The 71632-nt window shown below is 42.0% G+C and overlaps 5 protein-coding genes across 8 annotated transcripts in view; 3 read left to right on the forward strand and 2 right to left on the reverse strand.

The window, feature by feature from the left end:
* The first annotated feature begins 3221 nt into the window (after positions 1 to 3221).
* LOC121856217 (pollen-specific leucine-rich repeat extensin-like protein 2) lies at positions 3222 to 12570 on the forward strand. The gene is made up of 7 exons (XM_042351574.1): positions 3222 to 3282; positions 9045 to 9180; positions 9727 to 9835; positions 10030 to 10271; positions 10486 to 10619; positions 11190 to 11331; positions 11807 to 12570. The coding sequence occupies exons 2-7, from the start codon at positions 9045 to 9047 to the stop codon at positions 12133 to 12135; spliced, it is 1092 nt and encodes a 363-aa protein (XP_042207508.1). The 5' UTR covers positions 3222 to 3282; the 3' UTR covers positions 12136 to 12570.
* A 521-nt stretch (positions 12571 to 13091) lies between these two features.
* On the reverse strand, positions 13092 to 37634 carry LOC121856216. Of its 2 annotated transcripts, XM_042351572.1 has the most exons (4): positions 36584 to 37634; positions 20311 to 20520; positions 17172 to 19634; positions 13092 to 16746 (listed from the first exon to the last, which is right to left on the reverse strand). In XM_042351572.1, exons 1-4 carry the CDS (start codon positions 37632 to 37634, stop codon positions 16220 to 16222), a joined length of 4251 nt encoding a protein of 1416 aa, XP_042207506.1. In that variant the 3' UTR covers positions 13092 to 16219. The 2 variants fall into 2 exon arrangements, with proteins under 2 accessions (XP_042207506.1, XP_042207507.1); XM_042351573.1 differs by lacking the exon at positions 20311 to 20520.
* Positions 37635 to 45183: 7549 nt separating this feature from the next.
* Positions 45184 to 56208, forward strand: LOC121856219 (protein farnesyltransferase/geranylgeranyltransferase type-1 subunit alpha-like). Of its 2 annotated transcripts, none has more exons than XM_042351577.1 (8): positions 45184 to 45261; positions 48007 to 48153; positions 48526 to 48649; positions 51087 to 51182; positions 51709 to 51843; positions 52221 to 52424; positions 52540 to 52720; positions 54435 to 56208. In XM_042351577.1, exons 2-8 carry the CDS (start codon positions 48015 to 48017, stop codon positions 54525 to 54527), a joined length of 972 nt encoding a protein of 323 aa, XP_042207511.1. In that variant the 5' UTR covers positions 45184 to 45261; positions 48007 to 48014; the 3' UTR covers positions 54528 to 56208. The 2 variants fall into 2 exon arrangements, with proteins under 2 accessions (XP_042207511.1, XP_042207512.1); XM_042351578.1 differs by having other exon boundaries at positions 52224 to 52424.
* A 562-nt stretch (positions 56209 to 56770) lies between these two features.
* On the reverse strand, positions 56771 to 61682 carry LOC121856218 (methionine--tRNA ligase, mitochondrial-like). The gene is made up of 2 exons (XM_042351576.1): positions 61503 to 61682; positions 56771 to 59032 (listed from the first exon to the last, which is right to left on the reverse strand). Exon 2 carries the CDS (start codon positions 58849 to 58851, stop codon positions 57139 to 57141), a length of 1713 nt encoding a protein of 570 aa, XP_042207510.1. The 5' UTR covers positions 58852 to 59032; positions 61503 to 61682; the 3' UTR covers positions 56771 to 57138.
* Positions 61683 to 61757: 75 nt separating this feature from the next.
* LOC121856220 overlaps positions 61758 to 71632 on the forward strand; it is a 34641-nt gene continuing 24766 nt past the window's right edge. The window contains exons 1-3 of one of the 2 annotated variants that reach the window (XM_042351579.1): positions 61758 to 61898; positions 65238 to 65366; positions 68251 to 70212. In XM_042351579.1, coding sequence (XP_042207513.1) covers positions 61837 to 61898; positions 65238 to 65366; positions 68251 to 68455 — 396 coding nt within the window. In that variant the 5' untranslated portion in view covers positions 61758 to 61836 and the 3' untranslated portion in view covers positions 68456 to 70212. Of the gene's footprint in view, positions 61899 to 65237; positions 65367 to 68250; positions 70213 to 71632 lie in introns of those variants that run through there. The other variant, XR_006086924.1, reaches the window with a different exon arrangement.

Below are 71632 nucleotides of genomic sequence, written 5' to 3' on the forward strand. Positions count from 1 at the left end.
CAAACAAAACGGTTCTGGTAGATTCATACTTCAGCCGTGTAGAGGGAATGAGTCACCTCGCACATGATGAAAAGAATCAGTAGACAGCAATGCCGCAGACGTGAATCTTGACCTGTGTTACCCGGACACATACTGTACTGTTGTTGATATAAAAAGTTTGCAGCCTAGAGCCATGTGTAACGGACAAGATGAATAAATGTATGTAGGTGGTGAAGTCAGTGAGTTTGTATGCCTGTCTCAGCTCTGGTGCCGGCTGGTCAATTATATATATTGAGAGCACCAACAGCAGCAGGATGCATAGACAATATCCCACCAGATGGTTCCCAAGTACACAATATCCAGATCACTTGAACGTTCGCTCTCCCTAGGTTAATCATCCGAACGCTACCTGGGAGAGGGGAGGGGGGGGTACAGTTAGTCAAGTTAGGTTAAGTTTGGTTAGGAGGTTAATTTAGCGTCAGGGTGGTTAATCTTGAGGTGAATCTTCAAATGATCACAATATTTCGCCACCAAAGTGATAGATGCAATATACCTTGAGCTTGAGTCTCTAAGCTGTAATACTCAACAAGATCAGATGAGCTTACTCTATGTCTCATTAAGGGAATACAGTAAAGGGACAGGAATTTATTTGATCTTTTTTATAAGAGGAAGCAATACTAACAGCAGCTCTGCACGTATAGCAGACTGTGTGCAGTGTACGCGCAATACTGTATGCTGAATCAAAGTTTCCCCCTGCATCTGGTACTGGTGGAGAATATTTAAGTACGAATTTTTAGAGGTGCACCTATGCCCTGCATTTGAAGATGTGCTGGGCAGAGACGTGTGCAGGGGGAGAGTTGCACTGCCGCGAGGTGCAAGGAATTAAATATGAGAGAGGGAGGGCCTGTGGGTGTGTGTGTGTCGTGTTCGGGAGGCGTTCACTGACTGGTTATAACAAAGTGACCAGTGGTAGGGAATTACCACTAACGGGACTGCTAACTATTACAATTTATTCGTTTTAGCGGGAGACTAGAACCTAACCTCACCTGACGTTCCTTAGGTTAATTAAGTAGTCAGATAAGTTAGGTTAAGCTAGATCTAAGTTCGGTTACGTTAACTTAGGTTGTTCGTAAACCTGCTGTGCTGATGACGAATTGACGAAAATGATTACGTGGTGTTTATTGTCTATATCGATAACAATATTACAGAAATGATTGTTAATTTATCAGGACAATTAGACCACATGTGTATAATCGTCATCACTTTACAAAATATGTCTGTGATGGTGACTATTAACTAAACCCATGCATTTTTAATTACCTGAGAATCACTGTAATTAACGACGTTGGTTGATACAGGTGTGATGAATTTATTTCCTGATTATTTTATTATTTTGTGTAAATAATCTAAAAGAGCCTAGATAAGTTACCCTAATCCAGTCCAGGCTAGGTTAGGTTAAGAAAACGTTAAGTTACATGAGTTACAGGTTAATATAGGATTGGACGCGGTAATGTTACTCTATGTAGACGAGATAAAATCCAAGAGCAATTTTGATGCAATTTTCTCCACCACGTTAACGTAATAACTTAGGTGTAATTTTAGATGCCTTCTCTTGTATTAGGAGGATAATATATAGCGTAAGGCTGTTTTAAGATTTCCTTTGTGTTATAACTGTGTTTACGGGCGATGAACTCTGACCTTAGGCAACGGTATGAGCTAGAGTGAGTCACAAGCTAAGTGTTGTGTGACTGTGTGCCAAGGTGAACTAACATGACATGGTGTGTGCGGGGAATACTTGATCACATAAGTTAGTTGTGGAAGATTTCTGCACTTGTTGGTTCTTTAATTGAAGGGTGTGACCTCTAGTGGAGCGGCCATGCACTAGAACTGAAGGGGGGGGGGAGACGTTGCGATCAAATAATGCTTTTATATTACATTTTATTCGATATAATTGCCAGTTTGCTCCCCACTTTAAACAACAGAGGAGATTGCTTTAGTTCTGTCGTTATCAAATAGAACTTTGTAATCAACTCAATTGAACTCGTTCGTAATCCCTCGTAATATCACTCACAGGTCGCCTTTGTGTATGATTTATTTCAGCATATCAATTACTGTTTATTACACACTTAATATCATAATGTTTAAGGAAGGGTAACTCGATCACTTGTGGGTTCAAAGTTGTTATTGTTCCTATTCTTAACACAGTCTTGCGTCCATGTCATTCAAACTAACAACACTGTTTATATGACACTTGATCACATCCAGTACATGACAGAAATCAAGTTGGCATTAATATCTCAGGTTCATTCACCCAAACATAAGGTTAGGACCACCAACTTCTGTACTGTATATAGTAAGTCTTGTTTCCGTGTGGGTGTAGAGTGTAGACCATTGTTTGCATGTTTGTACTGCTCTGTTTGTAATATCAAATAGTCAAATAGTTTTATATTCGCGCTACTAAATTGAGAGGAGGAATCATAATTTAACCACAGTTTTTCCATGTAATGACTGCACCTAAAATAAAGTAATATCGTGAAATGACGGAAAACTTTAGCAATTTTTGTAATGACTGAGTGCAAAAGTCGTTTCCCGAAATGGCTTATACATAGATTGACTATAACATAGACAATATATACCGGTACATGTTAAATCAATGTGTGTGTGTGAACAGAAGTAAATGAGCTGATGTGACACTGTGTATATGGTGAGAAGTGTGGGTGGAGGGAGGTGGGTAGAGGTGGATGACCCTGGGGGGGTGTGGGTGTGGTATGGATGGGAGTGGAAAGGAAGGAGAGTGAAAAAGGTTTGGCTGACGGCATCAATATGACCTTAGAGATAGTACATGTTGGGTTCAAGGTCGTTCATCCTGGTAATAAAACACTGCCATAGAAAATTAAACCAAGTGAACGGTGCGCAGGACGGTGTAGCCTTGTACTCCCATACCATCACCAGCCTGTGTTGTGTCGGAGTCAGATGGACATTTAATAATAATATTTAATGGAGATAAAATTGCATAAACAAGGACCTTAATGTGAAATCATTCCAGAACGTGGTGCTGCCGTGTTCGACCATCTCCTGAGGCCAAGATACACTCAGTTTGGATCTTAGTACCGGGGTGCATTAGGGTGATGGCACGTATGGTCACTGGGGTGAAAATAAACCTTGCAGGGATCTTGTGGCGAGCTGTTGGCCTGAAGGTAGGGAGCGCCGCAGCCACAAGTGTTCAGTCTTCAGCACACCACAGTCAAGGTAAGACGGCTACTGCAGGAGGCGGTGACGTGGCTGACCGAGTGTATAGAGAAGGTACTCTGGGAGGTGACATCTGGTGGTCATAACGCACACGAACTCATCCATTACAAGTTGAGGTTTACAGACACACACACACACACATGTTTCCATAATACTAGCACAATATAATAGCGTATAATATATCTACGGTATAAGATTGTAGACTATAAAGGTACCATAATTGATTATCTAGAGTCTCACCAATCACCGTAGGAGGATAGTTTATGGAGGGGCCTAGAGCGAGGTGCTGCGGGGCCCAGTGTTAAACAGGTTATAGAGGAAGGACACAAGACATCCAACACCTCACCTCACCTAACCTAACCTCACATAACCTAACCTCACCTAACCTAACCTAACATAAACCAACCCAACTTAACCTAATTTGATTTAACCTAATTCAACGTCACGTAACCTAATCTAACCTCACCTCAACAAGAAACTCAACACACAGTCGGACACAGTAAACAGAGGCACCTCACTGACTTCAGGTGACAAATACTGACACGACAATTAAGGCAAGATGATAAAAACAGAGGAGGTGGTGGAGGGGGGACGCATCTGTCAACACTGTGGTGATTTAAGAACTGGTTAGGTGACAATAGACTTACAGGTCAAGGTGTGCGTCAGACAATAGACTTACAGGTCAAGGTGTGTCAGACAATAGACTTTACAGGTCAAGGTGTGCGTCAGACAATAGACTTTACAGGTCAAGGTGTGCGTCAGACAATAGACTTTACAGGTCAAGGTGTGCGTCAGACAATAGACTTTACAGGTCAAGGTGTGCGTCAGGCAATAGACTTACAGGTCAGGGTGTGCGTCAGACAATAGACTTACAGGTCAAGGTGTGCGTCAGGCAATAGACTTACAGGGGTGTGCGTCAGGCAGACTTACAGGTCAGGTGTGCGTCAGACAATAGACTTTACAGGTCAAGGTGTGCGTCAGACAATAGACTTACATCAGGTGTGCGTCAGGCAATAGACTTTACAGGTCAAAGGTGTAGACAGACTTTACAGGTCAGGTGTGCGTCAGACAATAGACTTTACAGGTCAAGGTGTGCGTCAGGCAATAGACTTACAGGTCAGGTGTGCGTCAGACAATAGACTTTACAGGTCAAGGTGTGCGTCAGGCAATAGACAGCAAGGTGTGCGTCAGACAATAGGGTCAAGGTGTGCGTCAGACAATAGACTTACAGGTCAAGGTGTGCGTCAGACAGGTCAGGTGTTAGACTTACAGGTCAAGGTGTGCGTCAGACAATAGACTTACAGGTCAAGGTGTGCGTCAGGCAATAGACTTACAGGTCAAGGTGTGCGTCAGGCAATAGACTTTGGGTCAAGGTGTGCGTCAGACAATAGACTTTACAGGTCAAGGTGTGCGTCAGACAATAGACTTACAGGTCAAGGTGTGCGTCAGGCAATAGACTTTCACAGGTCAGACGTCAGACAATAGACTTTAGGCAGGGTGGTGCGTCAGACAATAGACTTTACAGGTCAAGGTGTGCGTCAGGCAATAGACTTTACAGGTCAAGGTGTGCGTCAGACAACACTGGTCAATAGACTTTACAGGTCAGGTGTGCGTCAGACAATAGACTTAAAGGTCAAAGGTGTGCGTCAGGCAATAGACTTTACAGGTCAAATGTGCGTCAGACAATAGACTTTACAGGTCAGGGTGTGCGTCAGACAATAGACGTTACTGGTCAGGTGTGCGTCAGACAATAGACTTTACAGGTCAAGGTGTGCGTCAGGCAATAGACTTTACAGGTCAAGGTGTGCGTCAGACAATAGACTTTACAGGTCAAGGTGTGCGTCAGACAATAGACTTTACAGGTCAAGGTGTGCGTCAGACAATAGACTTTACAGGTCAAGGTGTGCGTCAGACAATAGACTTACAGGTCAAGGTGTGCGTCAGACAATAGACTTTACAGGTCAAGGTGTGCGTCAGACAATAGACTTTACAGGTCAAGGTGTGCGTCAGACAATAGACTTTACAGGTCAAGGTGTGCGTCAGACAATAGACTTTACAGGTCAGGGTGTGCGTCAGACAATAGACTTAGAGACTATACTTAAGCCTTGTTTACCTGGCGAGGATATACAGTACCTGGAGGCTGTGTGTGTGTATGTATGTGTGTGTGTGTGTGTGTGTGTGTGGAACTATCTAGAACAAAACAGACAAAGAGGTACGGTTGGTTACTGTTGGAATGCTAGTAAAAAAATTAAATAAAAAACTTCAACCCTCCCTCCTCCTCTCCTTACCCTTCCCATCCCACCTCCCCATCCCTACCCATCCCCATCCCACCTCCCCATCCCTTCCCATCCCACCTACCCATCCCTACCCGTCCCCATCCCACCTCCCTACCCCTCCCATCCCTTAAACATCAACACTTAAAATCTAATAAACATCTCAAAATCACAACTTACAACATCTTCAGTCATTATAACAATCTACAACTTGTGTTAAAATGTATACTTTAATATATTAGTTGGGTACTGGGTGTTGGTTGCCCTCGGGGGGTAGGTGAGGGCCTGAACCTGGTGCTAGTTATGGTCCAGTTGTCTTGCCTTAGGTGATGGTGGTCGTGTTGGTGGTGTAGGTAGTGGTGGTGGTTGTCGTAATGATGATGATGTAGATAGTACTGGTGGTAGTAATGGTGGTTGGTACTTATGGCGAGTCTAGCTTACGTCTTTCCTATCCTCAACCTTTCATTATAAACTAACATTATATATTACCCTCATTATATCAAGTCTTCACATTATAATAAACTCGTATACTTCACTTGAATAATTTTATATATTAAATTTTTTTTTTCCTTGACTTTTGTTTATGAAATTTTATTACTTTGGTTTTTCATATTTTTAAAAGATTTCTTAGTGGAGTTTATATCAGAATTTAATCTTTGTCTGTTCCTAGATTCTTACCTTCCTTGAGAGAGAGAGAGAGAGAGAGAGAGAGAGAGAGAGAGAGAGAGACTCGATACTTCACCCCGAGATTAATATCCAAACTTATTCAACCATTTACCTTTACAGATCACTTACCAGCACCTAACACTCTCTTACCCCGAGAGATAGACACGGAATAATGCACACTATCACTCGTTCATGTCCATTTAAATAATGGTCACGTAGAAGAGTATTGGGGAATTATTATTAACTCATGTTCTGTAGATGTTGTGGAAGCTGTAGGTTGTGGGTTATAATGGTGGTGTGTGGGGAAAACTGAGCCTTGGTTTATCTTTCATCCCAGACAGATATACAGACAGACACAGACAGAATAATGAGATATTCGTCTTTCTGCCAGTAGACGTTGGATGTTATTGTCTTGGTGTGTTGGCTAGGTCGTGACAGTGAGGCACAGTTAACCCCTATGGCGGTGACCACGATGTATTGGTACTAATAACCTTCGTCACCCCAAGAGTTAGTCCAGAATGACCTTGAGTAACCTACGAGTGGGAGGGTGAGAGGGAGGGAGGGTGAGGGGGAATGATGGAGTGAGTGGTCCTCGGGGTGAACTGGACTGTTGCCGTCTGTTCCTCCACCATCTTCTGTCATATGCCTCACACGGATGTACTCTAGAAGGACTCTCACTGTTTGGACTCTCCCTGCTTGGACTCTCCCTGCTTGGACTCATTATCGGCACGAACTGTTCCATGAGTACACAACCGTTGTTCCAGAGAAAGTAGTTGTGACAGTACTCCTTTAGCTTACTGCCGTCACCTCTAGTGGAGCGGCAGTAACCTAACCTAACGTTGAACGCAGATGTCAGCTGATTGTGTTTACATTATCAGGCAGTGTGACCTCCCCCTTCCCCTCCTCCTCCCCCTTCCCCTCCTCCTCTTCCCCTCCTCCTCTTCCCTCCTCCTCTTCCCTCCTCCTTCTCCACCTTGAATACGATGACTTAACCCCTTTGAGTACGATGACTTAACCCCTGTGAGTACGGTGACTTAACCTTTCGTTTCATTATTGGTGAAAGTGACCCACGAGGTGTCAGCAGAATAGCACCAATCCTATATCTGTCTCAGTGTGTATTTGTGTAGTCTTGTCTAATTTAAGTTTGGTTAGGTTAGGTTAGATTCTGTGATAGAGCATTACGAACTTGACGTCACGTGCTCTAACCAATTAGGCTCTAGCTTAAAAACATGACGTCACGTGCTCTAACCAATCCGAGTCTAGCTTAAAAACATGACGTCACGTGCTCTAACCAATCAGACTCTAGCTTAAAAACATGACGTCACGTGCTCTAACCAATCCGAGTCTAGCTTAAAAACATGACGTCACGTGCTCTAACCAATTAGACTCTAGCTTAAAAACATGACGTCACGTGCTCTAACCAATCAGACTCTAGCTTAAAAACATGACGTCACGTGCTCTAACCAATCCGAGTCTAGCATAAAAACATGACGTCACGTTCTCTAACCAATCAGACTCTAGCTTAGAAACATGACGTCACGCTTTCAAACCAATCAGAGTCTGGCTGATGGACGTTCTTTTGCCGCCTGTGTGATAATATAAAAGGAATATCCAGGGAAATAATCTAACTCCAGGAGCGTTTGACCTTTGACCCCTAACAAGTTGACAATACTGTAATGGTCAAGTTGTAAATAGATGGTGTTGTGTGTGGGAGCTGTGATAAGGTTATGCTGTAGTGTGTGTGTGCGTGTGTGTGTGTGTGTGTGTGTGCGCGTGTGTGTGTGTTGAGGATTGAGTGTTTATCTATTATCTATTAGGTCTTATCTATCAACAGGTGTGTGTGGGGGTGGTTGAGGGGGCGACGCTGGGGTGAAAGGTTGACGTCAAGGGTGTGGGTAGGGGGGCGTCTTGAAGGGGTGAACAGATACACTTCAATATTTTAGATAAGGTCAGAGGGAGATGGAAGACCCTGAAGATATACCATATGTATGGCGACCCACTGAGAGAGAGAGGGAGAGAGGGGGGAGAGAGAGAGGGGGGGGTAGAGAGAGAGAGAGAGAGAGAGAGAGAGATGCATGGAAACGGAACAGCTGTTTAATGTTTACGTGAATGAGAATTTATTGAATATAAACCTAAGTTACAGTCCCTTTAAATCACCTAGAGTGTTCTAACGTGTGGGCGACTCATCATCGTGAACCACCGGGCCGGGGAGGTCGATAGATAGGTAGATAGATAGATAGATACATAGCTCTGACAGCACCATTAGTACCACCATCACCACCACCACCACCAACACCGCCGCCACCACCACCACCAACACCACCGCCACCACCACCATCACCACATCACCACCACCACCACCACCATCACCACCACCGCCACCACCACCACCACCACCATCATCACCACCACCACCACAACCTAACCAGCCGTAAAAACCTGTTTTACGTGAGCAGAATATTGTGTTGTTATTGAGGGAGGGAGAGGGGTGGGCAAGGGGTGGGTAAGTGGTGGGCAGGGGTGGGCAGCCTTTCAATACAGTAATGAACATGACGATTATTTTGGTCACGGTGAGAGGAAACAAATTAAAATATATTATATGTTGTTTTGATGGACTGACAATATTACCTATGGTCTGTTTACTTATTACTTCAAATTACTTATTTTTTTTGGGGGGGAGTCACCTGAAGATTAACCCTCTCTCACCCTAGTTTATTTCACTTAAAGATTAACCACGTCTTTTTAACCTAATTTAACCTAATCTAACTTAACACACTAACTTAACCCAACCTTTCTTTCCCACTGTATTTATTCTCTCTCTCTCTCTCTCTTTATTATCTGTTTATCATTTATAATATCATTTGTTTTCTATGACAGATGATTGGAGCGACGATGATGGTGATGACGGTGGTAATGGGCGTGGGTGGGTCTTCCATGGTCCGCACGCCCACTTTCTTCTACACGCCTACCTTCCACCACACGCCTTCCATATTCCACCCGCCCACCCTCTATTGTGAGTTCAGCGACGGTCATTAGGTAGATACTGTCTCCTTGGCCTAACTACCACACGTGTTGTAACGAGGCGGAAGGCAATGGGAATCACCTACCATAATTACCATGAATATTTACGTCACATATACTACTGGATGAATGCATAAATATACATAAACTATATACACTATTGAATTTATATATAAACATACATAAATTATATACACTACAGGATATATACATAAATATACATACGCCTCTTGATAGTATATACATAATACACATCTCCTACCTCACACTGCCGGGAGTTTGTGGAAGCGGGGCTGTAAAGTGTTCAGAGGAAAACGAATCCCCGCCTGTGAAGTGTTCCAGGAATTTCTTTTATACATGAAGTGGTATCCGATTCCTTTGATGGCTTCGTGGAAATTTTTTTTTTTTTTTTTTTTTTTTTACTTGTGTTTGTATTGAGATTGTATGTTTGTTTTGTGTTTTAGTTTCTTTTTTTGTCCATTTCTCTGTTTGTCTTTCTGTGTGCGTGATACTAACTAATCCCGTGTGTGAATTTCAGCACATGAGTTTCTAGTGACGCGGTTGGCTGCGGATCCCTCTGATGCTAACCTCCCGTGTGACGCCAAGGGCTTTTACATCCACCCAAAGAACTGCTCTAGATTTTACAGGTAAGTTCCTTCATCCTCCACGTCCTTGTGTATTGATATCTGTCTCATCAACTCTAGTAAGTCACTGACATTCCCATGGAAGGTAACTCCCACGGTTAACTATCCAGGGTAACTCCCACTCATACTTTTATTGTTTCTTGAGTATAAATTTGTGGTATGTGACAGGTGTAGAGTACAGGTGTGGTCTTCGGCAGGTGTGTAGACTACGTGGGGACGGGAGATCTCTTCAGTCGCTACGTGTTTGAGTGTCCAGCAGGCCATGTGTTTGCCGCTGTGAAGGCCACCTGTGTCCCCGGCACCTGTCAAGATAACCTGTCGCCCTCCATGTCTCCTCCTACCAGTCCTATGCAGCCGCCCGCAGATACCACCCAGCCACCCAATGTGATTCCCGGGGAGGTGTTTTCTACAGAAGGCCCCGTGCCACCCCAAACAGAAGGCCCCGTGCCACCCCCCCCGTGCCAAACAGAAGGCCCCGTGCCACCCCAAACAGAAGGCCCTGTGCCACCCCAAACAGAAGGCCCGTGCCACCCCAAACAGAAGGCCCTGTGCCACCCCAAACAGAAGGCCCTGTGCCACCCCAAACAGAAGGCCCTGTGTGCCCCACCCCAAACAGAAGGCCCCGTGCCACCCTGTGCCACCCCAAACAGAAGGCCCCGTGCCACCCCAAACAGAAGCCCCCGTGCCACCCCAAACAGAAGGCCCCGTGCCACCCCAAACAGAAGCCCCCGTGCCACCCCAAACAGAAGCCCCGGCCACAGGCACCACCCAGGTTCCTTCACCTCAGGTAGGAAACTTTATCTCAGACAGTTATATACAGGTCTCCACACAGACAGTTCGACACTTTACCCAAGACAAGTGAAAATCCCGACTGGGTATCTGATAATATATTGAATATCATTTACTATGTTTTTTAAAAGAATTTTGTATTTATACTTCTAAATTAGTTTTTTTTTTTACATTAGTTTATCCTGAAAACATAATCAAAATCCTCCTCTTCCTTTTAAACCCTAAGTGAATCCCAGGACATAAGTGTTCGAGTACATATTTATACAGATCACGTTTGAGTATTGTTCAAGGTGATCAAAAAGTCCTTGTGCACCCAGAACAATTAACACCATAATTATTTACCTTATTTCACTTATAACAATATAGGTATAACAACGAACAACTATATTAGTAATCATTTCAGATGCACAGGGACTTTTCGATCTCCCTTGTTAATTTCTCCCACATGATCAGAGTACCCAACAACAACACAGCCTTACCCTTCAATCTCTTTAACTACCGGAACAGATGAGCTTAGTTCGATCTATGTCAAATTATGTTGTTTATTAACCTCCCTCTCCCCCACCAGACATGTACGGGAGCGAGATACGTGCAGCATGAAACCCACTGTAACGTCTACCATCCGTGTGACAATGATCGTCTCCGCTATGTTTGTCCAGCGGGCACCGTGTTCGACCAGCCTCGCCAGATGTGTAGACTCAGCTCCTTCGGTAAGTTCATCTCTCGTATATATTATAGTCTTCCTCTTTCTTCTTCCATCTCTTTTTTTCTATTTTCTTCTGGTGCTCCTCTAATCCTTCTTCTTTCTACGGACTTGGCACACCCTCATTCGCTGTACGCTGTCACGAGCATTCAAACTCTCACAAGGGCACGAACGTGCCCGCGATCACTTGTACTGGTTGTTCTTTGTCTCGGTCCTTCCTTCCTTCCTTCCTTCCTTCCTTCCTTCCTTCCTTCCTTCCTTCCTTCCTTCCTCCTCCACCCATCGTACTCGTTTTTCCTCGTGTCCTCCACCCATCTCTACACACCCGTCACCACCCTCCTCCTACACTGTGTCACCATGAGCCTGTCACTAAGGACTGTGAGGAGTACAAGGAGCGTTTGACTGCATGTGCTGACGTTCTTTATGATACGAGCCTTAGTGTTGAAGGGTAAACAATATATTAAAACTGACTCTTGTTACAGACGAAGGCTTGTGTACAAATAAGGCCATCCTACCGGTGAACTATCTGAGGACAGAATTGGTGGAAGGTCATCTACAGCTGCCAGAGTCCTTCGAGATGCCGCATGTCACTCCTGATAACATAGTTCAATCCCCATCCAGTTTCCAAGGTGCTGTTCAACCCTTACTCTCGGGGACTCACCTTGTGGCTTCTCCTACAACGAGTGATCTCTTCAGGACAGCTGAGTTTGTGTATCGGCCCAGCATGAAACAACCTATCAACCCCATCCACCTGCCGGCATACAGTCCATTCCCTTATACAATCTTCCTCCCACGAAACCTAGGGGCCTGAGGGACATGTTAATGCCCAGGACAGGACAGAGCAGTATACAAGAGCGTCATACGAAGAAAAATAACATCACCTGAAAAGATATGACGGCAGGTGTTGGTGTGTTTATTTACATTCGTTTTACAGTAGTTACATAGATTGAAATGTGACAGTTATTTAGGAAACCCTTACAGTATCTTATGCACCAGCAAGAGTAGTTACAGTAGTTGTGTAAGATTATGTATTGCAGTTTTTATTTACAGTAGTATCAAAATTATTTATGTAACCGTAGTTGTAGTAGCAGGTACAGTAATATAATCCTTCCTGTAGCTAAATTATTTCTGTATTATTAGTTCTTGAGTTTTGTATTATTATTTACATTATTTCTAGAATATTACAAAACCATGAAGTTATTTGTGTTTTTATATATTTTTTCCAGTTTATAAATACTTAATCACCTTTTCTGAGTTTTTTTTAAATATCTTATACATTATTATTTTTTATATCAAATCCCATGTATATTTTTTTTTAGTATTTAAATGTATCTTTAAATTTTTTCTTCATCACCACAATCATTATTTTTTTGTATTAACTTTCTTAGTCTGTTCTGATTTATATTTACCGTTTTGGGATTTTTGGGGGGAATATGAATTAATTTCATTTTACTTTTTAATCTTTTTTTATGTAATCCACATCCATTTTCATGTATTCAAATCGTATTGCGTAATTTATGTCTACAGAATAAGTCAGAAATTCCTTCATTTTGACAGATTCGAGCTCAGGTGGTTACAGAAATAGTTAGGTTTACTGCCATTACAGCATTTTGTAACTCAGATGGTTACAGTACAGATATTGTCAATCACTTCCATTGTAACACATTCCACCTGTACTAATTGATCCACTCCATACAGAAGTTAGTTATAATTAATCACGGTAAGATTAAATTTATCCACTTTCAATGAGGTTAAATCAAACTCACATTTTAACATTGTTCTTTAATGATATGTTAAGGCTTTCAGGGAGTAGGGAGAGAGAGGGTCAGGGAGGCAGAGGGAGAGTCAGGGAGGGTCAGGGAGGAGGGTAGATATGACGGTGTCGGTGGGGATCTGGTTATCATATATATATATATATATATTGCTAATACAAGAGTCATGTCATCAATGTCCTCATGTATAAGTTTAATCAGTATGAACCAGTCAGACTAGCGTACTGCATCTACCGTAATGAATGACCTAACGAGTCTAATAAAAAGTTTTGGGTTTTATAAATTCTCAAAACCACCAAAGAAGAATAAGTACAAAAATTATGGCATTCTAACTAATTAAGCATCATTATATATGAAAATAAAGGCTATTATATTATTATTATTCTTCTCCCACCAAAAACCCTGTACCAAGACTTCATAGATTCTAATATGGGTTGTTGTGGCGTTTGTCATATGTTTTCACGACTGTTCATTTCATCTATAATTCAGCGTGGAATCTATCGTTTTTCTTTTGTTTTCTCGACGGCATTTTCATCTTCCTGGAATCTATCGTTTTTCTTTTGTTTTCTCGACGGCATTTTCATCTTCCTGGAATCTATCGTTTTTCTTTTGTTTTCTCGACGGCATTTTCATCTTCCTGGAATCTATACTTCAGCGTGGAATCTACCGTTTTTCTTTTGTTTTCTCGACGGCATTTTCATCTTCCTGGAATCTATACTTCAGCGTGGAATCTATCGTTTTTCTTTTGTTTTCTCGACGGCATTTTCATCTTCCTGGAATCTATCGTTTTTCTTTTGTTTTCTCGACGGCATTTTCATCTTCCTGGAATCTATACTTCAGCGTGGAATCTATCGTTTTTCTTTTGTTTTCTCGACGTCATTTTCATCTTCATGGAATCTATTCTTCAGCGTGGAATCTATCGTTTTTCTTTTGTTTTCTCGACGGCATTTTCATCTTCCTGGAATCTATACTTCAGCGTGGAATCTATCGTTTTTCTTTTGTTTTCTCGACGGCATTTTCATCTTCCTGGAATCTATACTTCAGCGTGGAATCTATCTTTTTTCTTTTGTTTTCTCGACGGCATTTTCATCTTCCTGGAATCTATACTTCAGCGTGGAATCTATCGTTTTCTTTTGTTTTTCTGGACATTTCACTTCATTTCGTCTTCTTGGTTTATACTTAGTGATATCTCAACGACGATATCACATCTGCTGTCCATTTGATATCTTGACATCCTCGAATCTGTCGTTCTCATTTTGATATCTCGACGACAAGACAGTTATTTCTCTCGTGTACTCTCAAAGATATCAAATTTATCGTCTCCGAGGTGATATCTTCGTTATCATGTCCCATCTGGTACTCTGCTAGTCATATCTTTCGTTATATTAATTTCTCCACGAAAGCATTTCACTCATTGTCCTGTTTTTGATATCTTTACTTCAATAGATCTTTAACTTTATCGTTATCTTGTCTTGGGCTTGATATCTCCGTCAGATTTAGTTTTTTTCCTCATTTGTCGATATCAAGATCACATGTTTAATTTGTCAGATATCAACAGTTAATATCTTGACAACAGCAAGTATTTATCATTCATTTTGATATCAAAGAGAAGAACACATTTGAAGTCCTGATGATAACGGCGACATGTTATCTGCTGTTTTTTTTGTCTATCTTGAATATGATAACAGTACTTTCAAGATAACATATATTGTTATTTTCCCTCATGATAACCTTTCTCAGACTTTTCACACGTTTTGGTCACGATAACTTAAAGGCAATGCAATTCGTGTTATCTTTATCGGGATAACCTTTGAAACCATAATTAAGACGATAACTTCACGCTTGTTATACTTATCATGATAACTTAAAGAATACTCGTGATATCTAGTTTCAAATAAATACAGTTTCACACTTGTTATCTTACACCATGATAACTCCCTTAAGATATCACGATAAACTAGATGATATATTTACACCTTTTATCTTGCCCACTAGAACTTAAGATAGTATTTACACTTGTTATCTTACCCATGATAACTATTTATTTACACCCTTCGTCTCTCATCTCTTTAACATGATAATTTCAACAGCTGTTATCTTACATATGATATCTAAGACAGTATATTTACACCTGTTATCTTATGTGATATCTCGGACACAATCTTATCACAATTGTTATGTTGTTCATGATAACCTGAACACAATATTTCTTACTTTCAATAACTATGATAATTGTCTTACCTGTTATCATGTCTAGGATAACACAAAGTCTTCACAGGATACTTTTGCCTTGGCTGCTGTTATCCTGATCATGATAACTCAAGGTCAACATGTGTATAGGTGTTATCTTGCCTCTGGTAATAACTAAGATTACAAAGAACATCATATATCTTGACTATAACATTCTTAAATATGACACAATTACATCTGTCGCCTTGATTATAACACCTCAAGCGTGATAGTGACACGTGACACCTCGAGGACCACAGATTTATACCTTGAGAGAGAGAGAGAGAGACACAGAGAGAGAGAGAGAGAGAGAGGGGACAGAAAAACAGACAGACAACTAGACGCTATTAAAGAACTGTCGATTATTATGACAGCTGAAACACGTATGTACACCTGTCCTTTCTACAGTGAGAGACAGACGGAGTAAAGAGAGAGAGAGAGAGAGAGAGAGAGAGAAAAGAAAGATTGTCCTTCTTACATTCCATTTAAGCTGTGAGAATGAAGGAAGGTAATTGGCTACTAACACACACACCTGTTTCCTGGATACGTCTTATCCGTAAGGTCAGGGGGAGAGGGTCCAGCTAAATCCCAAAAGCTGTGAGAATGAAGTTAATCTTACAGGTATCTAGAATGATTCCTATCAGGGCTTGGCTTCACACAGGCTCTAAAAGTTTCCCCTGTTGGTGGTGATATAAGTAACGCATTTAGTATTCTCGGTGAACCTTCGATACTTCAAGATGGTAGTTGAGGGAGCGTGGAAATTACACTTTAGATTCTATTATGATTTCTAGGTGTGTTTTCGTGAACTCAGGTGACCTACGAGAGAAGGTCTGCCCAGTAATGGTATGTTAAGGGTAAAGGTCAAGTAAGGTGTATGGTGACCCTGTATTGACCTCACACCGCTGTCATGCCCCTCGTGATTTTGTTATCTCCAAAGTGTTTCATTAACCACTTGGCACCTTTGCTCCGTGGCGGTACTCTGATCACCGTCTTTACGCTGTCCTTACTCGACGCTGATGATGACGACGACGATGACGATGACGATTTCGAGGATATATTCGTGAGTCGTCGATTTTGGATAGACTGGTGTGACGCTAGTTTAAGTCCCTGTGTTAGTGGTGCGGCGGGGTTAACCTGAACACCTGTCACCCTCCCTAACACACCTCCTTTGGCGTCTTTCACCTTCAGGTTTTGCTTTTTCAGTGGTGACCTCATGACGGAAGACAAGTTGGGGAGGAAGGACTTCTTGGGTGGAAGAGGAGCAGTGGTGGGTAGTGACGTCGCCTCCCACTTGTTCTCCTGGTGGGGGTGAGACTCTGAGGTCCTGGAAGTGAGAGAACATCTGGAGGGGCTGGGTGACGCTGGCCGAGACCCACACGGGGAGGAGGTCCGTAAGGCGCCTCCCGTCGTGTAGTGTCCACCTGGTGAGAGTACAACACACTGTAATATACATCCCACAATATACCACTTTATTATCACAGGTATAAAAGGTAATTATTAGGGACGTGACCGTTCGCTGTTTTTCATTGAAAGTGTGTTTAAAATACCACGTTTTCAATGATTTTATGAGGGGATACTGTATTATGTTGTGGAAAACTATAACATGGCTGAAATGAAGTGCTAATTTAACCTAACCTATTTCTTTACTCTTCTATGTCTAGAAAACTAATCATTTATACAAGAAAATTAATAAAAGTGAAAGTAATCAGCGCACAAAACTGTGTTTAAGAACTACCCCCATAATTACCGAACAGCTGACGGCCACGTCTCGGGAAGCTAAACCCCGCCACTCACAACAAGGAGCAGTACAAGAGATGAGAGGAGGAAGTGTGGGGTGTGAACTTACTGTGTCGGGGTGTCCTGGGCGGAGTGACGTCAGGCAGGAAGTGGTGCCACGGGTTGTACACTCCGGGGCCGATGTGGCTGAGGGAGGAGGTGGAGCGTGGTAGGGGCACAGGGTGGCAGGTGAGGGGCGAGGTCTCCGAGCTAGGCAGGTAGGTCCAGGTGCCAGAGTCGAGGGAGGCGTCCCTGCTGGTGAGGGGTGGGGGTCTCAGGGGAGGGGCGTGTTGAGGGAGGTGTTGAGTTTGCCCTGGACGAGGCTGGCGTCGCTCACCGCTGATTGAAAGTTCTGGCTCACTGGAGTAATCCAGAGGAAACATACCTGGAATTCGGTCTCTTGGTAGGTCTGGAAGCTCAGGTTGACTGGAAATCCAGCCTGGTCTGCTGTAAGATAAACCGTATTCTTTGAGGCCCTCGTGAACGTTCCCGAAGTGATCATAGATGTGAGACTTAACGTAAGCTGAGTACTGCTTGAAGGTGGCGTCTTCAAGTGACTTTGGACATCTCACCTGCGCCAGGAGCACCTCAGGGTCGTAACAGAATTTTGAAGAGGGACAGTTAGGTAGGCGACTGGTCGCGGGATCTTTAGGCTTTGTGTGTTTATGAGTTTCTTCAGCACCTTTCTTGGCCTGCCAGTGATCCCAGTAAGTCTCCTTTAGGTCAAGACAACTCTCACCGAGGTAGACACTCTCGTTACTGGCTCTACCCTTAATAAGAGACTCAAGTAAGTCCATCTCTATGTAGTCTGAGACATCTGAGGCTTGTGAGAGTCTCTTTTCCAGGAAGGTGGACCCTCGTCGCGTTCTGACGGGGCCTCGCCCGTAGCCGTACACCAGCGGCCGCTTGAGTGTTTCCATGGGCTGCACGTCACAGTCGATATCTATGAAATCATCGTCGTCACCTTCCTCGTTTATTGTGGGTGTTGTGTTCTTACTTCGGCGGAGAGAATCATCAGAGTGTCCCCGGGACGCTGAGTAAACACTACCATCGTCTATCTTGTCTTCCTCTTCTTTCAGGTAGCCGCTGACCTCACCCTCTGGTGAGTCGTAATCATCTTTCTCATAATACTTCTCATCAAAGCACACACTACCGCTGCTAGCAGACAGTGGCCGTGACCCTGACGCAATCTCTTCTGTGGGGGTGTCACCACCCTCGGGATCATCATCATTATTGTCAAGAGATAACACCGTCAGATCTTCTCTTGATTCACATTCATCCTCATCGTCTGTTTTACTCTCAGGTACATCAGGATCTCTCACCTTATTGTCTGTAATATTAACAAGTGTTAACCCGTTCCCACTCACATCTTTACAGTCAACAGTTAAATCCAGAGACAATATACAAACCGAGGTTAAATTTACATTGTTTTCAGGAAATGTGTCGTCATGGATGTCTTCGTGTTGAGGAGGACTCGTCTGTGTATCCTGAAAGAGTCCTGGAGGCAGTGGAGGAAGGATGGGTGAGGTGGCTGTAGAACTTATGGTCCCAGAGCACCAGGAGGTCCTACTTGACACACCTCCTCCGAGCCAGTCCTCGGCCATCTCCTCTAGTCCTTGATCTCCAGCCAACAGCATCGAATACGACTCCAGCTTTAGATTATCCAGTGGTAAGTCTGAGTAAATCTTCTGTTTGTCACCTGTTGGAACCTGTGAACAAGCTTCCCGTTTACAGCCAACATTAGGAACCTTTGAACAAGTTACCTGTTTTGGGATAAATGTTGGAAGCTGTGAACAAGTTTCCCATTTTGGATCATCTGTTTGGAAGGGAGAACACTTGTATTGTGTGTGGTCAACGGAATCTAACAGGGTACGTGCTTCCTGTTTACATCCAACAGTTGTTACCTGTCCCCGTTCCTTCTGTTTAGAGTCAATAGTGGGTATTTGTGAAGTTGTCTCCTGTTTCGGTTCAACAGTTAGTATCTTTGAACGGGGTCTCTGTGTGGTTCCATTAACGGGGAGGCGTGAGCGTGTCTCCTGTTTCATAACGAGAGTTGGTAGATGCGACCGTGAGTCCTTTTTTAGATCAACAGATACCCCCTGTTGCTGGCCTCTCCGTTTGCGGTTAACAGTGGGCACCTGAGACCGTGTATCCTGTTTCAGACCAACGGTGGGGATCTGTGAAAGCTTCTCGTTTTTCTCTCCAACAGAAACCACTTGTGTTCGTGTCCTCTGTTTAGAGTCAACGGTAGTGGAGCCCTGAGCCTTTACCTTCTGTTTAGGGTCAATGGTAGTGGAGCCCTGAGCGCTAGCAATTAATGAACGGGTGTCTTGACTTTTACCAACACCTTGAATTCGTGTCTTCCTTTTAGAACTAACAGTAGGTACCTGATGGCGTGCTCCCTGTTTGGTGACAACAGAGGAGAGCTGATCGGGGGCATTGGTATGGGGAGGAGTCGTCGGGGAGTCGTGGGTTGGGGGGTGAAGCTGCGGTAGACTCTGGTAGTGGAAGGGCACCTGGTCCACCACCTCACCTGTGGGAACAAAACAAACACGACGTTAGTACTCTCTCTCTCTCTCTCTCGATGGTGTTAATATAAAATGAAATACAGACATTTACAAACACTACGTAAGGGGTAGAGAAATAGGTGTATGTGAACTGCCGGTGACCTTTGACCCATCACACTTCACCTTAAAATGACACATCTACGGTTCCTGTGTGTGTGTGTGTGTGTGTGTGATAGAGGCTTTTTGAATCAGGTGTGTTTATGGCTACAGGACGACTGAGTAACGACACTTTATGGTGACACATATGCTATGTCCGGTTCTTCCTCTGGCGCTATGTGTTGGGGGGTGGGGGTGTGTGGGTGTGGGGGTGTGTGTGGGTGTGTGTGTGGGTGTGTGTGTGTGGGTGGGTGTGTGGGTGTGTGTGTGGGGTGTGTGTGTGTAATAATCTAATGCTTATCTCCAGAGGATATATGCATGTGTACACTCCTCGAATATGTATGAGTGTGCCTATGTATACCGTGTATGTAGATGTTTGGTTATAGTTTTTATCGAGTCTACGTATATGGTGTGTATATGGATGATTTATATAGCCATACATGTACGTACACACACGTAGACAGTAAGTGTATGAACGTGCACACTCAGTTCCATGTACGTGCGAGAAGCCTTTGCAGACATGTGTAGGCGGGGTGCATGACTCACTGTGTGGGGGGCAGGAGGGGGTCGGTGAGGGGGGCCGGGCCTGCCTTGCACCCCAGAAGGAATCGCCCTGGTGGTTGGCGGCTGCGGGTTGGTGGCGGTAGAGGGCGGCGGCGGCGGCTGGGTGGCGGTGTTGGGAGGCGGCTGCAGTCTGTCCCGCCCACTTGTGCCTTAACCCAAGCCATCTTCCCCCCCACTCCTCCTCCCGGTCACCTGCAAGACAACACCACTACGTCACACGTCTGGCAAGATAAACGACTGTGTTTACTCTTGCTGGCTGACCAATCCTGGACGATTTCACGGACTGCTGCCACTGTTCATTATTGGCTGTTGACCTGAGGAGTAATTATCACACACACCTTTCTTAACATTACTCTATTAAGGCGGTGATGATCAACCATTAGAGTTGATAATACTATAATAACAAACAATAACAACAACAATAATACTCAGAAGGTCATCAGAGACACCAACGTCATATTAAAAGCTTGGGTTAAGAATGACCTCTGACCTCCCAAAGCGCTTCGGGTCATACTCAAAGGTCAACGAGAGTTTTACAGTCAGATTGTTGAAAAGTGTTTTAATTGTACGTGACTGGTGGCAATTAGAGGTCACAGGTCGAGTTAGTTAAGTCAGGTGTCGTGTGCTGTGACCTGCCTACACCACACACACACACACACGCTCGGGACTTTAACGTGACCTTTCCTTGTATGCAAAGTCCGGGTTATGATCTTTATCGCGAGGAACTAGACATTCATAATAGGTGTATATTTGTATGTCTGTCTGTGTTTACGTGTGTCTGTCTGTCTGTGCCCGTGTCCTGTGAGAGAGAGAGAGAGAGAGAGAGAGAGAGAGAGAGAGAGAGAGAGAGAGAGAGAGAGAGAGAGAGAGAGAGAGAGACCACCACTGAGCAAACTTCCCCATTGGTCACCTAGGCTGTCCTGACCTAGTCATCAGTGACGTCATCTTCCGTCGCACCTCAATGCCTGGAACTGACGTAATATCCGATAACATGACGTCACATCCGATCTTGCCATATCGTGATTGGTCATGTAACTGAATCATTATCTTAACGTGTTGATGTAGATGTATGTGGCGTCTCTCTCTCTCGATTTCTTAGGGAGGGAAGGTAAGGTGAGGGAGGGGGCGGGGAGAGGGGGACGTTGAAGGTCAAGGGGGTAGTACAATATCACGGTATTTAGTAGTTTAGATGGTGTGGGGGCGGTATTGGCAGTGGAAGGTGTGGGGGGCGTGTATTATTGGCAGTGTGGAAGGCGTGGGGGGCGTGTATTGGTGTGGAATATGTGGGGCGTGTATTGCAGTGTGGAAGGCGGGGGCGTGTATTGGCAGTGTGGAAGGCGTGGGGGCGTGTATTGACAGTGTGGAAGGCGTGGGGGCGTGTATTGACAGTGTGGAAGGCGTGGGGGCGTGTATAATATGAGTAATATTAGATCAAGGTGTTATTATTATTACCCTGTGTGCGTTATAATTAAGTTAATATACCTATACTGTCTTGTAAATACCTCACTCATCATCATCAATCATCATCATTCATCATCAATCATCATCATCATCACTACCACCACCACCACCACCACCATCCCTCTTCAAATCTGTGTTATAGATGAGAAACAGTCGTCTTTAGAGAGGGTCAATACCTGCTGAGACGTGACCACTTGCAAGAGTATAACACCGTCTGTCTGTCTGTACACCTGTCCTACCTGGTATAGCTTTAACCTCTGACCTCTATTACCTCAAATGTCTCTTTAACCTCTACAGTGATATATTCCTTTAAATTGGATGTTGGATTACGTTAATATTATCTACTGTTTCGTTGTGTTGATGTTTCTTCAGACGATTTAATCACAATAGTGAGGTCTCGGTGTAGGGGGTTGAGGTGGGGTGGTGGTAGAGGGTCGTCAAGGTGAAGGGGTTAAGGTGGGGTGGTGGTAGTGGGTCGTCTAGGTGAAGGGGTTAAGGTGGGGTGGTGGTAGGGGGTCGTCTAGGTGCAGGGGTTAAGGTGGGGTGGGGAGCTGGGGAGGGGGGATCGTCCAGGTGCAGGGGTTAGGGTGGGGTGGGGAGGGGGGATCGTCCAGGTGTGTTGTCTGGCTGAAGGCGCCCAGCTGACGGCCAACCCACCACAGAAATTCGGTATTGTCATGACATCCAGATTATCACGACACGGATATAGTCTCTTTATCTAGACTGGTATTTTATAATGGACATGTTAAAGCTTGGAGGAAGGGGTGTAGAGTGGTAATGGGGAGAGGGAGGTCACGTAAGTTATACCCAGGGCATTGGTTACCCTTATCTTATGAACACTCACTCAACTCACACACAAACTAAAGGCAACAATACTATCAGATGTTACTATTACGTCGATATTCCCTAAAAGTTTATATATAACCTAATTACTTTATAAATACTTTCAGAGAGGACATATGGCTTATTATATCGCCGTAAAACGTGAATTGGTTCCCTATTTATCGCCACAAATAGAGAAAAATATACCAATTCCATCTCAACTTTATCTCCATCAACTTGTAAATACTGTCTCATAAATTTACATAGACAGTGATGGTAAATTATAAGGTATCACGTGTGTTAACTTCTTGTGACGGCTGTGCGTGAGGTGCAGGCCCCCACCTGGCTGGCGCCGCGGGGTTGAGTCGAGACATTAATGTTTCAGGCGAGAGGGAGGGTTAAGGCGACACACTGCCGCAGAGCAACACGTACATATATCTTTCTTCAGAGTTCAGATACCCATGAATAGTGCGTTCCCCATTAGTTTCATGTGTAGGTATGTGAGGTTAAGTTAGTTTAGGTCCTAACATCCTCTTGTTCGTTTGATTCATTGGCCCTCTCAATCCCGGGTTAATACGGCCATAGCAAAGTTGTTTATCGTTAGTATTGTTGACTCGACCTGTGGCATTGCTCTAGCTGCTCTCATCAGGTTTGCTCTAAAGATGTGATTCTGACGTAAATTATAGAAATGTTTCATCGTCTTCGTGTTAGATATTGAAAGAGACAAAACCAGTGTGGTGTAGTGTGTGTGTGTGTGTGTGTGTGTGTGTGTGTGTGTGTGGTGTAGTGTGTGTGTGTGTGAAGTGGCTGCGTGACTCCTCTACACAATTCATCCCAACAGCTGGACTTGTCTAACATTAATGAATAAATTATCCTTCCCCCTCCCTCCCCACAGGAGGACCATCGTGGCACGATTTGACCTCTGACCCGAGCTGAGGTCAGAGGCAGAATATTGGGGTGTTGTTAAATCGAGTTGAACCGGACACCCATCCCGGATTTACAGGTTCTTGGGAAATATTCAGGTAGTAATACACTATAATATTCAACCCCTTGATGCCTCAAATATCACCTCCAGGATCTTTAATTTATTCTAATATTAAGTATATACAATATTCATACAATATACTGTATTATAAAACAGAGGAATACAATATAGATAAGGTTTAAGACAGATAAAAATGGAAAAGCTTAACGAGTATAGATGTCAAAGCTCCCAGCCTTGTGTGTGTGTGTGTGTGTGTGTGTGTGTGGTGAGTGATAGGATGACATGAGACGTGTGAGTGGCATGTAATTTTCGCTTCACCTGTTGGTCTCGTCCACACACACACCACTTCGCTTAACCCCGACCCTTAGTTACAATGCTCTACCTAACTCTCGCTTAATCCGACTCTTGTACCATACTAACCCCCTTATTTCGGACTCTTATTAACCCTCCCTCCCCCACCTTAAAAAAATAATTTAACCCAGATTATTACCGAATGAAAATGGTGGAGGGGAATTATCATTTTATTTTTCGTGTTAGTGTGAAATAAAATTAATATTCAGTGTGCGCGCGCGCGCGCGCGCGTGTGTGTGTGTGTGTGTGTGTGTGTGTGTGTGTGTGTGTATTTTTCCACATTTAGCCAACCCTCTCTATAACGGACTTTCTTCCATATAATCCGCTAAATAGAGGTGCCACTGGGCTTACATATATTTCGAGGGGTTATTTCTACACTGTGAGGAATAATCTATCTCTTTTTTTAAATTGCAACACAGAAACTAATGGAAAAAGCTTACTAACACCAACTGTTTCCACCACACTAATTGTCACACTGTGTTCCAGGGTTAAAATATAACTTAACCTAAACTAACCTAATTTAACCTAATCTAATATAGCATAACCTAACCTGATCTAGAAATAATAAGCTAGAATGATAAGGAAAATTAGAGGATAAAGAGTGAGGCAGACTACAGACAGACAGACAGACAGACAGACAGACAGACAGACAGATCATGGATAATATATAAATAATCCTAAAATAAATATAATAATAAAAAATAAAACCACCATTTGCCCTTAGAGACACACAGCCATCAGAGTAGTGAGGAAATGTCGTCTGCTTGACCATTTTAACTTGTGTGTCTAAAATACTGATAGAGATTTGAATTCTCTATAACCTTATCTACACCACACCCTTCATAAATAACAAATTAATAACAGCCAGTGATAATGAACAAATAACTGCCAGTGAATGAACCAAATTCCTCACTGTAAAAAAAAAACTGAAAATATACTAGGGAAAAAATATACTAGGGGAAAAAATATACTAGGGAAAAAATATACTAGGGAAAAAATATACTAGGGAAAAAATATACTAGGGAAAAAACACCTATTAATATTTTTTTTTTCATTTTTTTCCTCAAACGAAGGAAAATTTATGAGGAAAAATCTCTCCCACGTATACCAGAGATTTTCCTCACTTTGCCTCACATGGAGATAAAAATTAACAATATTTATCTCTCGGTCTCCACACACAGAGGCTGGGTGTGTGGATTATGTAACTCTATATTAATTTGTATTAATTTTATATCTTTTTTTTTCTGTTGTGATAGATGTGTTTTATGGTGTTTATCTTTCTTGTATTTATTTTGTCTTGGTTTTTTTTTTTTTGCATTATTTATTCATTTGGTATTTTTATCTTATTTAATTTGTCTTTATATTATTCATTTATTTATTCTTGCGTTTCTGTCTCATTTGATTCAATTTTGTGTTTTTCTACCTTATTCGTTTTGCGTTTTTTTTTCATTTATTTATTAATTTTTTTTAACTTTATTCATTACTTATCCTTGTCTTTCTCTACCTTATTCATCCATTCATCCATTTCTCTACCTTATTCATCCATTCATCCATTTCTCTACCTTATTCATCCATTCATCCATTTCTCTACATGAATATATCTCATTATTTTTTTTACCCATTATAAAAATCCTACCACGTAAAAAATATCGAAAATTAATAATAGAAAAATAAAAATCATAATTATTCTCTAAATGTTTCGTCGGGTTGTGTAAATTATACTCATATATTGTGTTATTCGAAGGTCCAATTGGCCATTAAGAACGAACTAAATGGCGTTTATTTAATGGGTTTCACAGCACTTTGATACAAATTACCAATACTTGATATTAACACAGCCTGATGACCTGGATGTTGTTGTTATTGTTGTTGTACCCCCTTTATATTCGTGGGTAGGCTGGCCATGGCCCTCCTTCACCCCTTTACCGCTACCACACACTCCCACCACACCCCCACCCTAGCCCCCCACCACACACCCCCACTACACCACCACACACCCCCACTGCACCCCTACCCCACCACACACTTCACTGCAATTTCACCCCACCACACACACCACCTCACTACACTACCACACACCTCCACCATACCCCCACCCCCACCACAGCCCTCCCACACACCTCCACTACACCCTCCACCCCACACGTCACACCGCCCACCTGTTTCCTCCCCCACACTCCTCCGGTAAATCGCTGCCATTAATGCCATCCTCTCCGCCTAGTGTGTGTCACGTCGGGTGCTTACTAGGTGGGTGTGTGATCTCTCTCTCTATCTCTTTCTCTCTCTCTCTATCTCTTTCTCTCTTTCTCTCTCTCTCTTTCTCTCTTTCATTTTCCTAACCTAACCTAACTTGGCCTCGTTTAGGGCTTATTGGAGCCCCACTCTTAAGCATGGTGGAGGGAAGAAGGGAGGTGTGGTGGAGGGAGGAGACGTGGTGGAGGAAGAAGGAGGATTCGTGAAATGGAGATAAATGTTATGAGGTGGTAGTTGTGGTGGTGGAGAAGGAGTGTGGAAACAGAGGAGGGAGGGAGGGAGGAAGGAAGGCGATGGAAGCACGCGCACGCCCAGTACCGCCCACGTCCGACACACGCCTTAAAGCAGACCTCACACGCAGTCTCTTGTAAACTGACAGAAAATCGAAAATGAAAACGATGACAAAGCAGGCCAGAGATTATGAGGAACTTTGTTGATGTTATGAGGATGTGAGGGTGGGGGTGTGTGGTGGAAGTGTGGTGGGGTTGTGAGGTGGAAGTTGTGGTGAGGTGGTGGGGTACGTGGTGGAGGTGAGGTGATAGGGTAAGTGGTGATGGGAAGATGAGGTGATAGGATAATTAGAGTGTGAGGTGGGGTGAGTGAAATTTGAGTGAAGTGATGGGGTACGTGGTGGAGGTGAGAATGTTTCGTTACGTGGTGGAGGTGAGATGGGGTGATAGGATGTGGTGGGGGTGAGGTGGGGGGGTGGTGGTGAGAGGATGTGAGGTGGAGGTGAGGGTGTACTGCGTGTGTACCAATACCTCACTTCTCCACCACTTTGTTCCTGTGTGTGGGTCGGGGCCATCCATGACTCAGCTGTGTTTTTGAGTCGATAAGTTTGCTGTTGGCGCCCACCCTCCACCTACCCGCCCATCTCGGAGGCCAGTGGGCGGCCCTACACCCCCCCCACCCACTTCAGGTTTTCAATACACTTGATGCAGTGTCGTATGAGATGGTATATATGGCGTCTTATGATGTGGCAGGTGGTGTGGCAGGTGATGTGGCAGGTGGTGTATCGACATGGTGTGGCAGGTGGTGTGTCGACATGGTGTGGCAGGTGACAGTGTTCCGTAAATACCCCGCAGAACTAATGATACATCTCCTTAAGTAAGTTATATTCTCTGCCTCTCCCTCACACCTCACCCAGGATGCAGAAGAGAGAGAGCCCATCTAGTTAAGATAATATCACACGGGGATTATAGCCTCCACTTCCCCCAGCTTATTTCACCTGATGATTAAACACCCTAATGCTACCTGGAGGGGTTAGGTTAGGTTAGGTTAGGTCAGGTGAAAATCGTCGTACAAACGGAAGACGCAGTAGTGAGGGGAATAGTGGGGGTGGGGGTGAGAGGAAGGAGGGAGGGTACAGGGGGGTGAGGAAGGGAAGAGAGAGGACGGGTGAGGGGATGTCAGGAGGCAGGTACAGTAAGTAATGAGGAGGAAAGAGGGGGAGGGGGGAGACAGGTAAACATGAGGCAGGTAGCAGCACTACAGGAGACTACCTGGCGGGGAGGAGGAGGGGGGAGGCGCCACAGTGTCGCTCACCGGAATAACTCCACAATAATTGATTAAACTCCGACTCCCACCGTCTTATTTTGAGCACCTGCCTATACACCTGTACCTCTAGTGTGTTATTCTAAACCTGTTTCTCATTATAACACAAAAACCTAACCTAACCTGATGAAACCTAAGCTGTTCTAACCTGATATAACGTAACCTTTTTGACCTAATCTTTCCTTACCTAACCTAACTTACTGTAGGTTAGGGGGCAGACAACACCCGCTGCGTTATGTATTCTGTAGCGAGGGTTTTAATACATCTGGGGAGGTACCTTTCTACCTCTGCCTTATATACAGTTTCTCCACGTTAAGTCCTGTGTATTCAACCTCACATTGCGATGATAAACACTGTATGTACATAATATCAAAGCAAAAATACACCGCATACTATTATATACGTTTATATATACACAGTTGATTGGGGTGTATACAGACGTAGTACAGTAGCTAAAACAACTATCTATGTATACTTTGTGGGAAACAATATGAGACCATGGACGATAAATTTTGGTATATGAAGGCTGTCACTAGTCACATGTAAAATTTCTGAGCATATCGACCCCCACCTGCATAGATAGTTGTTTTAGTTACTGTTCATAGTCGAGTCATTTCTAGACGTATCGATCGGTCACTGTGTATGACTGATTATGAGTGAGTCGGCAGTAATGATGAGAAACAAGACAACATAACACGGAATTACGAAGGCAATAACGCTCGTAATGAGACTCAACAACACGTAATAATACTTCCCAGAGGAATAATAACATACAATTAGTCTTCCCTTTTTGCCAGACTGTGTTCTCCTAATGTTGTATTGTCGTTGATATTCTGCGTAGGGAGTCTACTTCTTCTTCGCCTCCTGCTGTGTGTTCCTGGAATTTGGTTCACCTTCGTTACCAAGGAAACTGTTTACACTATACGACTTTGGATCACCTGATGATTAGACGCCCCAGCTTATTTTACTTGAAGATTAGACACCCCTGCTTATTTTACTTGAAGATTAGACTCCCCAGCTTATTTCACCTAGAGATTAGATAAGGCATAATCACACAATAAATTGATAGGCTTTTGTTATGAATGCCGACCACGAAATAATAAGTGACATGATATCAGCTGATCTCGATGTAAACAGCCAATAAGTAGCGAGAGGTGTCGTGTGGGTGCTACCATTAGCGTAAAGAGAACTGTGAGGAGGATAAGCTGTGCTAAAGAAAGCTTAGCTGGGATTTACTAAGCTTAGATTCTCACAAGTCCGCAAGATAAATTTTCCTTGTAAGCGGAGGTTGTAGGAAGTCATCTAGTTACCGAATTTGCTCTTAACTCAAAAGTAAGTTCGGTAAATTTTCCTCCTAAGTGGAGATGCTGTGGGAATCTAACCAGCGGATTTACCGGACTCTGATTCTCAAAGGAACATACGATAGTTTTGTATCTTAAGTGGTGTGTGTGTATGTGTGTCTGTATCCCGTCAGCAGAGACAGAAATAGCAGCCGTTCAGCCGTCCATCCGTCCAAGTATTTTTCCGAATGCGATGACTCAAAAAGACTTTAATGGATTTTGGGGGAAGACTTGGTGGTCAGGGTGGCCACACGTCGTGAAATCGGGGAAGATTCAGGGAATTTATTTTTACCAGCAGTCAGGGAATTAATTTTTTTACTAGGAAGAGTCAGGGAATTTTTTGCTAAATATTCCAAAATCAGGAAAAAGTCGGGGGAAATAAATAAGTGTTTGTAATGAGAAAATAATTGACCTAAACTAACCAAAAATTAACCCAACCAAACAATCTAACCAAACTTAACCCAACCTAACCAAACTTAACCCAACCTGACCTAACCAAACTTAACCTGACCTCGAATAAACACATGAATCATTCTTAACAAACACTCACACGTCACTCTGATATTAAGCTTCCCATCAGTCTTATAAAAAAGCCCTTCAAAAGACCCCTGAACTCCCCCAAAAGACCCCCCAAAAAGACCCCCCCCCCAAAAAAAAAGACCCCAAATACTTTCTATACTGTTAACAAAAGCTGTATTTATTGCTCAACAACTAAACCCCAGCTTTTATTTATCATTTATTTGTATATATATATCTATATTAATTTTACCGTTGTTCTGATTGGTTATTGAAAATTCTGTTCTTTTTCCAGCTTGTGTCAAAAACTTGTTCAATTTCACCAGTTTAATTTAATTTTTCAACAATCAGCCGAGTATTTTATTTCGATGTTGTGTTGAAAAGTTAGAAATTTCTAGCCGTGTCCTCTCTCTCTCTCTCTCTCTCTCTCTCTCTCTCTCTCTAACAGTGAGTGTATTACCCTAAGTAGACACGAGGTTGAATCTCAAGTGCCTCTACAATGGCTGGACACATTAGGGTGACGCTTTCCCTGGACTTCTACGACCGTGTGTGTGTGTGTGTGTGTGTGTGTGTAAACTCTCTTAATTTCACACACACAAACCTCTCTCTCTCTCTCTCTCTCTCACTTAACAAATCCTTTCCTCCTTTTTCAGTGAGGAGGAGCACTTCAGTTGAGTAGACTCTATTGTTGACCGAGTGTGTGTAGGTAAGAGTGCCTTGTTTTTAAGAGTGGTCACTTTTAACTGTGTGTGTGTGTGGGGGTGTGTAAGGAGGGTTGGATGGCTGTTATTTCGGTTTTTTCTTCAGCCTGTAGGAGTAGAAGAAGAAGGAGGAGGAGGAGGCGAGCGTTACCCTACAGCAGTCCATTGTTGTCACCAGCTGTTGAGTCTACCTTCCATATATACCGCCATCTCATTGTGTTATCTTGTTATTATGGTTATTTGTTGTTGTTGGGGACCGGGATATTAATCGATTTACGGATCGTGTTCTTGGGTAATGGTTAACCAGTGCAGTTGGCGAGTTGTCCGGTCTACTCGGACTGTTCATTGACACTGGGTCATGGAGGTAATTAACTCAAGGTGTGGTGGTTGTGTTGACGACAGCTTCTACACCTTAAACAAATTCACGCCTGGTCCTAGGGCCTGCAATGTCCTGAAGTAGCTGATGGCGTCCTAAAGTCAGAATGATGTCCTAAAATTGGTCCTAATATATTATTGGTGTCCTGAATATTGGATGTCCCCTTCCCCTTAAAAAATGAATGTGGGGTGTGCTTTTCATCGTTCCCGGGCCCTTTACACAAGAGCCAGTGGCCTAAAGGTGTAGTCCTCATTAGAGACTCAAGCCTCCTCTCTCTCTCTCTCTCTCTCTCTCTCTCTCTCTCTCTCTCTCTCTCCAATATCACTCAATAAACTATCTGTACTCCGGGTGATCGATGAATTCCATAATGAACACTGTGACTCCTGTTGTCTCTGTAGGGTTGTCAGAAGCCTTCGTCCTTTGTGTCATATTGTTTAACATAAATTTTGTAAAGATATATATTTTTGGTGGCACATTCATATAGATCTTTAGTAGGAACCCCAGAGAATGTTACCTCAGTTATGTTCCTCTCAGGGGGATTTCTTGGGGGAGGATTTTGAGATTGGAGATTTCTTGGGGGAGGATTGGGGTCTCAGGGGGGTTTCTTGGGGAGGATTGGGGTCTCTCTTGGGGAGGATTGGGGTCTCAGGGGGATTTCTTGGGGGAGGATTGGGGTCTCGGGATTTCTTGGGGATTGGGGTCTCAGGGGATTTCTTGGGGGAGGATTTGTGTCTCAGGGGGATTCTTGGGGGAAGGTGTTTGGGATCTTTGTCTTAATAAACAATCATCCCTAATGACTCAGGTAAACACTAATGACTCAGGTAATTACTCAGGTAAACACTAATGACTCAGGTAATTACTCAGGTAAACACTAATGACTCAGGTAATTACTCAGGTAAACACTAATGACTCAGGTAAATACTCAGGTAAACATTAATGACTCAGGTAAACACTAATGACTCGGGTAAATACTCGGGTAAACATTAATGACTCAGGTAAACACTAATTACTCAGGTAAACACTAATGACTCAGGTAAATACTAATGACTCAGGTAAACACTAATGACTCAGGTAAGGGTTGAGTGTATTAAGCCCTGAATTCTTTATACCTATGACCTCTTCAACACATAACTTGGTATGAAATTTTTCGAGCGTTTTTTTCCCTCAATAAAAAAATTCTTCAACTCTGGGTCATAAATATTAATGTTGAAGTATAATTAAATAGACTCGGTGTGATTCTATAGTCTTGATTGGCGATGGTGCGTCTGGCGTTGCTGAATGAAATGAGATAATATTCAGTGTGGTTTAAGTCTCAGTTCTCGCCTAGACACTGGAGTCAATATTAATGCCATGGCTTGTGTGTGTGTGTGTGTGTGTGTGTGTGTGTGTAGGTTAAGTCAGGTCATAGGTTGTTAGGCACGACCTTTCCCTCTACCTATTGTCACCTGCCGTAGTGAATGAAATCCCATTGACCTAGAAACACGAATCCCCCATCCCATCTCCCTCCCCCATGGCCAAGATGGGAGAGAGAGTGTGACGGGAGTTAACCTTAACCCATTTCAATATCATTAACTGGGGCTCGAACCCTGAACATTCAAATCCAAGGCCAGAAGACGTACCACTCGGCCAAGGGGTCAGGTTTAAAGCTCATCTCTTCGTCGAGGTGAGGTGAGGTGAGGTGCTGTTGAATTGAAGTGAATGTGAGGGTACTGGTAGGATGGTTCAGTGGGTCGAAGATTAACCTCTTTAGTACGATGACTTAACCCCTTGAGTACGAGGACTTAACCTTTTGAGTACGATGATTTAACCCATGAGGATAATAACTTAACCCCTTGAGTACAATGATTTAACCCCTTGAGTACGATGATTTAACCCCTTGAGTACAATGATTTAACCCCTTGAGTACGATAACTTAACCCCTTGAGTACAATGATTTAACCCCTTGAGTACGATGATTTAACCCCTTGAGGACGATGATTTAACCCCTTGAGTGCGATAACTTAACCCCTTGACTACAATAGCTTAACCCCTTGAGTACGATGACTTAACCCCTTGAGTACGATGATTTAACCCCTTGATTACGATTACTTAAACCCATAACTACGACGACTTAACCCCTATATCGCTCTTGTTTACGATCTCTTGTGGCTCAGGAGGGACATGGGCTACTGTAAGACCTCAAACTATTGGCAGAGTAGTTAACCCCTATTCTTAGAGAGTCGCGGGGTTAAGATTTTTCAAGGATTATCTTTTTGGTCCGGTTAAGAATATTTGGTCTATCTTCGTGGGGGTATCGTTGTGTGTCCTGGGGAAGAAAACGATGGTGGCATCAACTCTAAATACCGTCGATAATATCCTCCATTCTCCTCCTCGTCAGGGTCATTGGTAGAGGGGATCGCCTCACATGTCATCGGCCATCTTCAGTTAGGGTACAATGGTCCTTACAGCCCTGGTCCACGTCGACAGTCATTCTGAAGTACAGTAAATGTGACAGTAATACGAGGTCTTGAGAACGCTTTCATCTTGATCAAACTGTTAGACTAAGCTTCCTCAGCTTTCTGTCCTTCGTCTCAGCTGGGTTTCACACTGATCCACAACTAGTGTTCGAGAAAGGATGAAGTCATTTGTGTGGAAGGCGTCCATTACGAGACCTCGCTCGCTCCAATCCTTTTTCACTTAGCGATGGCGAAAGTTACTGACAGTTTTTTTTCCCTTGAACTCCACATCTGGTTCTTAAACGATGGCGCGTTGTTAAGTATGATAGAGTGTTAACTGGGGAGCTCCACCGGGCGAAGAGGAAGGAAGTAACACAAAGTCTCTCTCAGTTCATTACAGACTGAGTGAAAGTTATCTCGCCGGGAATCATAACCGGTGAACTTCTCAAGACAATGTTCACATAAGCTGTGAACTACTTAAACAACACTCAACCAATTATCAACAGAGACGTCCAAAACATCAGAGTTATGGTGGGGTTACTTCGCACCAGGTTCACCAAGGGATCGAGCCGGTGGGATACAATAACAACCCAAAGAGTCAGACCAGCGCCCCCAGTGAGAGGATTATTTAACCTTTGATTGAACTGAGTACTGCGAGAGGCCGCCCCCCCCCAAGCCGTGAGTGTTGGAGACTTACTAGTACCCATCCCAGACTCTCCCTGAGGTCCACGTCACTCCATGATGGTATAACCTTCTCCCTTCCCAACCTTCTCTACACAGAATATAAACGAATCTACAGTACCGTGGTGTTCAGAGTTCCCAGGCCTTCAGGTGTGGTATCTTTGGGGGCGAGGACGAGAGGCTAGGGGCGAGGACGAGAGGCGAGGGGCGAGGACGAGAGACGAGGGCGGAGGGTTGAAGCTTACCTACAAGACTCAACCAACTAAACATCTTCATTAATAGACGCCACACCACACATCCCAGGGTAAAGAGAACCTCACTTTATATTTCCTGATAACTAACAAACACTCATAAAGGGACATACTACCGATATTACCGCCACCAGGTGAGAAAATCCACCTCAGACTGTATAGCCTCAAGGACTCCCGGGGGGAATAAATACACTGTAATGCTCTTATGACTATTGCTTCTCTTCAGTTGACTCGGTGACTCTTGGCTCCTGTGGTGATATTATAATGAACTCTTGACTCTTAGTGTATTCTTTAGTCACGTCATCTCCTTCCTCCCTCTCGTGTTATCACCAGGAGGAAGAGTCTTGTCTACCATCATATGATCAAGACTCCATGTTTCCTCTCCTCATTTCACGTATTGATTTCAAGCGGTATCTCTTCTAAACGTCTTCAGGCCCGATAGAATATGCTCCTACTTTTACCCGCTTGCTTTCACCTGCTTGCTTTCACATATAAACTGGTATTGTGTGAAGATGTTATCCGGGCCGAGAAAATATATTCATGTTTTCGTTTTCTTTTTGCTTTCATTTGTTTGCTTTCACGTGTTTGTTTGTAAACTTTCTCCGGAGTGTCTAATGGGCCTAGAAAATTTGCTTTGTTTTCGTTTGTTTGCTTTTAATTATCTGTCTTCTCCTGTTTGTCATCGTAACTGAATTTATCGTGTTTTATGTGCCTTTGCTTTTACTAGTTGTATGTATGTATAGGTATTTGATATGTTAGATTGATATATTAACATTTATTCGGTAATATTGTCATACGGGTTAATTTGATTCATTATGTATATAGCTAATGTTTGTATACAAATTCTCAGCCCGTGTAAACAACTATAACATAAATTCGGGACCAATTGTATTGAAATTTGGTGTATATTTGCCTTAGATTTTTTTTCGTTCACCTATTGTGATTCCAGCCCGTGATCGTCTTTTGTTTTTGGACCAATCGTATTGAAATTTGGTTTATAAGTGATTTGATTTGATTCATTCGTCTATTGCGATTCCAGCCCGTGATCGTCTTTTGTTTTTGGACCAATCGTATTGAAATTTGGTTTATAAGTGATTTGATTTGATTCATTCGTCTATTGTGATTCCAGCCCGTGATCGTCTTTTGTTTTAGACTAATCATATTGAAATTTGGTTTATAAGTGATTGGATTTGATTCATTCGTCTATTGCGATTCCAGCCCGTGATCGTCTTTTGTTTTGGACTAATCATATTGAGATTTAATGTATAAATGATTTGATTTTGTTTTGTTCGTCTATTATAATACAAGCTCGTGATCTTCTTGTTTTTATCAGTTTACTAGGCGTTCTCGGGAGGGGGGGATCGTCATGTTTATTATCTCTCATAAGAGCCCTCTTTCTCAAAACTCCTATAAAACATTAACTGCCTCATTTCTCCTTATTATCATTAATATTTATCAAATTTTATCCCTAATTGAATCCTGTGTGACAAGTTATTACACAAACAAAGCGGCAGAGTTTGGAATTTGTATACTAGTGTTTCAGTGAAGGTGACAAGATGAAAATGTCAAAGGCTATCGTAATATGCTGCCGTGTAACCTCATTTAACGGACCGCTATTTAATGTATAGAGTCCGTTAAATAGAGGTTTTAAATCTAACAGGCCCTCGATATAACGGACTTCTCCATATATTCCGTTAATTGGAGGTTTTACACAACGGGTCCTACATAACGGATTTTCCTCTATATAGTCCGTTATTTGGAAGTTTCACAGCTAATGAACACTCGATCTAACGGACACCCTTCTCCAGATCGTCCGTTATTTGGAGGATTTATTTTTACGTCTTATTCTTTTTTTTTTAGACCAAATCTAGAATACGACTGGACAAAAGTACTCAATGACAACCTCTCTCTCTCTCTCTCTCTCTCTCTCTCTCTCTCTCTCTCTCATTATGGTCCACCTAATCATTGTCAACACTGCCCACACACACGCCAGAGATTCCTACCTTGATGAAAACTCGAAGACGCGAAGTAATTACGAAAGAGAACCATTAAAGAAGAGAAGATAAATAGAGAACTGATAAGAGGGGAGGAAGAGATAGACAAAGATAAGAGATAATGTGTGTGTGTTGATATTAGGAGTTAGTGAAGTATAGAGGGTGATTAAAGTACCGTATGGAATTACTGGGAGGAAGGGAGATAGTGAATGAATGTTAAAGTGGAAGAGGGTTGATAAACGTGTAATAAGTGGAATATAAAACAGAATGACTGGAAAGAAGGTAAATTTGATACACATTATGGAAGGGGGAATTGATGATGGAATGATAAAATAGGAAATGATAGAGAATTATTAAAGTAGAATAAAGGCGACAATAACGAAAGTATTTACAAAAAGAAAGCGAATAACGACTAAATATAATGACAAAAAAACTCAAAAAAGGCATCAGCTGTTTTTATTTATGCGATGTAAACAATGCCCCTCTTCCCTCCCCCCCCCCCACCCCCCCAGGACGTCTGAGCTCTAATACTAACCTGGTGTACTGTAGTGGGTGTTGGCATCTTGAGAGCGGGTGTACTTGGTGCTGGTCTTCTGGTGTCTGGTGTACTCGGGCTGGGTGTAATGGATCTGTGTTGAGGGTGTCGACTGTAGGGTGCTGGTGGGTCCCTGGGTCGTAGGGAGGGGGTATTGAACTGGTCTACTGGAGGGGTTGTGTACTCCTGAGGGTGTTTTATGGTGGTGGGCGTGGCCAGCAGTATGTTCCACAAGACCCACTTTCTCTAAGGAGCCCATAGTGTGCTGGTATAGTAAGGAGTCCCTCTTGTGGACGCTCGGGGACATGGCTGGGGATCCTTCCTCGTCGCTCTTAAGGGAAAGTTGTGGTGTAGAGGGGGAAGGTGGGTCTTCGTCAGGGTGTTGGTGGGAGCGTAAAGAGGGACTGGGCGAGATTAAAGGTGACACACAGGACCATGAGTCAGTGCTACACCCTGACCAAAGTTCCTCCTCTTCCCTCCGCGAGTCTCTCCAGTGTTTACTACTACCCCTCGATGTTCTACTCTCATTATCTGAAGAATAAGGACTTGGGTCTCGGCTGCGCGCACCTTCGCCGCTCACTGAACTTAAACTTGGACTGGCCAAAGGTCTGGATATCTTAGCCTTATGTATACTGACGGGACTTTCCGGGCCGTCCGGATGTTTATATGTTCTTTTGTTATCACACGTCATTCCCTGACGCGTTGTAGTGGGGCTGTCTGCCTTACTTTTATTTTCCTTGTCTTTTTTACGGCCAAAAGTTGGCAGTTTGGTGCGAAACCTCTTCTTCTCCTTCTCTGGGTTTGGTTGTTGTTTATTTGGGTTGCCTGGCAGTTTTTCCTCGTTTGAGTCAACATCTGAGAACTCAAAAATATTGAAGTCAGGCGCTCGTTTTATTGTGTTGTATTTCCATGAGTCAGAGAGCCAGACGGTGGTGTGGGGTGAGTCACAGGGAGGATGGCAGGTGCCAGGCTCCGTGACGTCAACACCTCCGGGCAGCCCCGCGGCGGCCTCCTCCTCATTAGGACTCGCTCTCAAGTTCTCGTAAATCATCTCCTCATTTTGGGTTTGCCAAGTTGGGGAAAAGTTTTGGTATATGGGAATATTTGGGGTGATGGGGTGAGAAGGGTAGCCTTTGAAGGTGGTGGTGGTGGTGCGCAGTGGGGTCTCTTCAGGCGACAGATTCTGCTTCAGTAGCCTAGGTGGGTGGAAGAGGAACTTTTATTCTTCTTTGCCAGGTGAAAATATCAAACATAAAGCTTTTTATCAAGGCATTCCTATAGCTCTAGGGTTCAGCAAAAATTAGTTGTATTCTTTATAGTGGGGCGTAATATTTACCTTCTCTGGTTAGAGGAGTTCATATCAATGATCCTGTGATTTATCACGTTGTTTCTTGGTAGTGGTATTGGCCCCTTGACTCTGTGTGAGTCCCGGGTTGTCCCGCTCACTGCTTGTTGTTGTTTATCCTGGGGTGACGTAGGCGAGGTGCGCACGGCCGGGAGGTGCTTGCTGGGCCGCCCGTTACCCGTCGTATTTTTCTGGTGTGTGGAGGTGCTGAGGGGGATCCTGTGCAGCGTGGGGGTGGGGGAACGGTTTGATCTGAGGGGCCTGGTGCCCACGTACCTGCCAGACTCTGTGGTAGCTAGTGCCAGGGTCGTCCTCGAGGCGTGGTCGCTCTTGTTGTCGTCGCAAGACTTTGCCGATGTTCCTTTGTTCTTGCTTGTCCTCGAGTGTGGTCGAGGGATCCCCGACTGGTCATTTTTGGCCGCCGTCAGCTTGTCGACGGAGGCTGGCTCTTGTGTGTCCTTGGGCTGCGTGGTGACGGTGGAGGAGGTGTCGAAGCAGCTGGGAGTCCTGGGGCCGCGCCTGAAGCGGCCGACCCCTGCTGTAGGCACCATCACCCCACACGGACACACCACCATGCTTAACACCGTCCTAACACACACTACAGGTCTCTCGGGTAAAGCTTCAGTGACTAGAGCTTCCACTATTTTTCGCTGACTTTAACTTCAAGCCATGAAAAATACATTGGTTAAATCACACGAGAAGGTTGTTACTTGATCGCGGTACAGTGTGCCAACCGTGTAGCGAGGCAGAGCGATACTGAGTAGGCACCTCGGAGGGAGTAAGTTTATATGCGGGTGAGCTCTCTGGAATCACGTGGACTGGACGCCAGAACGCAGACTCAGTTGGGACTGCCGCGGCCTGACCGAGACAACTAGACTACATTATGACTCATCCCACCTCAGTGTTTTAGAGGACTATCTCTCGATGAGTGTGACCCATCAACACCTACATCGGTGAACTAATGACCCAGTGAAGGATTGAGGCTACAGAGAGCGTCATAACGAAGGAGAAGGTTTATCTGGTGAAGACGTCTGGGGCGGGAGGCAGGGCGGCTCTGGGTCGATAGCGGCACTGGGAATAGAATGATGTCATCACTGGGAATCCCCGACCTTCCAGATGCGTTGTTCAATTCCTGGAATTCCTGCAGCATCTCACCTATATCAATTTAGCTTATGGTCTTAATTATATCAAGTATTATCCCGTCACCATCACCTCAGGCGGAATACAACATTGTGATTGTTCTACACACGGTGGAGGGAGTGAGGGAGAGGGCGGGGGGAGGGGGGGGATGCTGGAATGGCGAGAGATGAAGTGTATGGGTAACGTCCCTGACATACCCCGGGAAGGCCGTACGCTGGCCTGACGTCACCCGGGGCTTCCCCGCCCTGGACTCTGTTGTTTACATCCTAGAGATGACTCACACTAGAGGCACCAGCCCTGTCATCCTCACCACACAGCCTTGGTGACTCACACTGCCAGGTCGTCCTCCACCCAGTACTACTTCTTGTTAGGTCTTGGATATATGGATTATTTATATTATTTCTGTTGCTTTTGTTAACTCACGTCTCACATTACATCCACATCAGTGTTTATCATCAACCCCCCAAAAGGACCCATTGGCCCCCTTCCCACCCTCCTCCCCCACCCCTCACCCCTCCCCACCCCTCACCCCTCCTCAACCCCTCACCCCTCCTCCACCCCTCCCCCTCCTCCACCCCTCACCCCTCCTCAACCCCTCACCTCCTCCCTCACCCCTCCTCCACCCTCACCCTCCTCCACCCCCCCACCCCTCCTCCACCCCTTACCCCTCCTCACCCTTACCCCTCCCCACCCTCACCCCTCCCCCACCCTCACCCCTCCCCACCCCTCACCCCTCCCCCACCCCTCACCCCTCCTCAACCCCTCACCCCTCCTCAACCCTCACCCTCCTCCACCCCTCCTCCACCCCTCACCCTCCCCCACCCCTCACCTCCTCAACCCCTCACCCCTCCTCACCCCCCCCTCACCCTCCTCAACCCCTCACCTCCTCCCCTCACCCCTCCTCCACCCCTCCTCCACCCTCCCACCCCTCCCCCACCCTCCCCCTCCCCCACACCCCCCTCCCAACCCCTCACCCCCCTCACCCTCCCCACCCCTCACCCCTCCCTCACCCCTCCCTCACCCCCTCCTCAACCCCTCACCCCCTCCTCACCAAACTCACTTCTCCATTTCCTATTCACTAAACCTCTTGATTCACATGGTGTTCAAGGGTCTGTTGTCAAAAGCCTTCCTGAAATCACTGTTTTAACTCGGAATTTAAATATTGACGAAAAAATGAGTTTAATTGGTTCCTTTTACCTGTTGTTTACTGCTGTTGACACCTGGTGGATTATTATTGTTGTTGTTATTATTATTATTATTATTATTATTATTATTATTATTATTATTATTATTATTATTATTATTATTATTATTATTATTATTATTATTATTATTATTATTACTATTATTGTTATTATTATTATTGTTATTATTATTATTATTATTATTAGTATTATCATATTTTAGTAACATACAAAAATACATATAACTATTTCTGAACATTAATTTCTAAGTTCAATAAATTAGGGCCAAAAATCACATGTAATTTCATATCTGGAATATATTTATAGACGATGAAAGGAAGACTCTCATAGAAGTGCCTTGTAGATGTCACACTTGATATACACTTACAGGAATGTTCGTAAAGTGAGGTTAATGTTGGTCAGACACGGTGAGAGGGGGTCAGGTCAGGTCAGGTCAGGTCAGGTCAGGTAAAGTTTGGTTAGTATTAGGTTAAATTAGGTGGGGGAGAGAAATAGGGGAACTAGAAAATAAGAAACAGAAAGAGAGAAAAGGAAAGAAAATTAAAAGGAAAAACAAAAACATGGTCACTTAACTTAGGAGGCAAAAAAGGGCAGTGAAAACGATGCATAATTTACGAGGAATCTCTATCTTGTAATGTTAGAAGCGACCTTGTGTGCGGGGCAGTAACCAAGGCCTCTGAGAATCTGGGTTTCAATTTTTAGAAGTTCTTGGGATGGAAATTTCTCGTAACTGGAGATGGTAAGAGGAATCACGTGAAGGTTAACCCACTCTGTTTATTTCACCGTAAGATTACACTCTCTGGCGCTAACCTAATGTAACCTAACCTTACCTAATGTTAAGGGCCCCTGGTGTTAGGTTAATCTTACATCAGAGGCCCTTAACCTAACACCGAGGCCCTTAAGGTAGAGTCCCAGTGTTAAGTTAAGGGCAAGTTCTTATCTTACAAATCACTATGAAACTCGTTCACCAATCCAATGTCACTTTTAGTTTCATTATTTCCCCGCCACCCACACTTTCATTATTTCCCCGCCACCCACACTTTCATTATTTCCCCGCCACCCACACTTTCATTATTTCCCCGCCACCCACACTTTCATTATTTCTTTCCCTATTTTTATTCCCTATTGTACACCAGGTCCATAAAGTGCGCGCGCGTGTGTGTGTGTGTGTGTGTGTGTGTGTGTGTGTGTGACCTTGGCGGCATCAAGGTCAGTGGATGACCTAGTTATGACTCCCTCTCTTACGTAAAAGAATTGAATGGTTCCAGGGAAACCACACAGGCCAGAGGAACAATGTAAGATTGATTTAAGATAACAAAATCCACAATGAACTTTGATAATATAGGTAACCGGCCAGATAACGGTACAGCCGGATGTAAGACTAATGAACGAGGTAGCCGGATGGAAGGGGAAATTTATTAAGGTCAAATGTGACTTGTTGAAGTATCCGGTCATTATCATAAGTGGAGTCTGATTTAATTACGGTGAAACAGGAGAGCCGGTTATAAAATCTAGTGTACAGGCGGTCCCAATTAAAGCCGGATACAATGTACGGTCAATTAAAATCCGGCTACACATACGAGAAGGACAATAGCCAGCTTGACTTGCGGATAGAAAAGTGAGCCGAGTTATAAATCCAGTTGGAGCCGGATTAAAGTTCGGAAGATGAAAGAAGAGTCAGGTATAAATCCGGCTGGTGGGAGAGGGAAAACCGGTTCTAGGCCAGATACCCAAGAGATGAGTGGCCTTGTATGACGTCACGCCTCCACCAGACATGATCAATAATGTGTTGCCAAGAGGACTGTGTGTACACCAAGAGGACTGTGTGTACACCAAGAGGACTGTGTGTACACCAAGAGGACTGTGTGTACACCAAGAGGACTGTGTGTACACCAAGAGGACTGTGTGTACACCAAGAGGACTGTCTGTACACCAAGATGACTGTGTGTACACCAAGAGGACTGTGTGTATACCAAGAGGACTGTGTACACCAAGAGGACTGTGTGTACACCAAGAGGACTGTGTGTACACCAAGAGGACTGTGTACACCAGAGGACTGTGTGTACACCAAGAGGACTGTGTGTGTACACCAAGAGGACTGTGTACACCAAGAGGACTGTAAGGTACAATTAAAGAGGACTGTGTGTACACCAAGAGGACTGTATGCAGGCCACCAAGAGGACTGTATGTACACCAAGAGTGACTGTGTACACCAAGAGGACTGTATGTACACCAAGAGGACTGTGTGTGTACACCAAGAGGGACTGTGTGTACAACGGTTAAGAGTGAGACTGTATGCACAATTGAAAGAGGACTGTGTGTACACCAAGAGGACTGTGTGTACAATTGAAAGAGGACTGTGTGCATGCCTCAAGAGGACTGTGTGTACACAATTGAAAGAGACTGTGTGTACACCAAGAGACTGTGTGTACACCAAGAGGACTGTGTACAATTAAGAGGACTGTGTGTACACCCAAGATGACTGTGTGTACAACCAAGAGGACTGTGTGTACCAGAGGACTGTGTACACCAAGAGGACTGTGTGTACACCAAGATGACTGGCTGTGTGTATTACCCTAAGAGGACTGTGTACACCAAGAGGACTGTGGCTGCACACCAAGAGGGACTGTATGTACAATTAAGAGGACTGTGTGTACACCAAGAGGACTGTGTGTACACCAAGATGACTGTGTGTACACCAAGAGGACTTGTGTGTGTATGCTAAGATGACTGTGTGCACACCAAGAGGACTGTGTGTACACCAAGATGACTGTGTACACCAAGAGGACTGTGTACACCAGAAGATGACTGTGTGTACGCCAAGATGACTGTGTGTACACCAAGAGGACTGTGTGTACACCAAGATGACTGTGTGTACACCAAGAGGACTGTGTGTACACCAAGATGACTGTGTGTACACCAAGATGACTGTGTGTACACCAAGAGGACTGTGTGTACACCAAGATGACTGTGTGTACACCAAGAGGACTGTGTGTACACCAAGAGGACTGTGTGTACACCAAGATGACTGTGTGTACACCAAGAGGACTGTGTGTACACCAAGATGACTGTGTGTATACCCAAGAGGACTGTATGTACACTAAGAGGACTGTGTACACCAAGATGACTGTGTGTACACTAAGATTACTGTGTACACCAAGATGACTGTGTGTACACCAAGAGGGACTGTGTGCACACCAAGAGGACACGTGTGGTACACTAAGAGGACTGTGTGTACACCAAGACTGTGTGTACACCAAGAGGACTGTATGTACACCAGTTAAGAGGACTGTGTACACTAAGAGGACTGTGTGTGTACACCAAGATGACTGTGTACACCAAGAGGACTGTGTATGCTGAAGATGACGGGGGTACGCCAAGATGATCAGGTACAATTAAGAGGACTGTGTGTGAGCACCAAGAGGACTGGGGGTACACTAAGAGGACTGTGTACACCAAGAGGAGACTGTGTACACTAAGAGGACTGTGTGTGTGCTACAAGAGGACTGTGTGTACACCCAAGAGACTGTGTGTGCTACCCAAGAGGACTGTGTGGCACCAAGAGGGACTGTCTGTACACCAAGATGACTGTGTGTGCACTAAGAGGACTGTGTGTATACCACAGGATCAGTACACATTAAGAGGGGACTGTGTGTACACCAAGAGACTGTACACCAAGAGACTGGTGTGTACACCAAGAGGACTGCGTGTACACCAAGAGGACTGTGTGTACACCAAGAGGACTGTGTGTACACCAAGAGGACTGTGTGTACACCAAGAGGACTGTGTACACCAAGAGGACTGTGTGTACACCAAGATGACTGTGTGTATACCAAGAGGACTGTGTGTATACCAAGAGGACTGTGTACACCAAGAGGACTGCGTGTACACCAAGAGGACTGTGTGTACATCAAGAGGACTGTGTGTACACCAAGAGGACTGTGTACACCAAGAGGACTGTGTGTACACCAAGAGGACTGCGTGTACACCAAGAGGCCTTTGTGTCTATAGAGAACACTACAGTATATTGCATTATATTGCAATGAAGAAATACAATATTGCATTATATATTGCAATACGTGTTGCCGCTTTTTCCGTCAGCCTCGTATGATTTCAATTAAAATAGATTAAATTGACTTATTGTTGACTATTGTTTGTATACCTGCACCGTCTATGTATATTGTGTGTTTACCTGTAATGTATATTTGTGTATACATGTAGTCTATATATTGTTTGTTTACCTGTATTGCAGTGTTTATGTACCTGTATTACCTGTGTTTATTATTTATTTATTACCTGCAGTGTTTAAGTACATTGTTTATAAACCCACACCATTTCCTTACACGTTCTATAGTACAATACCTATAATAATTGTCTCATGCCGCAACAACCCTTAAACTTGTATGGCCATTTTGTGGTATATATGTATACTTTACTTATAAAACTATACATTCTGAGTTTTTACTTTGGAACAATTAATTTAACGTAGTAAACCATTAAATTAGAATAAAATAAAGTACGTCCTTGTTGGGGAATTTTCTTAGGCTCGTATCCTCTTTTTCTTCATACAACACAAATAGTAAAGTTATCCAACAATTTACATTAATTTATGCATTATCAGTCACTTAATGTTGTTCTCTCGTACTGAGCAACAGGGATATATATATATACCCAAGACGTACTGAACTATTTGGGAATATTTGATTACAATTACATACCAATTTCCTATAAACAGGTACTGACAGATTAATTTTAATAGACTGAAAATTAAACACACCAAAGAGTATATAACTTATACTAGGACTTAATTGAAATAATACATAAACTTATAAATAAAATCAATAGTTTATATAATGAGAAATAAGGGAAATAGATTAAAATGATCGCTTGTTGAAACTAGCGGTGAAGTAGAGGAACTGTGTGTGGTGGTCTAGTTGTTGTTGTGTGAGGAAAGATCTTGGCGAGGAAGATCATTAAACGGATATAAGGTATTTTATCGTTTTATTGTAGTATTATTATTTCAGATTACACCTAGAGTCATGTAGCAGTTATTTTATTGTATTCTCGTCAATTACTTTATGGAGACTTGTGTATCATTGTGCTTAATACCACTTAAAAACTACTATTTAAGTGTCGTTAACATATGCTTAGGATATGTAATATTTATTAATACAAATTACACGAAGATAATGAATTATTTAAACGAGTTAAATGGATGATCTTATATACGAGACACAGGACATATGAACCAAACTGATGCAAGTTAGGTTAAGGGTACTGTACAGTTCTGCCAAACTTGACTACTGTACTGAATGTATTACTCAGTGGTTCATTCAGGCTGTAATTAGGATTGTGAAGGTAATACTGACCTTCATGTCCAAGAGAAATGAGCCATTATAGGTGACCCCCCCCCCCTCCCTCCAACACCCCTCTCCCACGACCATAAATTTTGATTGCATAAAGTGGGCGGGGCTTTGAAGTGAGGGGGTAACATGGGATAACGATGGAGGAGTATTTACATGACCTTGAGTAGCCTTCAAAGTCTGTTGTTTGTGTGTGTGCCTCTTCAGTCACTGTTGCTCTTGTGTGTGTGTGCTCCTTCTGTCTCTGTTGTTTTAGGTAAAGCCCTTCAGTCTCTGTTGCTCTTGTGTGTGTGCTCCTTCAGTCTCTGTTGCTCTTGTGTGTGTGCTCCTTCAGTCTCTGTTGCTCTTGTGTGTGTGCTCCTTCAGTCTCTGTTGCTCTTGTGTGTGTGCTCCTTCAGTCTCTGTTGCTCTTGTGTGTGTGCTCCTTCAGTCTCTGTTGCTCTTGTGTGTGTGCTCCTTCAGTCTCTGTTGCTCTTGTGTGTGTGCTCCTTCAGGCTCATCATGTTTTGTGTGTGCTCCTTCCAGTCACTGTTGCTCTTGTGTGTGTGTTCTTCAGTCTCTGTTGCTCTTTGTGTGTGCTCCTTCAGTCTCTGTTGCCTTGTGTGTGTGCTCCTTCAGTCACTGCTGTTTTGTGTGTGTGCTCCTTCAGTCTCTGTTGTTTTGTGTGTGTGCTCCTTCAGTCTCTGTTGCTCTTGTGTGTGCTCCTTCAGTCTCTGTTGCTCTTGTGTGTGTGCTCCTTCAGTCTCTGTTGTCTTGTGTGTGTGCTCCTTCAGTCTCTGTTGCTCTTGTGTGTGTGCTCCTTCAGTCTCTGTTGCTCTTGTGTGTGTGCTCCTTCAGTCACTGTTGCTCTTGTGTGTGTCCCTTCAGTCTCTGTTGCTCTTGTGTGTGTGCTCCTTCAGTCTCTGTTGCTCTTGTGTGTGTGCTCCTTCAGTCACTGTTGCTCTTGTGTGTGTGCTCCTTCAGTCTCTGTTGCTCTTGTGTGTGTGCTCCTTCAGTCACTGTTGCTCTTGTGTGTGTGCTCCTTCAGTCACTGTTGCTCTTGTGTGTGTGCTCCTTCAGTCTCTGTTGCTCTTGTGTGTGCTCCTTCAGTCTCTGTTGCTCTTGTGTGTGCTCCTTCAGTCTCTGTTGCTCTTGTGTGTGTGCTCCTTCAGTCTCTTGCTCTTGTGTGTGTGCTCTTCAGTCTCTGTTGCTCTGTGTGTGCTCCTTCAGTCACTGTTGCTCTTGTGTGTGTGCCCTTCAGTCTCTGTTGCTCTTGTGTGTGTGCTCCTTCAGTCTCTGTTGCTCTTGTGTGTGTCTCCTTCAGTCACTGTTGCTCTTGTGTGTGTGCTCCTTCAGTCTCTGTTGCTCTTGTTGTGCTCCTTCAGTCTCTGTTGCTCTTGTGTGTGTGCTCCTTCAGTCACTGTTGCTCTTGTGTGTGTGCTCCTTCAGTCTCTGTTGCTCTTGTGTGTGTGTGCTCCTTCAGTCTCTGTTGCTCTTGTGTGTGTGCTCCTTCAGTCTCTGTTGCTCTTGTGTGTGTGCTCCTTCAGTCTCTGTTGCTCTTGTGTGTGTGCTCCTTCAGTCTCTGTTGCTCTTGTGTGTGTGCTCCTTCAGTCTCTGTTGCTCTTGTGTGTGTGCTCCTTCAGTCTCTGTTGCTCTTGTGTGTGTGCTCCTTCAGTCTCTGTTGCTCTTGTGTGTGTGCTCCTTCAGTCTCTGTTGCTCTTGTGTGTGTGCTCCTTCAGTCACTGCTGCTCTGTGTGCTCCTTGTGTGTGTGCTCCTTCAGTCACTGCTGCTCTTGTGTGTGTGCTCCTTCAGTCTCTGTTGCTCTGTGTGCTCAGTCACTGTGCTCCTTCAGTCTCTGTTGCTCTTGTGTGTGTGCTCCTTCAGTCATCTCTTGCTCTGTGTGTGTGTGTCTGTTTTGTGTGTGTGCCCTTCAGTCTCTGTTGCTCTTGTGTGTGTGCTCCTTCAGTCACTGTTGCTCTTGTGTGTGTGCTCCTTCAGTCTCTGTTGCTCTTGTGTGTGTGCTCCTTCAGTCACTGCTGCTCTTGTGTGTGTGCTCCTTCAGTCACTGCTGCTCTTGTGTGTGTGCTCCTTCAGTCACTGCTGCTCTTGTGTGTGTGCTCCTTCAGTCTCTGTTGCTCTTGTGTGTGTGCTCCTTCAGTCACTGCTGCTCTTGTGAGTGTGCTCCTTCAGTCACTGCTGCTCTTGTGTGTGTCTGGTTATTCCCAGTTTTACCTGTTGATGAATTTAAATAAACTAGACTACAGTACAGTACCTCGATTTACCAGAGTTTTTCCTTTTATATTTTGTTGTTGTCTCCCAGTAATCCAATATACCGTACATTAAGCGAGATGCTCCAAATACAAGTTACATGTTTTTATCTTACTTTTCAGACAAGACAATGGGTTCAACTGAGGATGATATTGACTCAAAGGAAGCCTGGGTGTTCTACAAAGACAGAGAATATTGGGCAGATGTAACGCCCATACCTCAAGATGACGGCCCTAATGCAGTTGTTAAAATTGCTTACACAGATGCCTGTTAGTATATTTGGTACTGTAGTGTGAAGTAAAAATATACTGTAATTACAGGTACTGTATGGTACATCCTCTTTTAACAGAAAACTTAAGAGTTGTAGATTATTGTAAAATATATTTGAGTACTGTATTAATATGTACAATACTGTACTGTATTATGAAGTCTTGTCAAGAACAGAGGTACAGTACCTAAGAAAGGGAGTTTATGAATGCTTTGAATTTAGGATATACAGGTATACTCCACCTTACTTATCCAAAAGATTAATTTTGTTATTTAAATGTTTCTTACTGTTAAAATGTGTCCAGTAATATTAATGGTATCGGTAGATCTACTGAAGGATTACTCTTCATCGTGCTAAATCAGTTCATCAACAGTTACAGATGTTTACGACTACTTCCGAGCTGTTATGGCAAGTGGGGAGCTCTCGGAGAGAGCCTTAGAGTTAACTGGGGACGCATTGCACATGAACGCTGCCAACTATACTGTGTGGCAGTACAGGTGAGACTCATGATCTAAATAACATTAATATTGTCTTGTGGATTACTGGATCTGAACCACCATTATTATTTTGACACACATTTAACCAGATTTTACTATTACTGTACAGTATTTTGACATGAAAATTTTGTAGATTTTATCAATTAAATTATATTTAAATATGCACGTGAGCCAGTATTTCCAGATTGGTAATTATGGCTCTGCTTAACTTTGAAATAATTTTAGTGCACTGTACCGTATTATATGCATGTCATTTATCGTAATACTGTATAGCAATTAAGTCATTTGGCTAATTAAGTGTCTAGTGGTATTGTGTTAATGAAATTACCATAAGTAACTGATTTAATATTGTGGTATAAATATAGATTGTAAATAATGTTGGTGTAGATATTAAATCTTAAGTTATTAAAATATAATAAAAACTATAATATACAGCGGTCCCTCGATTAACGAACGGTCCAATTAACGAAATTTCGGTTAAAGAATTAGCTCCCGTAAGGATTTTCAATTCCATTAACGAACAAAACTTCGATTAACGAACGCCTTACGAGAAACACTTTTGTTGTGCGCATCGGCTGATCGGCCAGTCCGCCAATACAGTAATTGGTTCTACGTTTACATTCGTTTCCAGTTGAATAAATATCAAGAAAGTTGTGCTCTTGAATATTTTTGCATTTTTTATATTCAAATTATTGGTCATTCTAATTTAGTTAACATATTGATAATATATACAGTACAGGGAACAGTTTTTGTGTGCCAATCAGCTGATCGAATCACCCACCAACGCTTCTCGGTTTAACTTTGTTTACAGTGTAGTGAACATGCAGTTTGTTGGTTTCTTGAATATTTTTGCATTGTTACATTAAAATTATTGGTCATTTTGAAATTTAGTTTACATATTGATAATATACAGTGCAGAAATTATTATGAAATATGAAGAAGGCATTAGAACCAATGCACTCTGTAAAGAATATGGCATGTCATCATCGACTGCCTCTGCAATCAGCTGTATACTGTACAGTACAGTACAGTACTGTATTTAGTTTATATTTAATGTTTTGTTAATTCTATTACTGGTATATAGTACTTTGTATGTATAGTTTTTCTGTGAGTTGGAACCAATTACCCAATATCCCATTGAAATAATAGATTCAATTAACGAAATTTTTGGTCAACGAACGACTCTGTGGAACCAATTGTGTTCGTTAATCGAGGGACCACCGTACTATAATTATCTAAGCTAGCCCCGTACGCTTAAAAAAGCGGTACCCAAGAATAAGTGATCACCTACACTTTAATAAGGTACTTGGCTATTACTTTAGGGGCTGCTATGAGTTGTAGAGAGTCTTGGAGGAACCGAGAAGTTAGAATATCCTTGGTTGCCGGCTGTCTGGTAGGTTTTGGAAAGTTGCGACTGCCTTCCGTGAAGTGTGAAATGAGAACGGCATTTCTACCGCCTCGTACAATTGCGTGACCCAAACGCGCAGTGATACAAAAGCAAGAACTAAATCTTCATTATTAGTTTTCTTTGCAATACATATTTACATTTTTAGTTAACCACCGCCACCGACATCGTGTAAATTAAAAGAAATTAACGTGATCAATAGAGAAAGAGGAATACCGCACTACTTCCCGTGAAGTAATCCATCTGGCGGGTGCCAAATATTGTTTTACCACTAATTTGTGTACACTCCGCGTAATCATTTCCCTAACCTAACTGGCTAATCATTAATTAGCACATAATTTACATATACCACATTGGATTGTTATTCCAAGACTGATAACACACAAGTTTACTACTGCGGTGCTTCAAGGACCTGGAGGATAAAGGTGGAAATTAATTCCCACAGTTGGTATGTTGCAGTTGCTTAAGGGTGTACAGTACCTAAGGTTACTTGTTAGTTAAGGGAGCGGGTAAGGGTCATCTTTTGGAGACGTCAACCTTCGTCTCTCCTCGACCGTAGTGGGGACTTCACAAGCTCAGTCCACGTGTTCCTTATATACTGTTGCAGTTAAACCATTTCTCCTCTTTGAATGTATGTGAGTTAACACATTTGTAAAGGGAACTTCCAATATTTTCTCTTGCTGGTAGATGTGGCTTCAGTTAATACTTATTGGGTATATCCTATTACCCTAAGCCTTACAATGCAAAATTGTGGACGGCCGGCCATCAGCGTGTGTACATTAGTTGCCACTTCCTTTCTTCCTAAACATCAGAGTCATAGCATTAGCCTCAATTTCTGTGTACAGTAGGTCACAAACCCAGTAAGGTCAAGGGAAAGGTTTCTATAGTGAGAGCAGAAAGACTTTTATGTATTACTGAAATAATTAAAAACAACTTAATTCATCATTGATTTTATAATAATTTGTTCATGAAATTTATGTCATTGGTTAACTAAAAAGTTTCAGCCCATTAATTTCCACTTTATTTCTACAGGAGGAAGGTTCTCAAACATTTAGGCAGTAACCTGGAGCAAGAATTGGCATTTTGTCGTGAAATGATTGAAATGAACCCCAAGAATTATCAAGTATGGTAAGATCTAAAGTGTATACTGTAGCTACTTGTTTAATATTGCATAAAAATGAATATATACAGTACATCAATATTTAGAGTTTTCAGTAACTTCACTCTAACTTTGTCCCAGTTGATCAGTATACTGCAATTAATTTGTAATTAAACTTGTTTCTGCAGTCTTGCACAGTTATTCTTAGGAACGTTGTAAATAATATAACTACAGTAGTAAGCAAGATTTGGGTTATTTTTAACTTGTAATGAAAGTGTGTTTAATAAAAGATTTATAAACTAAAACAGTATTACATAAATGTGTCAGAGTTGCACTTCTAGGCTATTATCCAGCCTTCCAAAGTACAGTATTTGTCCACCAAAATGTCAGTTTGCCCACACCTGTGTTTAATAAGTAAAAGTACACAACCAGACCACAGGTTAAGGAGTAATATTTTGATTCTGCTGCCTTCTGGAAAAGCCCGTCGGTGTACATATAGGTAAACGCGTGACTATTTATTACTTTTTGAACACTCGCATACGACCGGCGTTTTAGGCATCATCGGCGTGTGATCGTCGGCTGGCTCGGCGATGCTGGCAAGGAGCTGAGGCTGACCGAGATGATCTTCAATCAAGATGCCAAGAACTACCATGCATGGGAACATAGGCAATGGGTTCTGAGGACATTTAAGTGAGTGAATAATTCTGAGTTGATTACTTTTATTTGAAATATTAAAATAATTCTTGGAGTGTGTTTCCAAGCTGGTAGGACTGATTTTTTTTCTTCTTCTAAGGTTTCCAGATATCCTGTACATAGATTATGATAGGGTGTCAAAACTAGAGAGCATTCTGGTACGTGTGGGAGGGTGGGTGTAGGAATTGACCAGTGGTAAGATGGAAAAAGACCTATTTAATCAGAAGGAATACTACTGGAGATGATTGTGGGGAATTTTGTTGACTATCATGGTGTTTTAAGTGAAGATATTGTAATAAGAAATACAAAAAGTGTTGCAGGTTTGCCTGTACAGTATTTCCTTATATATAATTATTAATGACATGATTTTGCAGCAGATTATTTGATGGTGAACTTGACTATGTAGATAGACTTCTTGACGAAGATGCGAGAAACAACTCTGCTTGGAACCAGCGGCACTTTGCCATCACGCAGACCACGGGCTTCACACCAGAAGTGATAGAGCGAGAAGTAGAGTATACCAAGAATGCCATCAACAAAATTGTAGGCAACGAGAGCCCATGGAGCTACCTCAGAGGGTAAGCACTGATACACACACAGCTTAATGACAAGGGTTCTGTTCCTGTGATATACTGAAACATAACTCAGCCAAATAATATAAGTGAACCCATTATATCCTTTTGCTTATTTAAGGGTTGTCCAGCACTGCGATGGTGGCTTGAACAGCGTAGGTGACCTGGAGAAGTGGTGCCAAGACATGTATGAGGCAGGACAGCGATCACCTCACCTTCTAACTTTTATGATTGATCTTATGGAAGATAAGTTGGAGCGAGATCCCTCAGTTAGACCACAACTATTGAAGAGAACTCTGAAGGTATGTAACTTTGTATGCATCCAGTACTGATTGATTTTTAGTTCTCATGTGATTAAGAAAGGTTATGTAGATGTTTTGGTTTATGTAGAATATATGAATGGCTGATTTAATGTAAAGGAATGAAACTCATTACAAAATTTCCCTTAGCTTGAAATCTCCAATGACTGGATAAGGGAGCTATCTGGTTTTCCTCAGATATTTCCTTGTAGCCTGACCAAACCAGTCTTATGTGAATATGAATGGGTTGTTTGTGTAGGCCAGGTAGAAGAGTTAACCAGAATGACTTGGGGGGGGGAAAGGGAGGGAATCAAGAAGCAACATTTATCATCTGACTGGACATACACAGAATATATACAGCATGCCCTTAAAATTTGTGGGGGTTAGGTTCTCAAAATGGCCACGAATAACATTTTGACTCCTGTAAAAAAATATACACCGTATAGTATTTCCTTTATGCGTTTGGCCTTAGGACAATTAATAACAAAGCATGGAGTGGACTTGGGGGTAGACTCTCACATTTTTAATACATTTGTTTCTGATTATTTGTGAGAGGATTTTCCCATTATTATTTATTTGTATGTGTTTTGTGTGTACACACACACACAGTAGTCTCTCGATTAACGAACGGTTCAATTTACGAAATTTCAGTTAACGAATTAGCTCCCATAAGGATTTTCAGTTCCATTAACGAACAAAACTTCGATTAACGACAGCCTAACTCGCTCTGTTGTGCGCATCAGCCGATCGGCTAGTCCGCCAAAACAGTAATCGGATGTATGTCTATATTCGTTTCCAGTGCAGTAAATATCACTAAAGTTGTGCTCTTGAATATTTTTTTATTTTTTTTATTAAAATTATTGGTCATTCTGAAATTTAGTTAGCATATTAATAATATATACAGTACAGGGAACAGTTTTTGTGCGCTCATCAGCTGATCGAATCACCCACCAGTTTGTTGGTCTCTTGAATATTTTTGCATTTTTACATTAAAATTATTGGTCATTCTGAAATTTCTTCAACATACCCCAGTATTGATAATATACAGTGCAGAAATTATTATGAAATATGAAGAAGGCATTAGAACCAATGCACTCTGTAAAGAATATGGCATGTCATCATCGACTGCCTCTACAATCGGCTGTATACTGTACGGTACAGTACTGTATTTAGTTTATATTTAATGTTTTCTTAATTCTATTACCGGTATACAGTACTTTGCATGTATAGTTTTTCTGTGAGTTAGAACTAATTACCCAATATCCTATTTGGAACCAATTACCCAATATCCCATTGAAATAATAGATTCGGTTTACAAAATTTTCGGTCAACGAACGACCCTGTGGAACCAATTGTGTTCGTTAATCGAGGGACCACCGTACAATACAGGTAAAAGAAATTACTGTCTCTAGAACAAATGGGTCCCCGTCCCGGCTGCGAAAATGCCAGCAACTTTAAAACTACCCTTAGACATTCTTGGGTACATCCGGGGTGTCATCCACGAATTCTCGGGGCACGCTGTACAAACAAAATTTGTTGTGCGAGTAGTAGGAGGATAGAGCACATAGGTTAACACTAGGAAGAAAGTGAATTATCTTGTCCTGTACTGTATTTTATTACTCATTATTAGTGTAGCTTATATTCAGTATTCTGTATTTTCATAAGAACTTGATAATATTTATAACATTACTTACACTGTATCCATTATGTCTTGCAGATGTGCGAGTCTCTAGCAACAGAGCACGACAAGATTCGTCACGAGTACTGGCGATACATAGAGAGAAATCTTAATCATAGGTTCAGCGCTTAAACCATAAATGTCTCTTGTTAAATGTGGTACTATACCCTGTAGCCGGTTGGATCTCGGCGTGCAGATCTAAACTTAAAGCCTCTGCAAATTAGTCTCTGGGTATTTAGGAAATGTCGTCATATTTTGAATTTTAAAGTCGGCAGAAATTAGTAGTCGTCCATTACGGAGGGAATAAGACTTTACTTTGAAGTATATATCAACCGGTACGTATTACTAGAGTGCAAGATGTTATATTTGAGTTGGTCCACGTAGTCAGCCTTAGAATAGTTGATCGTTTAACGAAGAAGGATTTATTAGGCAGGTTATGTATTTTGCCATTAATTATACCGATTGTTTGTTTAAGTCATTGGCTGGAATACCCAAGATGAGGAAGATTGGTATTGTAGGTTTAATTTTGGATGCAGCTACTAAGAAAAACAAATAGAATATACAAGAAAATACCTGATGGCTTACACATGTTGGTCTGAGTTAAGTTGTGTGAAACATGTAAAGGTTTACTTTATTATCTCTTGAGAAAACTCATTCCCTACAGGTAATGTCATATAGCAGTATATTTAAAAGCTTAATCTTTTATGCTTTAATGACCTAAACTTATGCTAGTTTAGATTTTTGTATTTTTATGGTCCTCTTTCTTACCATCTAATGTTTAAGATTTTTATACACCCAGTTTGCAGGGTATATAGTGAAGCTGTCCGACTATTAACGTTTAATTTTCTGCTTTTATAACTTGTTCCTCGCACACCTTCATCACACTGCCACGAGTCTATTATTTAGAAATCAACAGTTTCAAGGTCAGGTTCATCTCATTCACAAGAGAGAGACAGCTTCTGGGGTCTTTTCAGGCATATTATGTGTAGTTACAGTATTTTTGTCAATGCCTTAAGCTTGGTGCACAACTATTCTACCACACACTTATGATAAGAAAATATGTCGCCTCTACCGTACTGTGTTGGTAGAAATAATTCATGAAGTGAGACAAAAGTGTAGGTCATTTTTAAAAGGATAATAAGGAAAGATAGTCATAATTATTGATGCATTCTGACTTCATAGTTCAAATATATGACAATTGCATTAGTTAGACATCACGCTTATTTATTTTATTCGGTAGATATTTTTAGAATTACTTATGGATAAAAGTCCAGTTGACATTTTTTTTTATTTTTGGGGGGGATATGGTGAGTGTGTACATTATTAACTGCAAATCATATAAGGAAGAGAATTGTTTAGTGATATTTTGGAAAGTATTGTTTTTTAGATTTGATTTTCCACAAGGCAGTGTAGCAGAATTGTTCAGGTCATGATATATCAGGAAGAAGACTACTGTACTGGCTACCATAGGTTTCATTTGAAGTTTCCCTGTGTGTTAATGTCCTTACAGAAAACAACGCGCATCTCATTCTCCAGCGACGAAAAGTTTATTTGATTGCTCCACTAGATTACGTTAGGCATGTACAGATATCAGAGTTTACTTATGTTGGGAGGGAGGTGTACGAGAGGACACTCGGGTACCACGGTATGATTAACGGGGGGCAAGCATCAGAGGGGTCGTTTATAGGTACAAGAGAACACCATTTACTAACACAGCACATAACTTGTTTCCTAATTTTGTAGTTGATAAGAAGCTTGTTTATATTAATGTTATGTACAATGGTATTATGAAACATGCATTCAACTAAATACATAAATGATTTGTAATTTAACCTTTCAATATTAATATTTTTCTTTTCCATAAGATGTAAGAATTTTTTGTTATTTAAGGTACAAAATCATATACAATACTTCATTTTCAGTAAAGTAGTTATGAGATTAAATGTGTATTGTTACAATCGGCAATAAGTTGTATCATCTTGAGCGGCCTCTGAAGGTGTAGATCAGTACAGTATGTTAGCGAGTCAATTGTAGCATAATTATTAGGACGAGGATAACAACAGTGACGAGGTCCTTCGGGTTATTGTTGTCTCCGTTTTAGCTGCATCAGATAGGTTTATGAACACCAGTCTTGGCTTACTGAGAGAACTTTTTGACCAACCTGGAAAAAGCTGGAGTTTCATTGGAATATGCTGTACCAAACTACTGTACAACTATATGTTAGTTATGAAAAAATACAGGTACTATAAAAAAGTAATATGTTCTCTGCATATAACATTCCCTCCACTTATTAACAGCTCAGAAAATTTGAATGTACGGAAATTGGTTTAAGGAATGTGAAATTACTGGTATGGTAGGTGTATTCAGACACAATCAGAATAAGAAATTTTATTAAGAAATTTTACCGAGTACAGATTTATAAGTATACTGTACATATTGTGTAGTACTATCTGTGCAGTAACATAAGTTAACATATACTAAACAGAAATGAAATACAGTTTTACAAGAGATGACAAGTTATTACGTGAAAAAATATAAATACCATATTGTACATTATGTTTTAATAGATAAATCCCGATGTTCGTGAAAAGAAAAATGGCTCATCAATCACATTCTGTATTTGGAAGCATTTACAAATTATAGGTCATGGCATTATGACAAACAAATCCAACATGAAATACTTTGCCATTTTACATCGTGGAAACTGAATTCGGCGATCCACGTGGGGTACCAAGGAAACCCTTCAAAGTTTTATTTTTGTGAAGAGCTTTTTCCGAGGTCCTAAGCTAAACGAGGTACTTAAATGCCTATGCTTGGGATCCTCAAATCCTGCTTGCAGATTGGCCCAAGATCTCTGGTGGATTGGTATACCTAGAGTATCCAGGATTTGAGAGGCTACCGAGGGTACAACCGGCTGTAAAGCTATGCCTGCCATTCTTACGGTCTCTAGAGCAACCCGTAACACGGAGTCTAATTTGGTGCGGTCTGGAAGGTTTTTCAGTTCCCAAGGTTTTTCTTCTTGGACAAAAGCATTGGCTCGACGAGCCGCTGCCACGACGACTTCTAAGCCGCGATAAAAATTGAAGTCGGAGTAATGGTTTCCCACAGCAGCCGGAAGATTGATTAACTGTTCCACCAATTTTTGTCCAGATAATGGCATCTCTTGAAGGAATTGTGGGTTAAGAGGAAGTACTTGCCGATTTGGGTTGAGAGACGGAGCCGTGCACCGACTAAGAAGGTTTCCCAACGTGTCTGCCAGCTCCACATTTAGTAAGTGAACTGCGTTAGCTTCACTCCAGTTGCTGTCAAAATGCGGCGTGCCCATTCTCAGTAAGAGATACCGAAGGCCATCGGCCGAATACCGTTTAATGCAGTCCTCGGGGCATACCACATTACCCAACGACTTGCTCATTTTCTGTCCCTCGACCGTCCAGTGGGAATGACAGAGAATAGAACGGGGCGGCTCTAATCCCGCACCGATCAGAAGTGCCGGCCAATAGATACCGTGGAAGCGCAATATGTCTTTGCCAAGCACCTGAACGTCGGGTGGCCATAGATCTAATTTAGGATATCCCGATACTGTGAGGTAGTTGATAAGGGCATCGACCCAGACATAAATCGTATGCAAGTCATCATCCGGGACCGGAATGCCCCAAGACACACGAGCACTGGGTCGAGACACCGAGAGATCTCGAAGGTCGTCGTCCAACCACCTCCGTAACTGTTCACGAAATCTCTTGGGCTGCACTCGCTTTTCATCATTTAACCAGTAGAGCAGATCACTTTGAAATTTCGATAATTCGAACATATAATTGTCCTCGCTATTCCAGTCAACGGGTTGACCACTTTCGGCACTTACAAGTCTTTTCTCGCCGGACGGTAGGGTCACCTCTTGCACCTGTGCTTCCGTTAGAAATGCCTCATCCGGAACACAGTACCATCCACTGTAGTTACCACGGTAAATGTGACCTCTCTCTCTCAACCTACCGAAGAAGTGCTCGACTGCAAGTTTGTGTTTTTCCTCCGTCGTACGAACGTAATGCGTGTACTTGACGTCTGCCGAGTCAAAGAGAGATTTAAATTTCTCCGAAACATCGTTACAGAACCGAAGTGGGTCAGAGCCATTTAAAGCAGCAGCCCGCTGGACTTTAAGACCGTGTTCGTCCGTGCCAGTGGAGAAGATTGTCGTTTGTGTGGGTTTTCCCTGCAGCTGCTGGAATCTATGTGCAGCATCAGCAAGAAGTGCTGAATATAGGTGACCAATATGTGGCTGCGAATTCACATAAAATATAGGGGTTGTAATGAAGAAACTCTTGCTGCTGTTTGTTTCAGAGGAAATATTCCTGGTAAAATGACTCCACTCTATTTTTCTCTTCTCTCTCTGTCCGATTCCTTTCAGAAATGAAGATTTGGCCGTTTGAGCCGACAAAGTGGCCAATCTAGTCTGTCCCGCCATCGCGTTAAAACTTCTCACTTATCTCCGTCTAGTCTCAGAGGGAGAAACTCTTTTAGCGGGTCAAGTCGACAACGACGAAGTGTTGTCACCGACGAAAACGACAGAAATGTTGAAGAACACTGGAGTTGGTGGCACAGGATCTTGTTGTAGGCTGAATTTGTAGGACCATCATCTCTTCTCCCTAATGGTTAAGAATGTGAGATATATCTGTGAGAGCTCATTGAGAAAATCCTACTTACAAAATGACATGATCCCTGATGTCTTTTTGCTTTGTTTATTCACAGTGCACATATGATTGAATACAAAAGATATATACAATATATATAAATAAAATGCAATGGTAAATCAACACATTAACCGAGCCTTCGTATTAATAACGAGCAGCATAGATTCTCACATTGGATTCGCATGCTTTTAGTTATTTATTTAAGCATTCCACTCACGAACGTTGCCCAATTTTTATTTTTATCGTGGCGTGATTCCGTACGAGCTATTGTAGAGCGAGCAACTGAAAAATTGTGACCAGAATCTGAATTCGAGTACTACAGAAAATTATCGGGGAGGAAAAGTTGTAAACTTTTGGAATAACTTGCCAGAGAATGTTTGACTGTACAGTACAAGTAAGAGCTCTTTTAAACCTCTGCATCAGTCTAGACATATCCCACAATTATTGCAATGTATTTCTGGCGCCCCAATTTAGTTTCCTCGTGTATCGTATTAACCGAGCATCTCTGCGAAGGATTTTTGTCCAATAGTAATGACCGGACCACAGACGAGTCTAGGCGAGCCGCATCCGTTGACGTGCGGCGCCCAACACGGGAGGAAACGGCCATAAAAGGACAAGGATGATTCCTGCTTGCATGTAAGATGGTGACTTTACCCTGGATCTGACAGGTGATCCAGTAAATTTGAATAACACCCAAAACTTTAAATTCCTGTAGAGGTCAGTATTTTATCAATCATCACATTATAGTACAGTGCTGCTGCAATATTTTGTACTGTATTACACAGAGGCCAAAATGGATAAAAATCAACCATCGATCAACACTGGAATACTTTAAAAAAATGATTCTGAAATCCTATGCACCACTAAGGTTGTCTGAACTGTTCATAATAAGAGTACTGTACCTGTGCTGTGTCCAATTAAGCTATTAAATTTACCCAAGACACTACAAATGACACTTCTTGCTATACAGTATACCTATATATTATCTAACATCTTAAATCTTTTACTAAATTTTGTGCAGGGTGGACCGATAACTTAGCGAACATATATTCAAAGCTTGTTAGGTTACATTAGAATAATGATGTTTGGTTGGTTTGTTTTGTATGAGTAAAATTTTCAATGAAGTGAAGTGAAGTACAGTACAGTACAGTATGGGGAATCCAAAATTAAAGATTGTTTTACGATAGAACTAGAGCAAAATTTTTATTTTATGGTCTACAAAAATTACTTGGCAGGAATCAACCTTATTTACCTTTCACATACCGGGAAGTCCCCGATTTAGGAACGCTTGCCGATACGAACGGGATTAAACTTGAAATTTACGGTATACACCTGTATTTTATTTACCCGACGACTTATTTTTGTACTTTCATTTACTGTATTTAATTATTCTATTTCTTAAATTAAGTGATTTTAGTTGTATATAAGGACTTAGGCTATGATACAGTGAGATTTTAAACATCGTTTTGTAAGTACGGAATGCGCGCAGCAAGTATTCCGACTCGAGTACAAATCCGACTTAAAGGAAAGGTACCCGTTCGTAACCCGAGGACTCCCTTACCGTACAGTTAAATTCTTGTTTGAAGTGACTTACTGCTTACCATAGTGCAGGTACAGGTAGTTACATATACTTGTACAATTGCCCAATTAAATGATGTCACTAATTCCTGCAACTACCAGATTGGCTTTATTTTTTTGAGCCGGAACACAATTTTGTGCAATTGCAACAAATTAATTACTAAATCCTAAAACACACAACATTGCTTTGGGCTAAAATGAATCGCAAATAAAAATATGAATTGAAATAATAATCATATAATACAAAAAACCACCCCACTGCCCAGCCCCACAAATGCACGAACACGTCTGGGGTTATAGCTCGGCAACTTCCACTGGACCGGGGTCTCGATTGGCTGTACAGTACATAATGAACTAAGTTAATTTGTTCGATGTTAACCAATAAATATCTACCTGTCCCTCTATCTACCCAACTTTAAACCAACTACCTTTCTGCCAGTGAGCTTGGTTTTATTTTTTTTCCATCAGAATGTACTAGTCCCTCTGCCTTTCATCACTGTCCCTAGTTTGATTCTGGACAGGTGTGATAAGTGTGTTGGGTCTTTACTTACTAGTGCACCGTACAATCTAACCTAACCTAATCAGCCCCCCCCCCCCTGGACAGGTTTGATTGTTTTTCTATGTTTTTTTTTCACATTTCTCATACCCAAAGAAAAAAAAATGGTGCACTAATATAAATTGACAGGAAGTTGTCCAGTGTGACCCTAACGAATATTTTATCCAGATACTGCAGTGCACATCTGTATAAAGACTGGACCTCTGGGGTAACATGGGTATTACCGATAGAGGTCTCCAGTATAGATATAATCCACTCTCCATCACAGTGCTCTTGTGGGGCAAAACTTACATGTCAGCTGTGATAATTTTCTTCTACCCCAAGTGATTTACACGTTAAATAGTTTTCACAAATTCGCCATCAGTATCAGCCGCTCCAGCCGGGTCGGTTCACTAGTATCATACAAAGCTTAGTACATGATAGGATATATATATACACCTAGTTTGACGTGATGTAAAATAAGAGCACATTAAAACAAGTTAAATCAAGAATAAAAGATGGATTAAAACAATTGTAATAATATTTAAGAGGGTGTAGAGCCAGTAATATTCCTTGGTGTAGTGGTGGGTGTTCTCAGCCTCAGGAGGAAGTAGAGGCGCAGTGCAGACGAAACACCTTTGTTTACATGGGTGACGCACCACAACAAACACCTACCAGATTTTTACACCAAATACCAAGTTTTTTAAAGTGTGAGTAAATAAAAGTCATTAGTACTTTCGGCAAATATTCGTCTATTGGCTGTCCTCAGGTTTTAGTAGAATAGGATTTTTTTTGTTTTACGGCGTTTGACTGAAATCTGACCTTCATTTCTTGTGCAAATTAGTGGTTTTCGCCAAAAAATGAACATTTTTATTGTTAAACATAATTTGCACAAAAATGGAGGTCAAATTTGGGTAAACGTTTACTTAAGCGGTGTGGGCGATTTCGCCACCAAACACAGTTTTTCCTGCACGAATTTTGCTGCCTTTTCATTGGAGATAGTTTTTTTGTGGGGGGAAAAACAAAACTAAGGATTTCCTTAACCTAACCCCCTATTGTGGGGGGCTAGCCCCCCTCGATTGGTTATATAATGGGTAAAGGTGTAGATAACCCAAAGGTATGTTAGATAAATAGTTGTATTGAAAATGGTGTTTACAAGATGTCCCCTAAGATAATAAGTGAAAGGAACTAACCGGCCACACCACCAAACGTCATCTCGTTACATTCTTACTACTTTAAATATTTACCCCTATGTATCCTCTTGTCCATTATACAACCCTTCTTCCATGTAAATGCTCGTTCTGAGCATATAAATATATACTGAACTCGTTATATTGTGTTAATGGAGATAGAGAGTATGAAGGCTGGGCTGCTTCAGGTATCCCCCCCGAGACGGCGTTTACCGTCTTCAGTTTCAAATATTTTCTTTCATCCTATTGGATTTAGCAATGTTCTTTTGAATCTCGTGCCATCCTGATATTCGAGAGATAAGCCTGGTACAGCAGTACAAGCGAGGCAAGTTGTGCGGTGCAGCAGAGTACACGCATCTTGAACAATCGAGGACATGTTTTTACCTCCCAATACTCTCCAGTAGTGAATTTATGGCGTGTGCTAACTATACCATGTTTTGGGGGAATTCTTTTTACCACGATCATTGTTATGGCTGCCCAAGGGGACGGAAACCATACATTACTGCATGAATATTGCCATAAAACTCCATCGATACAGCCATAGGGAACACCTTTGCTAGGGAATTTTTTCTTATATCTAAGCTGGACACTCCCCTTAACAATGACTGGTTAGAGTTGAGGTTGGATCACGACCACACAGCGTTCACCATGTCTTGAACAGTAAATTCGGCCACGTAAGCTTCCAGCTTTTGTCGAGCTACAGGACCTGGTGGAGTCGTGTGCAGGTATGATTAACTGGCTAGGGATACTGAGTGGAGTAACGATACACGGCTCATTATCCTCACTGGTAAAGCATATTAAATTTATGCTCGTTTCCATAGCAGAGGACCAATTTCGACTTAAAATGCAAGATTTGATGAAGGCTTGGTATTTGATGCGAATGATTTTGAAGTTTCATGTGGGATATTTCTTTTAGTTGAAAGCCATTTCACAAATTGCTTTATTAAGCTACCGAGTAGGTGTATTGTGCGAGAGGTCACGAGTAGTTGACCCCCACTGTCTCCCGAGGTTACTCGTGGAGAGTTTCAGGTCTTAAGTAAACCTAAAATTACTTGAGCCGGTATATTCTATTTAGGCCATTTGGGAGGGATGTGTCAAATAACTCATAAAATTGTTGAAATCGCCCAAGAACACTATCGGTTATGCACTAAAAGCTGTAGGTGATGTGAACTACAAATTAACCCAGTAGGGAAGTGGTACGAAACAGGGTTTGTTAAGGTTAGATCCAAGTTTATTGTACAAGTACGTAGGTTATATAACTAAACTCGCACAAAATTAGAGATTATTCCTCGTAATCTTCCGCCAAATGCTTCCTTAACTGCCCACGTGACCAAGGTAGGATGGTTATCCTCTGGCTGAAGCTGGATTTTATCGAGAGCTGGACTCAATTCATCCCGCCGCTGAAACATGGCCTGACGTCGCTCCAGATAGATCTCTAATGTCTGAAACAAACAAGTAATCTAGAGTTAAATATAGAAATCAACTCGATATCAAATTGTCACATACAGAGAAATAATTCACCACATACACAAATATATCCAAAAGTTTATCAAATCTAAATAATTCTCAACAAAACTTTTTTTTTTAACCAACACAAGATATATTTATACTCAAGTAAATTTGTAACTGCAGTTGAAGAATGATGAGATGCATTTCCTTCCGAGGTTATGATCAGTCCTGACCTCCTGCCACAGCTTTCGGAGTATTTAAGGACGGCAGTGGTGGGGGGGGCGGGGGGAACTTTTGATTTAGGCGGGAAAATCTTAACTAGGCTAACCACCTCATCACAAGTGTTTAAGACATTTCATTTTTTTATAATTGTTCTATAAAACTTCTCTATGTCTTGGGGATTTATCGCCTTTCTATTGCTAATTTGACTATTTTTTTTCTATTTATAACTTTGTAACTTTTCACTATTGAGATTAATGAATGTGGTGTTACCGGGAGTTAAACAGGCGTAACAACCATTAGCGGCTTTACTGTGGTGTCTGTGTGTCTGGCCGTCCATTCGTCATGTTATATTTATCAAAACTTCAAAAACCAGATCACAATTGACTTTTATGTGAAAGATTATGAATAAAAAACTATCAAAGTTTGAAGTTTCTCTACATTTGTCACTTTCACATAAATACACATCTTAGTCTCTAGGTCACTTATAATAAGCTCATTTAAAAATTCAAAGTCTTTAAGGTTCGTTATAAAATAAACTAATTCAGTAAATGTCTGGCTGGGTTCCTTCTATACATTCCTAAATCTACTATAGAATTCGTTGGCCTCTTTAACAGTGTAAGGAACGGCCTTTATCCTTTCACGCAAACCATAGACTCTCAGAAGCCTTATTTGACAACATCGTGACAAGTATTGGTAAAAGAGGAATAAAAATGGTTCAACTTCACACTGAATGTAAATACAAGTTTCACCCTTTAAGTAAACCAGGCATTATTTAAGTACTCCAGGCAGTATATAAGTGCCACCAACATATGGGCTTTACTAACATACAGTATTGTTAATGAATGTGGTGAGAATACTTCAAAGTTTGTAGTTATGTAATATATCTTTAATTTGCTTTAGTTTCTGTAAGAGGTAGGCTATAATTTACTGTAGTGCCCCAAGAACGAAGGAACATTTTCTTTCTTGATAAATTACTGAAATCGTTATTTTTGAGTTATTTCACACCAAAAACTCATTTTATTTTCACGGACTATTACATTTTTATATAGTTTTATGTAAATCGTAATAAATGATTATTCAAATGTCGGTTTTATATATTCAAAGTAAAAAAATAATAAGAAATTATATGGAGGTGAGCGCCATCTATGAGTTAACAGCGTTACTAAACCTTCATCACGGGGTACAGAGGAGAGTTTCTCGTCTGGTGGTTCTGGAATCAATCGCCAGCTGGAGCCACAAGACAGAGGAAGAAGATGGAGGACGGATCATGTCTACGACTATCTGACTGCCCTGAAAATTTCGGCTTGAGGCATCGGTAAGACATTTATTCATAATATGATATCATATATTTAACATTAATAATACTAAGTAGTTGTTGGAGAATTATTATGGTTAGATAGAGTGTATTTAATGGTTAATTTAGTTAATTGTGTTGGGTCATTTGGTGGAGGTGGCGACACTGTATTGGTATATTTCCATTTGTTGCCACTGTACGACATCAAAGTTTAAAGTATGTATTTCCGGTGGTTTTTGATGTTATGAACGAATTTGATCTTCATTTCTGTTGCTAATCAATAGTTTTGAGATAAGCCCCTGGTAAATTTTTATAAGTGGACAACTGTAGAGTATTTGTTGATCAATGTGTTGTTCCGATGGTTTAGACAATGTTAAGACACTAGGTAAATATTCGTCAAGCGGTTGTCCTCGGGTTTTGTACGAGAATAGTTTTTGTCGAGATTTTTCGGTGTTGTACTCAAATGTGAAGTTTTCTTTTGTAAAGTAACGTGTTGTGCAAGAAAAGAATTTTAACAAACTGCCAATTTGTAAAAAAAATAGAGGTAAAATTTGAGTAAAACACCAAAAGTACCCCAAAAACTAATTCTCATACCAAAGGAACCAACGAACCTACCTAACCTAACTTACGAGGAGGAGACGACCGAGTAAGGGAGGAGTATAACCTAGGGTAAACGTGGCGGGACCCTGCGGACAGCTGACGGATCAATATTAACCCACTTTTCTTCTATGACGTTTCCCTCACAAATGACTTAATTATACCAGGGAGGTTAGGTAATTTGCGAGGGAAACACCGTAGAAGAAAAGCGTCGTAACGTTGTGTAAACCGTCGGAAAAAACCACATCGGTCAACAAAAACTCCATGGCTGTCCAGTTGTAAAAAATCCTCCCCCCCCTCCTCCCCTTCCCATTCAAATCTTAAACTGGAGGTAAGAGAATCCGGTAACAAGTGTTCAAAACACCTAAAAACCCACCGGGAAACAGTTTGGGATTTAACCTAACCTGTGTAACATAGACTAAACTAACCTACATAATACAGTAAAATGTTAGATGTCTCGCTTAAAGGTAATTTGCAGCAGAAATGCCACCGAAGATTGAAACTATTTGTAAGAAATTCCCGATATTCGTTTAGTGATGACAATTGAAATAACAAATATAGTTTTTCCTATTGTATTTCGTGTTTTGAGGAATTGCGACCTTCATTTCTGTCATAAATGAGCCGCTATGGAGATGCAGTATGACCTCTTCAATTACCGGGACGAGTTTGATTATGTTGGTTTTTTTCAACGGTTCTTATTACACGTATAGTATTTTTGGAGGTTACAATTACTTGAAGCTGATACTGTATAATGTGACATATTATAACCAACCAAGGAGACCTACCTAACTTCCTAGCCAGGGGATGGACCTGCCATATTAAAGAAAGTACTTATTTTGATATCTGGTACCAACGAAAGTAAGTTTGTCGAACCGTCACGGTGTAATTGGTATTTTTGTGGAGGCGTAAGTACGCTCGGACTCGGCGGGTCGGTTATAAACGGACACGACGGGAGGAATTCGGCATATTTTTTGTAGGAGTCTTTACGGTAAATGTGTAATTATTCGCCACAGAGCACGGAGACGTCATTTTAGTGTCGGGTGCTCGGTTTTTCGGCGTTTTCCCCCCATTTGCCCCCAACCTTCATCCCCTGCCCACTACAGGTGATTTATGATCATAGAAAAAAAGGGGCTTTTAATTAATATAAAAAGTTGTGGCCTCTTAAAAAATATTGTAATAAGAACATCTATGGAAAATATGGACCAAATCGAAGAACTCTTTCTGGTGGTAGTGGTGTTCTCAGAAAAGAAACACTGAGAACCTGACCTAACCCATAACACTCAAATAATATATAGTATTAAGGTTAGGGTACTTTATTTAACCGATGATAAAAGAAAGAGTTATTTCATTGTTTTTTGTGTGTGTGCCATAGTTGTATGTTTTGTGAGCGAGATATTTCTTGTCTCGAACATTTATTGGTCACGAGGGAAGCTGGAATACGTTTAAAAAACAAATTTGCACTTGCACGAATCTCCCAATAGATTTGAACCGTCCTCTGATTGGTCACAGCAGATTATGCGAGATTGAAACGAAATAAATTTAAATATTAAAATGCGCAAAAGTTTTTGCCCGTCGGTGCAATAAGAATACGTCAATATTGTCGTGGTTACGTCCACAAAATGCAACCGCGATCGGTCGCTTACGAAACCGGGTACAGTATGCCGAATCATTTTTTGTGCGTCCGTCACAAAAGGTTAGGTGGGGTTTTCAATTTTGTTTAACCTCTCGTGTTGAAAGTCTAACTCGGTTTGGAAGAACGAGTGTTGTTGTTGCTAGTGTTAAAGGAAATAAAGGTCACATGTAGAATTTAATATAAAAAAATACAAAATAAAAACGAGGAAAATTGTAGTTTCGGCTAAGCGCCTACTTTCTGAAGGTCGGACTCATTCTAAACACATCAAAAACCATTGGAAAAAACCCAATTTCAACCTAACCTAACCGATTTGAGTAATCGGTTTCTCCGTGTGGCATTAAACAAACGAGTGCCTCTATTATAAGTATACGAAGTTGTTATTTGACCCGGATTGTGGGCCAAATAACCGTCGGCTAACGGACCGGAACCTGCGGGGATCGTTTACAATTTTAATGGGATTGTAGTCGGGACGATTGTGGACATTAAACGAGTCATTACACTACGGTATTATTTAATTGTAGAATTTTCCGTGGCCAAAAGTATTTAGTTTCATTTTAGATCTCGGTCAAATAACCGGCGGTTATTGTGCCGAGTACTGGTCAAATGACCCCTGCCTATAATATAATAGTTTTACAGTGTTGTGTATTATAGTATAGCTATTGGTCACATTTCCAGGAAGCTTCAAGGACCAACAACACATCTCCATGGCAAGTTCAGACTCGACCGTACAGACCCGTCCGGTCTCGTCTACGACTCCTTTAACGGAGAAACGCCGCCGACCCGCGATGGGCGAGACCGACGTCGTCACTTCACGTCGTGTCGTCGGGCGTACAAGCCGAGTGTATTAGAGGACTTGTATTTAAGTGCCCTTGTACAGTAATCCTATAAAAGTGGTCATTTATGTAAATATTTGTGTGTCTAAAGTCACGTTCCATTGGTGTCGGTGGTACGGGACCTCTCAAAACTATGACCCAGATTCACATTTTCCATCCCATACCAAATTTTGAATGTGTGTTTATTTAGTTTTTCTCTAGAGTACAGTACAGTATATTAATAACTTGGAGGTTCGTTTTCAAAACATAATTTCATTGTTTATTTATTATGATACTCTACAAATACTGTGCTACTTTTTATACTTGTATGATTCAGTTGAGTTAATTAAACTTTTATTTGCATAGTTTTGAAGAAGACTACAGTACATAGTTTAAATGTTTACATATCAACAGTGCCGTACTTTATCTTAAGTAATATTTTCAGGTACTTTCTCCATCACTGCCTAAAGTGGACCTGAACTTTTGGACCTGATGTGAACTAGAATGAAGTTGGCTGGATATAAAGTTAACTGGACCTGCAGCGAAGTGGACCTGAAGCTAACTGGACCTCAAGTAGTCTGTGGTATTGTATTTAATATTGTTGTGGTACTTTGAATGTTAGGAAAGTTGTACAGGCATTCCCCAGTTTGTAAGAGTACTGTGTCTTATAAAAACCTATGGTAAATCGAATCAATATTCCTATAGACTCACATTATAAAAGCCAAGATACTTTTCTTCAATGAAAAAAGTTCCCCCTCAATTATGTAGTCTCCAAAAAGTATTGATAGATTTTCTAGCGGTAAAATTTGAAACGCTGGGTGAAAGACTTTGATGTGATCTCCAGTGCATCAGCATAAATTGGTACAGGTACATCCGGTCACTATATGAGCAACAGCCATAGACGGCGGGTAGCGAGAGAGGGAGTCATCCTCGCGTGACATACAACCGTACAGTATATGCTTTACTATAACAAGAAATCCATTAAGCTATATTAATGTATGTATCGTGCTGGGTAGAAGCAAGGCCCCAACCGAGGATTACAATAATATCAAAATATACATTAAACGGAAGAGTTTCGGAACGTCACGAGCGAGACCGAGACGTACCTCGGGGCAGACATTTCACCATTGTGTCGTAGTAACCGTTTCATTCGTACCGAGTTGCATAATATAGTTGTTGACGACACGTATGATTTATGAGGAGTGAGTAAGCAAATAGTAGTTGATATTAGAGTGAACGGCTACAGCAATATACACTTTATTGGTGTAAATGGGATCTGCCAAATATTATTGATACGTAAATTGTATCGGTTTAATGCCAAAATAAGATTTTAAATCGGCGCGTCGCCGGTCGTTTCGTGTCGGGTAACCCATCGCGATGCCCGTGGGTTCACTCGCCCCAGACTGGCAAGTTATCCGAGCATTACGTATGCCCTCGTCGCGAAGGCCAATAATAGCACCTCTCGTCCCGTTGTGTCTTTCTAATAATTCCTCTGTTCATTTGATGTGTGATCCCATTATTGACCGGCACGGCGTTGGCGTCCATTTACGACACACAATGCGAATTTGCATAATGCGCGATCCGAATCCTCGTAGGATTTGCATCTTTCAAAAATACGTACAGTCGTGCGCCGGTTAACGTCCAACCGAACAACGTCCGATCGCACATACGTCCGTGGCCTCTCCAAAAAACACTTCCGTGACGCCTGCCGGACCACCACTCCACGACCCCCCGACGGAGACACGACGATCCTTCCCGTACTGGCCAGATATTATGTGTTAAAGGAATATCCTTCCTTAGGCTTTAGTAAGCATTTTCCTCCAGGTGTAATGTTAACCTACATCTATTGAGGATAAAATCTTTCACCTACAAATTGACAATAAGACATTTGCTGTAATCAGACATATCTAGTTGGCTCAACATTTGCAACTCCAGTTGCAATTGGGGTTGCAATTTCAAATTCTGTGTCATTACTAAGGAATAATGAAGTTTTTGGTGCACTGCACTCTAAGATTAAGAGAAAACGGATTCGCGCGTCCCGAAGCGAGAGAAAACGGACTCCTACGACGGGGGACGCGAGGACTCACACGTGCCACTTATACTGATGGACTTGACACTCACTCACTTGACAAGTTTTACTAACCATTAGTTGTCTAGTGAATTTAGTCATTATTGTACAGTACAAGTACACTGCAATACAGTGGTCCCTCGGTTAACAATGGAACAAACCTGTACTGTACATGTACTAAATGATTACGGTACTTAAATTGTTATGTCTATTGCAAATATAGATTGTTTATACAGGTATTCAAATACCATCTTACAAGAATCCCAGCAATGTAAGTTATATTCACCCAGGTCGTTTGGGTGGCAAATTAAGAGAAGAGCCGTGTCACTCTCGAGTAACGATAAATAAACACGCAAGCCTTCAGCGCCAACTGTCAAATCTTATGTCAAATAAATAAACAAACACCAGACACTGTCACCTCAACCTCCTCCCCCCCCCCTCTTCCCACGCTCGCTGGCTACCTCTCTCCTTGTGTTCCCAGACACAACATTGGTGATAATTTTATGCTTTAAGGTGTTTATTTTATATGATATCTCAGACTAAAGTTAGGAGATTACAATTTGCATTGCTGGAATCCTTGCAAGACAGCCAATAATTTGAATATAAACGTCATATATTTTGCTCAAGATATAAAAATTGTAGTACATTAGTATACAATACTGTAGTACATTTTATAATATAAAGTTTATCAACTGTATTTTTGGGTAGATTTACATAAATTTCTTCATTTATTGTCGTCCATTTACATGCACAGACCATACTAAAAGAAACGTAAAAGAAATAAATGACGTTAGTGCAAAGCTGGAGTGTACATGTACTTATTTGATTACGGTACTAAAATTGTTATGTCTAGTGCAAATTACAGCATGTCTATATTCAAATTAATCAGTATGTTACAAGAATCCCAGCAATGTTAATTATATTCTCCCAAGTCATTTCACTGTCTTTTTATAAGAGAGAAGCTTAGTCACTTAAGAACTGATAAATATACATGCGTTAGACCTGGGCCTGTGCCAACTGTGAAACCACGCCCCCTCGCTCTCTCCCTCTGCCCCATCTGCCCAGCTTTGCTGGAATCCTTGTAAAACAGTGAATAATTTTAATATAAACGTTATGTAATTTGCATAAGAGATAAAAATTAATCACCTGTATCACATTACAGTAGTGATTTAAGAGT

The sequence above is a fragment of the Homarus americanus genome, unplaced genomic scaffold (genome assembly GCF_018991925.1).
Source record: "Homarus americanus isolate GMGI-L3 unplaced genomic scaffold, GMGI_Hamer_2.0 scaffold48016, whole genome shotgun sequence".
NCBI classification, from domain to species: Eukaryota; Metazoa; Arthropoda; class Malacostraca; order Decapoda; family Nephropidae; genus Homarus; species Homarus americanus.

Coding starts and splice junctions, on each gene's coding strand:
- LOC121856217 (XM_042351574.1), top strand. CDS start 9,045: ATGATTGGAGCGACGATGATGGTGATGACGGTGGTAATGGGCGTGGGT. Junction 10,620..11,189: donor CCCAGGTTCCTTCACCTCAG/GTAGGAAACTTT, acceptor CTCCCCCACCAG/ACATGTACGGGAGCGAGATA. Junction 11,332..11,806: donor GTGTAGACTCAGCTCCTTCG/GTAAGTTCATCT, acceptor CTCTTGTTACAG/ACGAAGGCTTGTGTACAAAT.
- LOC121856216 (XM_042351572.1), bottom strand. CDS start 37,634: ATGATTTACGAGAACTTGAGAGCGAGTCCTAATGAGGAGGAGGCCGCC. Junction 20,521..36,583: donor CACCCACTACAGTACACCAG/GTTAGTATTAGA, acceptor GTTGTCTTGCAG/GTGACCGGGAGGAGGAGTGG. Junction 16,747..17,171: donor GCCCAGGACACCCCGACACA/GTAAGTTCACAC, acceptor TACTCTCACCAG/GTGGACACTACACGACGGGA.
- LOC121856219 (XM_042351577.1), top strand. CDS start 48,015: ATGGGTTCAACTGAGGATGATATTGACTCAAAGGAAGCCTGGGTGTTC. Junction 48,154..48,525: donor AATTGCTTACACAGATGCCT/GTTAGTATATTT, acceptor GTTCATCAACAG/TTACAGATGTTTACGACTAC. Junction 48,650..51,086: donor TATACTGTGTGGCAGTACAG/GTGAGACTCATG, acceptor TTATTTCTACAG/GAGGAAGGTTCTCAAACATT.
- LOC121856218 (XM_042351576.1), bottom strand. CDS start 58,851: ATGGCGGGACAGACTAGATTGGCCACTTTGTCGGCTCAAACGGCCAAA.